Raw genomic sequence first — 71,685 nt, 5'->3', positions numbered from 1 at the left:
TTCCCATGGTCCCAAAAGGGCAGGGAGATCACTCACCACTTACTGTCACAGGAAAGCAGACTTGTCCTTGGGAAATTAGTTCAATAGTTTGCCAATCAAATCAAAGTAGCATAAAGATAAATATAAACAAACCTTTAAATACCTTCCTCCTACCCCTCCTTCCTGCCCCACTTTTCTGCTGCTTTTCCCTCCCTTCTCCCCCCAGCAGTGCAGGGGGAGGGCAGTGGGGGCTCAGGTCAGTTCATCACACCTTGTCTCTGGTGCTCCATCCTCCTCAGGGGCAGGACTCCTCACACTCTTCCTCTGCTCCAGCATGGGGTCTCTCCCATAGGAGACAGTCCTCCAGGAACTTCTCCAGTGTGGGTCCCTCCCATGGAATGCATCCCTTTGAAACAGCCACTCTAGAGTGGGCTCCTTTCTCCATGGGGCCACAGGTCCTGTCAGGACCTTGCTCCAGGGTGGGTTTCCCACTGGAACCCAGCCTCCTTGGGACATTCCCCTGCTCCAGTGTGGGGTCCTCCAGGGGCTGCAGGGGCACAGCTGCCTCCCCATGGGCTGCACCTCGGGCTGACAGGGAATCTCCGCTCTGGCACCTGGAGCTCCTCCTGCCCCCACTTCTGCACTGCCCTGGGGGTCTGTGTTCCTCTCACACATCCCCACTCCGCTCTTTGGCTGCATTTTTGGAATTGTTTTTTTTCTGTCCTAATCATGTTATTCCAGAGGTGTTGCCACTGTTGTGGATGGGCTCAGCCTTTGCCAGTGGGCAGGTCCATCCCAGAGCCAGCTGGAATTGGCTCCATGGACATGGGGGAAGCTTCCAGCAGCTTCTCAGGGCAGCCACCCCTTGAGCCTCCCCGCTACCAAAACCTTGCTATGCAAACTCAATACACCACTTTAGAAACTCCCCATTGTTCACCAACCTGCCAGCTATGTATTATTTTTTATTGTTATTGTCTTCAGTTTTCCTTGTCCATTCCCTGCCTTTCCTTGCTGCACTTCTTTCCAGTAACATGACTATTTTCCCTTTCTCCATTCGGTCCCTGTGGAGTTTTTATTTCTCACAGCTCCTTCACTTTGCCACTAAACCAGTGTGGACTTTTAGGCAAAATCGTCTTTCTTTAGGGTGAAATTCTGACCTAATAAGCTCTCAGGAAAGAACTTCATGTCTTCATTCACTTTTTTTTTCTTTAGATTACTATTTCCCTCCAAATTAATTCAACTCATCATTTTCTCCAGCTTTGGGAAATGAGTCTTTTTAGAGCATCATGTGAGTGTGTGTCTCTATAGGTACAGGATTGGTTAGGACTGCTCTCTCTTTGCCTGTATTAAATATAATCAGGTCATGATCATGGGTCCCTAGGCAACCACTAACTTTCAGTCTGTTGATTAATTAATCTTTATCTATCATAACAAGGTCCAAAATAAATTACCTCATGTTGGGTGCAGTACGTTTGCTGTTAGGAAATTACATCTCTAATGTGCAGTAATGCTAACAAGGTTTGAGTCCTGGCTGCAGCAGGGCCTGGCCTGGGCACAGCTGGGGCTGCCATCGCTCTCTCTGTGCTCACGGAGGGGTGGGGATGCAGTTGCTCCTCCTCCTGCCTCAACTGCCTTCAAGTCCTGTAGGAAATCCCAACCCATTCCCACTAAGGGGGACATTAGGAGGAAGAAGGGGAGAGGGAAAAGACCTTTTCCAGGCATTGGGGACTTCAGAGGGGCCCCCTATACCTTCAGTATACAAGGCATGCCAAGGTGGGATCTCAGACCTGGCTGACTCTTCCCAGAGCCTTGGCTGGGTTTTCTAGATCTCTGGTCTGTATTTTCCTGCCAGTGATGGCCAGGATAGAGGTGACATCCAGTCGAGGGAATGGTTAATGGTTTCATTGCTGAGGAAAGGGGTAGGAGAACTGCTGGCAGACAGTGACGAGCTGAGGAACAGCAGAGAGCTCCCAGAGGCCCTGGCACAGTTTGCCCCGAGAAGCTGTGGCTGCCCCATCCCTGTAAGTGGCCAAGGCCAGGTTGGACAGGGCTTGGGGCAACCTGGGCTAGTGGAAGGTGTCTCTGCCCATGGCAGAGGGTTGGAACGAGGTGGCCTTTAAGGTCCCTTCCCATGCAAACCATTCCATGATTCTACAAAGAACAGCCACCAGTCCACTTGATAAATCAGAATTCCCTTGGCTACTGAAATCTTTCCCATGCCCTCTCCAGAGTCTCTGCTTCCCACACACTTCTTCTGATGGAGTAATTGGAATCTGAACATCACTGGGTACAAAGAAGACCACATCACATCCCAGAATGGGACTTGTAGTGGGGCTCTCAGCACAGAAAGTCTTGGTGTACTTATTCTCAGGGCAATGAGTACCATCAACCTCTGGGGAAAAAGATGTCCAATCCTCAGAGCAAAATCCAGCTGCTGGTCTCCTCTGCACCTGCCTTGTCATCAGACATCCTGGGCATTGTCCTTAGCAGAAATAAAGGTCTGGTCCCTATAGTGGCATTGCCTCCATTGCTTTTCTTTCCTCATGTTCTTCAGGGAGGAAAGAAAAGCCATGGAGACCGGGATGGACTTGAACTCTTGGTGTGTGGGTACCTGGCAATAATAGTTTGCTTTTCTGTGTCCTGTGATCACCGTGTCTGTCCCAGGTCAGCGGGCATGAGCCACTTACACTGTTGGTGTGTGCTGCTGAGGGGCAATCCAAGGTTCTGCCCTCTCCTTGGGCTTCTTCCTTCCTGTGTTGTCAGCACTGCAGAGACTACAGGGAAAAATAGTTTGCAATTATTACCTAGAGCAGGGTTGAGAGCTCAGGCTGCCTCTTTGCCACAGGGGTCCCAAAGTCTTGGATAAAGAGTTTCACTGCTTTTCTTCCTTCCTGCCTTGGCCACACATTTAATTCAATCTGGAAGGGCACAGGAATCAGAGTCTGGGGGCAGGTGGAAAGGAAAGGAAAGGAGAATGTGGCTGAGGTCTCCCACTAAACTCACCCATAGTCACCAGCAAACATGGGCCCTGGTCCTGGCACTGCTGGATGATTTGTGTCCAAGGGATGGGCAGGGAGACCTGGAATGTGGAGTGCTTGAGTCAGGGAGCGGAGAGAGGATGGGGAGATGCAGCAGAGGCACCACAATCTGCTCCCTGGTGCAGCGGGGCCAGTTCTATCAGCTTCACTCCTGCCTCTGGCAGAACAACCTGGAAGTCTTTTCTGCTGCCCATTTAATAAATCCCCTCCTCTGGTTTTTTATCTCCTGGGGAGATTTGCACACAAGACACCAGCCCTGAGCTCAGCCTGTGAGACTCCCAGGGGAACACAGGGGTGTTCAGACAGTCTGGTTTCCAGAGGATGTGTTTGTAGGGCTCATGAACACCAGGAATGAGGACAACCCTCCAGTCCTGCCAGGTGGGGGGGAGGTGGCAATGACCAGAAGCTGAGGGACACAGCTTCTGGTGAGTTTTCTAGTCTGTTCTAGGGCTGATTTAGGAGAAAATTGGAAGACTTGGTTCAAAAACCACTGAAAAAAAAGCTATCTGGGAGCTCAGGGTTAGCAATTCCCAGGAGTTCCCAGTCCCAGATAATTATCTGGTGACCATGAACATTCCAGCATTTCCTATGGCTCCTGGTCCTTTTTCAGCTGTTCTGTCCCACCTTCTCTTCTCTGTCCTGCCTCTCTACCTGCCACGCTTGCTGAATTCCCTTGGCTGCCGAAATCCTTCACATGCCCTCTCTGGAGCCTGCTTCCTGCTCAATTCTCCTGATGGATTAATTGGGATCTGAGCACCTCTGAGTACAAAGGGGACCATGTCACATCCCAGAGTGGGAGTCATTGTGGCATTCCCAAGGCCATGAACACCATCAAGAGCCAACATAAACTTTAATGAGGAGTTTGGGAAAGGCGGAAGGAAGAGTATTTAAAGCGTTTGGAATGTATTAAGTCTGTCCTTGTAACAGCATCTCTTGCTCACTTTTCTTTAGCACTAGAAAACCTTGATAGAGAAAGATCCCTTGTCTGAGAGACTCTTGACGTTATTAAAGAAAGTAATAACTGTGCTTTCGGGGGCAGGGGAATAAATCAATGGAATGATACTCGGCCAAGGTGCTGCCACTGCTGGAATTCGATTCTGCTTTCTATGAGGCAAAACAAGGCTCCAAATACATTAACATGGCCAAAAAGAACAGCAAAACAGAAAATATGTCTCTGGTGAGAGATCAAATTGCGAGTCACTGTTGGAGGAACAGGGGTTCAGTACATTCAAACAGCTGTTCTTTGGAGACCTGGCAAAGGTACATCACTCATGGAGCTGCTTAACCCCTTCAAGGGCCTCATCAATACCATAAAGGACAGAATTACAGCCAGACAATCCAGCATCCTGCTGCAAGGAGGGAAATAGGGAAAAGAGGGACAGGAAGGAATTAGGACAGGAAAAGAAAAGCCAAAGAAGCAAGAGGAGCTGTACAAGGCTGTGTTCCCAAGTTCTCCAAGGCTTGGTTCAGGTACACTAGGTGAGCTGGGTGATGGAAGTATGGATTCTTTCATCCTAGCACTGGAAGGTCAAAGTGGCAGAAAAAAATGTCTTACAGTCCATCATTATGTGATGGATCATTTCTTTACATCTCTTTTTAGAATTGTAAAGTCATAGAGTGTCCTGAGCTGGAAGGGATCATCAAAGTCCAACTCCTGGCCCTGCACAGGACACCTCACCCTGTCCCTGAGAGCATTGTCCAAACCCTCCTGGAGCTCTGGCAGCCTTGGGGCTGTGCCCACTGCCCTGGGGAGCCTGTTCAGTGCCCCTGAACTGCCTGTTCTTCTGGGGGAAGAACTCTGTCCTGATACCCAACCTAAGGACCAACTAACAGATGTTTTCTCCAACAATTCAGCCCTACCCAAATGTCAAGGTCTGTCCATTTTTTTTCTGGATTGGTTTCTTTTTAACAGGAGCACTCTGTTAGATGGACAGCTCAGATCTTCACACAGCCCCCCTTTGAGTAGTTACTGTCAGTCTGCAGAGAGAGCTTGAGGTTGGCCAAGCCTTAAACAGAGCAGGGTGAAGCCTTTGAATATTAAGGAATATCATAATTCAGTATATCCTGAGCCCTTTCTTCTCCTTACCTGGGAATATTTGCATGAGGATCTGAGGTCTCTTCCAAGGTAGAGGGTGTAAGGTCCAGCACACTTAAAGCCACTTGCACAAAGCTGATCAAGGACACTCTCTACAGTCCAGTCAAAGCCTGTTTGCTTGTCAGAACACGTGCACCGTGGACACTTGTATAGCTGGCAGTGTAAGGAATTTGGCTGGGAGACCTCAGAACACACGGGGATGGCTCCCACAGGAGGGGCTCTGGGCACGTGGTGTCTGTGCAGCTGCTTGGACCAGATTAATAGAGAGAAGAAAGCAGGGAGGAGGAGACAGGGTGGGAAGGTGGAGGGGCTGAGTGCTCAGGGAAGCACAGTGCAGCTCAGAGGGGTGACTGCCCAGCTCATACACATCCCAGAGACCCTGCAGGAGGAATCCCACAGGAAAGAGAGGAGTTCTGCTGTCAGCTCTGCTCCAGGATTGTTTTACACTTTCCTGTTGTTTCATAACTTTCTTTTACATTTTGCTTTTACAAACCTGACCTGATGTCCAGTGAAAACACTAGGGTATCCTCTTTTCTACTTCTTCAGAGTAGCTTGTCTGGAATCCCATCGTCAGTGGGGAGCAGTGAAGCTCCTGGGAGCAGCTCAGCTGCATTTCTTCAGACATCTCTGATAGCAGGAGATTCCCTGTGCCCTAGAAGTGCCAGTTTCTCTCCATCAGCTGTAAAGGCAACCAAGACAACAAGCTGTGGGGAGCAGAAGAAGATGGGATGCATCTACTTCACACACAGCTATGTTTGGACAGATGAAACTCAATCAATTATTTCCACTCCTAAACGTGCCAGGCTCTGGAGGAAATTTGGGTAAAGCTGAGCAAAAGGAGGTGTTGGATGTCCTTGAAGATGATGGCTCCAGAGCTACAGTGTGTGCAGGCAAACCTCAGGGTTGTGTGCCAAAGAGACGAGGAGAGGGAGGATGATGATGATGGTGCTCCAGAAGCAGCAGAGAGCTGCCTCACTGCAGCAGCTCAGCTGTAACAGGGGTGCTGCACACACAGTCCTAAAGACTGATTAAATCAGCTTTGGGGCTGGCAAGTGCACAGGATTGTTGGAGGTTTCCCATTATATTTCTCCCTTTGAAAGTGAGTTTGGAAGAGGCTCCTGCCCAAGTTAATCACAGCAGGAAGAGACAGAGTCTGTTTGGATGTTGTACATGTGGTGAGGACAGACACCGGGGCCGAGTGTCAGTCCTGGAGCACCTCTGAGCTTCAGGGCCCCCTCCAGGGCAGGCTGTGCCTGTGCTGGGAGCTGCCTGCTGGAACAGGCAGGACTGGAGAAGGGTTAAACTGAGCTGTTCAGAAGATGAGTTCAGTTACTTCACATCATCTAAGCCTCTCTAATGAAACCTCCTCTTCCCATTTGGAGGTAATCTTCCTTTGATCAAAGCCTCTTCTCCTCTGATGAGAACACAGCATAGTAATCAAGCAGCTAATCTGAGCCTGAGCAGCCTCCCAGGCCCTGCAGCACCCAGAGCTTCCTCATCCTCCCTCTCCTTCTCAGGCTGTCAGGCAGCTCCTCCTTCCTCCTGCTCCAGCCTTTCACACACCTGCCTGCACTGGGGCAGGGGGGGCTCTGCTGCTCCTGCAGGGCAAGGGGGCTCCTGGAGCAGGGACCTGAGCTGGCTAGAGCAGGGAGTACCTCTGCCCACACCTTCCCTTGCAGTAAACTCTCTCCAAAGGCCAAAGGGGCTTTTAAACTCTAAATCCAGTTTTATTAGAGTATAAACTTGAATAACTACATTTCTGAAAGAGGAGGAACTCAGTGACTAGGCCAGATGGAATAGAAATAAAAAAGCTTATAAACAACTCTTTCCCTTTCCTCTGTGTCCCTGCAGAGGAGTCTTTACTTCTAGTTTGGTTTTATCTGGCTCAGTGGCTTTCTGAGTTGTAACAGAACTTTACTGAGTCCCTTCTGGTCCCTGGCACATCTTTTCCTTTCTGTCACCTCACCAAACACTTGTCCCAGCTGGGAAAACGCCATCCCACTGCATGGAAAATATCCCTGTGCAGGATCAGGAAGATCCTTGGAAAGAACAAGATCTACCATGGCTGCTCTGATGCTGATATAAATGACAGCCCACAGCAGGGTCTCCTTTGCTTTTCCTTCCTTCGTCCCTCCCTTGTGGGAATATGCCTGGGAACACACCAGGAGGCCCTACCCCTGACCTGCTTCTTGTATTTTCTAGGTCTGCTGGACAACATGAGCTGTTCTCCAGACACGATGCACAGATCATGGGGATTTCTCCCCATCCTGCCTGAGGGGGGTTCTTAGCATGTCAGAGAGTATCACAAACACTAAGCAGCACTTAAGATGATGAACAAGCTGCTTTCCTCCCAGAATGATACACATACTCTTGTGATCCCACATGCTTTCATCCTTGGGTTGGCACTTTGCACTGAAGAGGCAGAGGTGTGGGACTTGAAAATGCAAATCAGGTCTGAACATCCAGAAAGAAATGTGGAAGCAAATACTCAAATGGTTGAGCCCCTGCAAATGCTCCTTGCACTGAGAAAGAAGCAACTGAGACTCCTCGAGCACCTGAGCAAATGTTTTGCTCTGCTCAGAGAGGAGCTGCAGCTCTGCAGACAAACACCAACCTCACAGAGTGGCCAGTGCTGATCAGCTGTGAATGGAACATCATCATCTGTTCCCAAAGCTGGGGAATCCAGGAGTATGTCCCAGGGCTGCTTGTTCCCCAGCAATGAAGCTTAATTCGCCAGGGGCAGAGTGCAGGAAGGTTGGCACAGCCAGGCACATCTCCTGGTTCCAAAGACTTTGGGTGTTGCAGTATTGGACTCGTGGGATGAGGTGGAATTTCCACCAGAGATTCTCTGGTTTTCTGCACGTTGGAGTGGAGGAGCCTTGTGTCTGTCCCACAAGCGGTGGGAACACAACTCCCTCCACCAGTAGCAGGCAGCTGGAGAAGTCCTGTGTTTAGGTATAATTTTTCTGCTGGATTTCTCCTGCTGTTCCCCCTGGGGACTTCCTCCTGGTTTGTTCCTCCTCATGAGTATTTAGATGAGAAGGAGCATCCCTGAGTGTGTGGTGCTGTGTCCCACAGGGGGTTTCTGCATTTCCTTTGGGAAGAGGCAGTCTGGACTTCACATCCTACCTGAGGAGTCTCTCCTCTATCATTATTCCTGTTGGACCTAAGGTGGACACAACCACAGGGTCAAAGCCCAGGCTCTGGTGTGAGCTGTGCTGTGACTGTGTCAGATGGATCCAGAGCTGCAAGGCAGGTTGGGAATCCTGAGTTTGACAGTCACCACAACCACATCTGTAAATCTGGCCTTTCAGCAGCATCTGGGTCATGCTGGGGCTCTGCAGGACATGTCATCTATGGGATAATGCAAATCTGGGCAAGGAATGTTGGGCAAGATCTAGTAGAAGATGTAGTTGATGATCTAGTTGAAGATGTCCTTGCTCATTGCAGGGGGTTGGACTAGATGACCTTTAAAGATCCTTTCCCACCCAAACTATTCTATTATTCTATGAAAGCTCTGAGACCTCCAGGACAATTAACTACTAAATTCAGGTATTAATCTTTGTAGTATTTATTGTGCTCTCTCCTCTCAAAGAGGATCTTTTCCCAGCCCAGTGCTGCCCATTATCTCTTATTGATCTGAAACAGGATCATAACAACAAAAAAGGTAATTTCTGGTAAAATCCACAGAGCAGGAAATGAACTGCTGCACACCCCAGAGCATCGTAGCAGCTGAGCCAAGTCCTGTGTCTGGGGACCTGGGGTGTCACCACGGTGGGGCCAGAGAGTAGAGCTGCCCTGGGAATCCAGCAGGGGTGGGAAGTGGCCTCTGGCCCTGGAGCAGCCGACTGAACAGGCAGGGGAATGATGTTACAAACCCGGTCACCAACTTTGCAAGGACTTGTTTTAAAGTGCTGGGCTCAGGAAAGTCACTGACTCACAGAATCAGGAATCACAGAATGGTTTAGGTTGTAGGGGACCTAAAAGCTCATCTCATCCCACCCCCTGCCATGGGCAGGGACACCTTCCACCAGCCCAGGTTGCTCCAAGCCCCGTCCAACCTGGTCTGGGACACTTGCAGGGATCCAGGGGCAGCCACAGCTGCTCTGGGCAACCTGTGCCAGGGCCTCCCCACCCTCACAGGGAAGAATTTCTTCCCAATCTCCCATCTATCCCTGCCCTCTGGTAATGGGAAGCCATTCCTCCACGTCCTGTCACTACAGGCTCTTTTCCGAAGTCCCTCCCCAGCCCTTTTGGAGCCCCTGTAGGTATTGGAAGGCCTTATTCAGTTCAGTCTTTCAACTGTGCCACTCTGAGAGAAGGTAAAAAAGAAGAGATGATCAAAGGTATGTTCCTGAGGAAGAGATTTCTGCTTTAAATCAGGGTGAATAGCCAGAACAAGATGCAATAGCTGTAAGATGGAGCTTGAAGGAACAAGATGAACATGAGGAGCAAATTTATACCAGTGGTGGGAGCTGATTATTGGGGTTGGTTGCCAAAGGTTCAGTACGTTTTCCATGAATTGCCATTTGTAAATCAACACTGCCCATCTCAGAGAAGTCTGTTTTCTCCTCAGTTTAGGTGAGAGTGGGTGCAGGATCACTGAGTGTTCAACAAGAAGCTAGGCTGGGTCCCTCCCGAAGTCCAGATCCTCAGAAATGAGCAGCACAGAAACTCCTACACACACACCAAGGGGTGCCAGCTCTCCTGACACTGTGTCCTAACCCTCTAAGGCTTTTCAAGTCTCAGACATTCATTATCACTTCATTAAATGTAATGACTTTGGAACTTTCAAGATAAAATACCATCTGGTGCCTTTTATGCAGGGTCCACCACAAGTTTAGTGAGTAGACCTGGCACACTTCTACTTGTAAAAGGTCGTTGGTGGTTCCTGGGCCTGGATCCACCTGCACTTCAGGCTGGTGCAAGCACATACTGCTGCTAAAGGAGGATATCTGCCACCCTCCCACGTGGGGCTGATCCTCCCTTCACCCTCCCTCCAGCACACCTTTGCTTGGCCGGGAACACCTGAGCTGGGACAACAACCAGAGCTGGGAATGGGTCTGGCTGAAAACTATCTCAGCCCACTCTTTCAGTGGGAAGGACTGTAGGACTACCCTGGGGCTTGTGAATCTCCTCTCCTAAAAAAGAAAAAAGAAATGGCAAAAGATTTTTGTCCTTCCCTCCCAGCCCTGCCCAGTCTCCTGGTCAGGAGTGATGCTGGCTGGGTCCTGTGCTTTGCCTGCCCAGCCCCTCACTGGTGTCACCCCAGGAAGAATGGGGACACTTCCTCGTGGAGACCCTATTTCCAACTAGAGAAATAATTGGAAAAGTGTGTAATGTGGTTTACACCAAGGGGACATGGACCCTCTGTCCACCCCAGGAAACTGAGTTCTGGGGAAGAGGATATGGGAATTCTACTGCAAGAAAGCAGGATTCTCAACAAATGACCAGTATCACAGATTTTTTCTGTCTTTCTCTGCCTGGATGGAGGGAGCAGGCTCAGCACATGCTTCCTCAGGACAGAGCAGCTCTCCCCTGGGCAGGGTGGCAGCAGGAGAGAGCACAGGTACATCCTGCAGGGCCCTGCCTGCAGCTTGGGATTAAAGCCAAGGTTCAGCTCATAAATCAAAGCTTTTCTCCCAGAGGGAAAGAGAAAGAGCTGAGCTGAGCTGGCAGCCACATCCCACAGCTTTTCCCTGTGGGACAGTACAGCCTCATTGCTCCTTCCCTGCTCCTCACACTCATGGCAGGGCAGGTGAGCCCAGGGTGATAATGGGAGAGATGCCTGCTAAATCTTTCCAGAGCCTTAAACCCCTCCAGGCTCTTCAGAGGGCAATTGGGAAACATCTGTGGGGCCCAAGTGCCCTCTGGCACCACCTGGACATGGCAGCATTTGGGGTGGGAATCAGAGGATATGAAAGAGCCACAAACTAAAGCTGTAGAGCAATAGTAGGGCAGGAAATCTACCTCCTGCCAAAAGATTTGGGAGCCTTGGAGAAAGGTGTCTTGTATTTTCTCATGGATCTCAATTAGCCATTTTGGGGCCTTATCCAGATCTGTATTCCTGGGATACGCAGGTGAGCATCTCCTTTGCAAGGATGCCAAGTCCTGGTGGTGCCAGTTGTCCCTGAGTCAGCAGTGCCCTGGCAGCCAGGAGGGACATCCCTGTCCTGGGGCATCAGGGAGGGGATTGTCCTGCTCTGCTCTGCCCTGAGGTGGCCTCACCTCAACATTGGGGCAGTTTGGGGGGACAAAATGGAAGGAAGGGATTGAGCCATTGGAGAGTGTCCAAAGGAGGGACACAGAGATGGGGAAGGGCCTTGATTTGAAGGTGTGTGAGGACACTGAGGGCACTTGGTGTGTTGAGCTGGAGCAGAGGAGACTGAGGGGAGACCTCAGTGCAGTTCCAAGTGCCTGGGTAGGGGCAGAGGAGGGGCAGGGACTAAGCTCTGCTCTGGGGGGACCAGGGACAGCAGCCAGGGAATGGCTGGAGCTGTGTCAGGGCAGGCTCAGGTTGGATCTCAGGCAAAGCTTCTTCCCCCACAGGCTGGTTGGGCACTGCCCAGGCTCCCCAGGGCAGTGGGCACAGCCCCAAGGCTGCCAGAGCTCCAGGAGGGTTTGGATGATGCTCTGGGCCACAGGGGGTGACTCTTGGGGATGGGGTTGTGCAGAGCCAGGGGTTGGACTGGATGGTCCTTGTGGGTCCCTTCTAACTCAGCATATCCTGGGATTCTGGGATTCTGTGGTATTATGCAGAATACAACACAGGATGGCCCATCCTCTCTACTTCAAGGCTCTGATGGTGAACCCAGGGAGACTGGAACATCCTGCACAGGCACAGTTTGCGAGAGAGACTGGAGTAGGAGCACAGCAAGTGACTGACAGCTGGAGAAAGGCCTGGATTTGCTGGATCTTGTGTGGGGCCCACAGAAAAGGTCCAAAGACAAATCTTTGTCTGGAAAGGCCTGGATGCAGGGAATGCTTTTAAATGTCAGTGTAACTCCTGGAACACAATGCTGCCAGGGAGGAGCTCAGAAATCCTGTATGCTCTGGGGCTTCATCTAGGCACTTCAAAAGGGATCTCACCTGCAGACACCTGTCTTTTTATAAACTACGGTTACAAAAGGAGGAAAACCCATCCCAGTCTCACCTCCCACCCGCCCACTGCCTGAGGACTGACTGCACTTCTCTGGGGGGGAGTTTCCTGTTGGATTCTGCCAGCTGGGCTCAGGTGGCCATGGTCAGGCTCTCTGGCATTGCCTGAGTGTGCTGCTGCCTGAGCCAGCTGCCTCTGCTCCTGCACACACAGCCTCTCCCAAAGATCCCAGCTTGGCAAGGAGAGGAAGGTCTCACTGCTCTGTTGTGAGTGCAGGGACATTGGAGCTGCCTGGAAAGACACTGGCTCTGGAGTGAGGCAGTGTCTTTCTGCCCTGAGTCCTGGGGAAGGCAAGGGTATTGCTGAAGGTGGAGTGACAACTGTGGAGTTATGAGAGCAAATCTAATGGTGAAAATATCCCTGCCAAGGATTTAGGTTAAGCTTTTGAAATAATGCTGCATGTTTGCTTTGTAGGGATCATCCCAAAAATCACAGGGAAAAGAAGGAACTCAAAACTACAGGGACAAAGTCCCCTGAGAAAGTGCTCCAAGAGAAGCTGCATCCAGGCTTAGGAGCAGCATTAAAATTCATGAAAAGAATTCTGCTGGTAAGTGTTGTCCAAAGAGTATAATTTAAAGATTCTTGCCAGAATGAGAAATAAAATCTAGAGTGGTAACATAATTAAAAGCCAGACAATCACAGCCTTACCCTGAGAGCCAGGCAGGGAAGGATCAATCAGATTTCAGCCCTTCGCATAAAAGAGCCAGTTCTGCCTTTTGTGAAGCTGCTGCAGTGAGAATAGGGCAAAACGCTGCTCCCCATTGTACCAGGAGAGTCCAGAGGGCTCCAGGGAATCACGGAAGCAGCAGCAGCAGCTGATTTTCAGTAGAAGGCTCAGTGGGATGGGACCCTGCAAATCAACAAGACAAGAGGAAATGGCCTCAAGCAGCACCAGGGGAGGTTCACGTTGGACATAAGGAGGAATTTTCTCCCTGGTTTTACTCCCATTCCCATAGGACAGACCCCACCACTTGCACCAGAATCCACAGAGATATGTGAATTCTCCCTCTTCTGTGTTGGATGGATGCAAGGACAAAGCAGCAACACCAGCAGCCCTTCAGGAAGACTTCATTCCACAGAAACCACAAGTACAACACTAGCCAAGTGAATAAGATGCAGAGCTTAGCACAGAGCACGCTCTGCAGCTCGGGTTTGGTATTTAATTAGCATCTGGAAGCTGCTCTCCTGCTGAGAGAGGCTATGGATCACTGGGGTTAAATGGTCACACACAGAGTTTCTACTGCTGCTGTTCAAGGTGCAGAGCAGAAACCAAGGAAAGGAGACTGTGGGAGTCCCAGGAAATTGCATTAGACCTCCCCAGGATCAAGAAGTTGATTCCACAGGTGGGACCACAGGAAGGGACACACATGGGAGAGGGCAGAACACGCTTGCAGGGATGTGATGGGGTGTGTCTGAGCAGTGGAACCTTTACGAGGGAGCCAGAGAGGGGCCAGAACAGCTCTGGGACCCCCAACACACCAGGTGACCCAACTCAAGAGTGGCTCTTTCCCCAAAGCAGAGGACAGGCGTTCACAGGGAAACACCCACTCAGAGAGGTCACCTTTTTCTCTCTTCACTGATTCTCCACGGCACTGGAAATGCTAAGGGAGAGTTTTTTGCTTTTCTCGGTGCAGAATCAGGTAGTTCAGGAAGATGTGCTGCATGGAAACAGGAAAGTTCAGGCTCTCTGCTGCAATTATTTTCTTTTCTGGGATGTGGCCTTTGTTAGACTCACAAGAAAGGGCTTTTTCTGTGCACAGGACTGGAGTCCCTCGTGGAGCTCGTTGAGAGATGATTCCATGGGGGTGATGAGGAAACAAACACAGGGATGAACACAGACATCTTTTCAGGGCTCCTGTTCTATGCACAGTGAGCACTTCCAGCAAAACAACAAAATAAAGCTTCCATTGAAAGTACTTGCATCCAGAAATACTTGATGGGTGGCAGCCTGTGGCATCCAACAGAGACCCTCAAGGGGTCTGGCTGCTCTGCTGTGACCTGCTGCAATCTGGGGTCTGTCAAAGCCCCCCTGCAGAAGGGGGTGGTTGCAGCTACTTCAAGGTCCTGTGCTTTGCAAACATGTGCACGAATGGCCCTGGGAAAGCCCCTCAACAGGATTTTTGGAGTCCCCAACCACACTGAAATGTGCCCAGTGGCACTCGGAAGCTACTGCATTTCTTAAACTGTTTTAAACTGTCCTTCTCTCCAGGACCCAAGAGCTCCAGTGTCCTGGACTCCCCCCTGTGTGGGGAGGCTGCAGGGACAGACGGGGCAGTGCAGAGCCCACCCCTCCAGTGGGCACAGTTCTCCCAGGCTGAGGTTTCAGGAGGTGCCTTCAGCTGCCTCCAGCTGAGGTTGTCTGCAGGAATCTGTGTTTTCTGTACAAGGACTCCTGGGGGATGTTCCATGTCTGCCATGAGCAGAGAGGAGTGTGGTGATGGGGTAGCAGCTAAACCCTTGGGACAGAGGGGAGGGGAGCAGAAGGGACTGTAGAGAGATGGTTACATGCCAGTGGCAGTGCACTGAGGGCCCTGACCCACCTCTGGGTCATGTCCTGCCAGCACAAACTTCTGAACAAGTGGAAATAGTAAGAGAGTTGTGCAAGACAACTTCCAGACCAGCTTCCTGCCGTCACTTGCTCTTTGACTTTCATCTCTGGCATTAACTAATGAATGCAGAAAACTTTAAATTATAAGAAAACTGGGATACTAACTTTGCCGTAGGTTTTTAATCTCCACCGGTCCTTAAAGATAATTGAGGATGTCTGTAATAAATAATTTAATGTAAATTTGCCATGAATTTCAGAATCTTTACTGCATATTCTGCTCACTCAGAAACCCCTGTGATTTGCATTTCCTTAAGAACAGTCACAAAAAAACAATGGCAACCAATTTAAAGCAGAAGTAGCCTTTGATGGGGCACCGCTGAGGGGTCATTTTTCAGCTGATAATAACAGCATTTTAAATGTTTATCTTGTTTTACTGAACCTGAAACCATAAATGGTTTACAATTTGGTAAAGCTTCTTGTCTGAGTTCCTGTGAGCACAAGTTGGTCCACTGGGTGGCTTAAGGGCTTCTCTGAGATTCCTGAGATGAGCAGAGTCTCATGGGCATTAAATCCCCTCTGAGGATGCCTCGCCAAAGTGGGACCCTTGGAGACCTTGGTAGCCTCAGTACACCCTCGAGGGTGAGTAAGAGAAGAAAGTCTTGCACAGCTGGATTGTGAAGGCTGGGGCCAGTTCCACCCTCTTACTGGAGATATGGGACCCTGAAGACACTTTCCAGCAGTTGCAGCTCTGTTTGGATCTGGCACATTCCAGTTTCCCACAAATGACAGCTTCACAGCTCTGGGAATCCTGCTCCTCCTTATAAGCAAATCTCAGCCAAATGCGCCAGTGGGCTGCAGGAATCCTGCCTGGAAGGGGAGCAGCCAGCCTTGGAATGCCTGCACGGAACCAAGTCAGAAGGGGGAGCTCAGAGAAATCCGGAGCCCTCGTTGTGACAGAGTGCAAACAACAGGAAGCAGGACACCATGGGGAGTCAGGACTCCACATTCCCTTACATAAATATCCCTAGCAGGTTGGCCAAGCTTTAAAATCACAGTGGCCACATGGGAGCTGGGGAGCAGGACAGGAGTGCTTGGACAACCACTGACCCCCGTAAGAGTGGGCTTATCCCACTGGAAAATCCAAAAATCTCCACCTTGGGGAAGAGGCAGAGATCCCACTTCTTGGCTCTGTATTTCCTTAGCTCTTTACTTCCTCCACTGTCTGTACCAGTTTTAGTCTTTCTGATTAAGAAGCCTCTAACCAAGAAGTCTCTGGGGATTAAGTTTTTGCGTCATTTCCTTCTTCTGTCCAGCTCAGTGTTGATTCTCTCTCTGTCTCTGTAACTTGCAGAAACCCTTGTGCTAAAGAGGCTCCAGTCTAAGCTGATATTACAAATGAACCAAGCCCTGATACCATCTTTTCAAAGCATGTCTGGGCCCAAGGAACAAACAATTCATCTGGGTGGCCCGTGCAGAGCCAGGGTGGGCACAGACCCTCCTCAGCCCTAAGCGAGTCAGGCCTGTCATTTCCTACAAGATAAATAGAAGACAAATTTCCTACTGGTAAATAAAAGGGTCTGTATTCTCCTACTGCAGCCAGACATCAAAATGCCTGTTCCCAGCCCAAAGCAGACACCAGGGATCACAGTTGGAGTGGCTGTCTTAGAGGAGCAGTGGCTGGAGGAAATGCTACAGAGCCCTGGAAAAACTCCCGTTGCTCACCTTGCCTCCTTGCTGGAGGAAATGCAGCTGCCAGAGGAGTCAATGGCATTTTCAGCTAGAAATTATTTCACCAAGGACAGCCTTGAACATAAAAAACTATGAAATATCCTTACTAGATCTATAAAGAGCTTTTTAGCCCCCAGATTCTCTCCACTTTTTGCTGGCACTGAGGGCAGTGGGTTCCTGAACTCCCCCTGATTCTCCTGGTCTGATCTTCATGTTGCTGTACTTGGGATCTTGGCTCTTTAAAGGACAGCCAGGACCTTTTCAAAGGAGCCTGGAAGGAGCGGTTCCTCCTGATGTGAGGGGAAATGCAGGCATTTCTTCTGTGATGCTGCATCCTCTAAAATAAGCGTCTCCCTGGCTTGCAGGCTCATTCTCCACAGCCTTCTTCTGCAGCCCCCTGCACACTGCAGGGCTCAGAGGATTCTGCTCTGTTCATCTATGGTTTCCTACCTTCCTTCCTTCTTTTCCTCATCCAATCTCCTGCTTGGTGATTCTTCCAGAACATCCTCATCCTGTGCCTGCCTCACATGGGGAGATAAAGGACCAGCTGAAGGTCTCCAGTGGTGCAGTTTGTGCGTCGAGGGTGGAACTCCCTGTCAGGAATCAGCAAATCATGCCAAGAACATCCGGAAAACTTAACCCCTGTAACACTGCAGACCAACAGCCACAGGTGTCACTGCTGCAGGAGAGAGGGCAGGGTCATGGCTGTCCCCAGTGCCCCAGGTCCTGCTGCCACAGGGGAGTCCTCTCCATGGGCTTGGCTGTGTTGCAGCGACTTCAGCAACTGGACCATGCTTGCTTTGAAGAAAATTTGGATCCCAAGAGCCCGTGAGTGCTGTTAGACATATCTGCTTTGTACTCCCACAGCCAGATTTCTACTTGTCCTTGCTCACAGCAACTGCACAGGGTGGGACAGGCAGGGAATGAGCAGACCATGGGGAACCTGTGGAGAAATGCTGCCTGGAGGCAGCTCATCGTGCAGCAGAGCTGACCCCATCATTAGCCAGATGACCACCAGTACCCATCTAATCAGTCCTACAGTAATTAGCCAGGAACAAGCTCTTCCTCAGCCTAAAGAGTTGTTATTACAATCTGTGGGGTGGCTGCTATCTCGTTAACTTTGGAATTGCTTCAGAAGTTCAGGTGTAATTACCCAGCAATTGCAAGAAGAGGAAATTCTGGGGCACTGCCCTTGTTTTAATACATTAGGGGTTTTTAGCCACACATGCTCTGTGGAGTGGCAAGAGGAATGAGCAGTGAGGGATTCAGGAATTAGAACATGTGGAGTCAAGTGTAGTGACCAGAGAATGCTGATGCCTCCAGGAACAGAAGCAGCAGCTGGTCTGTGGTCAGTGTGTCCAGGCTGTGCTGACCCACAGGAGTAGATCTGGGCTGGACATGCACTAAGAATATTTGATGTGGCAACTGGTCTTGGCAGGTCAGTTCTGCCTGCAACGTGCAGACATTTCCCACTGCTTCCCAAAAAATAGGTCTTGAAAGCCATGTACTGAAACACCAGGTTGTTCTGCAGTACCCTCTGCACACCCCAGCACTTCCCTGCTTGGACCCCAGCATAAATCAATGTCTCATAAATGGAGCAGGATGAAATTCCGTCTGCCCGCCCCCTCCACCGTGGTTCCTGCCACAAAGGTCCCCCAGGGATGTCACAGAGGGGTGATGGGTGTCAGTGCACAACTGGAAGGACCTTATGGCCATGATTTGGCATCAGAATATATTCTGCATCTTAAAATAGAGAAGGAGATAAACAGCAACACGTGATTACGTGGTGTCTTTGTCAGCACTTTCAGGCCTCAGTTGCCAGACGGGCTAATTCTTTATCATTCAGTTTTGAAAAGTAGCGAAAGACCTGGGGGAGAAAACAGGAGGGACAACTCATTCATTCCAGGAACAGAGACTGGAAAATGAAGATGTGAATTTTGGCATGAAATGGCATGAATCACACGTTGGAAACCTCAAGTTTGAAATGGGCTCACAGACTCCTTTTGGGTAGCTCAGATGAAAGGTTTCATGTGCAGAAAAAGCCACAGGCCAGGCTTGTCTCCAGGCCAGAGACCCAGCGGCCTGTGAGGGTCCAGCCCAGCATTCCCATCACACGGAGTATGCAAGAGAAAACACTACCCAAGCCTGTCAACCTTTTCCTCTCAGTCTTGTCCTTTTGTTTACTGATACAATACGATGTTTTTAACTTCTGGGAAATCCTTGGAGGACCTGGAGTGGGAGTCTGCTGAGGAACAGCAACCAAGCGTGACCTGAGAGCGCTGACACACAGACACATCAGACGACGAAGGCTGAGACAGGAGCCCCGAGGGGCTGCAGGGCCTCAGGTCCCCGGGAGCCTTGCAGAGAAGTGCTCAGCTCAAGGCTCTTGTCAGCCCAGGACACTTGGCAAAGCTGAAGGCGAAAGAAAAGGGGCAGGAGAAATGGAAATAATGGAGAAGCTGAACTGGACCTGTTTGCATCATATTGTGATGAGCAGGACAAACCCAGAGGTGTCTGAAGGGTTTGGAATGAACATTAGACTGGTTCTTTGTTACACCAGTACTTGCAAAACTGAGGGAGGGGGGGAAGGAAATGCTTCAACTGAGCCCCTGCAAAGGGTGAGGGGTGATTTGTGACCTGCTCTCCAGTGCAGTATCCCACACACTGCCCCAGCCCTTAATGCTGCTTTAGCTGCAGCAACACCCAGACCAGGACCATGGCTGCTGGAGAAGGGCTTGGATGAGGGTTATTAACCCCAGCCCTGCTGTCCCCAGCTCTCCCCAGTTCCTCTGCTCCTGGAGATCTCATTTCTCTTTGCACTGTAAAAAGCACAGCATGAGCTGTCGGTGCCTGGGGTGTATCTGGGTGACACAGTTTTCAGCACAAATCAAAACAGACGTGTCAGAGAGCCCTGCAAACAGAGTCACTCACAGAATGCCTTTTCTCTTGTTTTCCTTACCCTGAAAAAAGTATTATTTGAACTTGTGGGAAATGATGGTAGGTGTGAGGAGAGCAGCACAGTCCTAGGGTAGAGCCCACAGAGACTCTGGCCCTGTTGATCTTCAAGAGCTCCTGGATTTTCTCACATTTTCATGCATCTTTAGCCTCTGTCATGGATCAGAAACTCCACTAAGCATCACTGTTTAATTGGCTTCCTTGGATCAGCTGCTCCTTACCTGTCTCGGTCTCTTAATCCACCCACAGTCTCAGTTTGGGATCCACGCTCCTCAGGAAGGATTTTTCTGTCACCACCCACTGATGCACTGGAATCGACCCACAATTGCAGACACCACCAATTACACCACTGGGAAGATTTAGTCATATCAGTTAAAATTCATGTCTCCGTTGGGTGCAGAGGTAATTAAATCTTACTATCATTATTGTGTAATAAAGGGCAACTGAAATTTATTTAATATGTATTGGGTGAGAGGTGCTTCATTATAAAACTCAGTTATATATCCTTAGGGAACACTTGCAGAGAACAGAGCAGAAAGCAAAGCTGTCTGGGAGAAGGGAGCAGATTCCTGGTGGTAACAGGGATTTGGAGCCCACCAGGGTGCACTAGGACCCTGAGGGGCTGTGGTGGCATTTTGGAGAGATGGGGTAAGGAGGGAATATCATCCCTGTGATCACCCCGTTCCTGGGGACCTCTGGGCTCATGCTCAGGTCCCCAAGCAGCTCCTTCAGAAACACACACTTGGAGGAAAGCTCCATCCCCTGGGAGACATATCCTGGGTATATTTTAGTTCCATTTCACATGGCCCAGATTGATTCATCCAAAAGCTGTGCAGGAGGCACTGGGAGCATCAGGTGTAACACGACTTCGTGATGCAGGAAGAGATCTGTTTCCCACTAAAAGAAAGCGTTTGCAAACGGTCCTTTAAATTTAAGGTTTAATTTCCCATTTTTGCAAAGCCCATTGATATACGTAAGCACTCACCAGCTCTTCCACCTTGCTGTCACTGGGAAGTAAAGCCCATGAGAAATTGGGAAGTCCACAGGCAAAGAGTTTTAAAGCTTCTTACGAGCTGTGCTTTTTCCACAGAGCCTTCCTGCTAGGAAAGCATGTGGCAGCAGAGGCTCCTGACCATTTTCCATGCTCCATGTGTTGCGCCAGCAGCTCTGCTGGGGCTGTTTCACTGGGACTAATTATAACCATGACCTGGAGGAGCAGCAGGGGGGGCTAGTTGGGATGGTGCAGTTGATGTCACAGGTAGCAGCACATGCTGGGGCTTCCAAAGGCCTGTGAGTCACTTCCAGCCAGCAGATGAAGCTCTGAGCCATTGTGGGATTCAGGGACTGACAAGCAAGTCGGATGAGCAAGATGGAGCCTGACATGGTGCTCTGGAGAAACTGCCTTTCAAGGATCACCTGCACCATGGTGCTTGCTGCAAATGGGTGAGGATATTGAGCACTGACACACAGCCCAGGGTTTGAGTCATCTTTTATTTCAAAACTTTCTTGCTTTTGATAACATACAGCATTTTTCCGAAGTTGCTTTGAGCTATTCTTTTGCTATGGAACCACTGTCACACATCCTCTGCAAAAATACTTCAACTGCACCTGTGATTGATTCATGGATGGCAAAGGCAGAAGGAACAGTCAATCATCTGGCCTGAGCTCCTGTGTGGCACAAGGCAGATAATCCCATCAGGACACTGCCTAAAGACTAAAGTCTTGCCTCTGACTAAATTACATCCCCTAGGTAGTTGTCCAGTCAGCTCCTCTGAGGGATTTTTTTGGAGGTGAGTCACCTTCCATGTGTGCTATGTGCTTCCAGCAACACATCACTTCTTACTGAAAGGAATGTGGCAGCAGTCAGCAACATCCAGGGTCTCCAGCCTGGTTTGACACCACACCATGGCTGCCAGGGGACTTCTGGAGACTTCCAGAAGTCTTCTCAATTCCTCTCTCCAGCCATGGCATGGGAGGTCACCCACTGAGGGGTGGGTCTCTCCTAAGTGGTGAACCAGGACAAGTCCATGCTGGGGAGCTGGAACGGGGGATCAGGTTTGTTGGTTTCCCAGTAAAGCTTCTTGGGACTGTGTACTCATTTCCACAGGCTGTGAGCCCATGGGCACTCTGACCCTGTGTACATCAGCACTGTGACTGATGTGTGGGATTATAAATATGGACTTGAGGAAAGAGACTCACTCCCAGGGAGCACAGAGCCAGAAGGGATGGGTCAACATAGAGAACTGGAGGGTTTTATGGGATCCTAAGTCCCTCAGTGGCAAACCCAGATCTCCTGCTTTTGGCCAGTGCCCCAGGCTCTGCATCTCTCATCTGCCAGAGCCTCATCCCCTGCAAACTCAGTGCAGTTACAGGATTGCCAGCTCCAGGTACAACCCAGAGAGCCCAGGTGACCTGTGGTTAGGAGGACAAAACCCGTGAGTTCTGACCTGTTGCACAACAGCTTCCCTTACCCTGCTCTGTGCCGCGTGCAGGATGTGACTCCTCAGCACTCACACACTGCACAGGCCCCAAACCCTGCCACTGGCACAGCTGTTCCCATACTGGCTGGACACTGTGGGGACTACTTCCTGTTTCTAATCAATCCAGCCAATTAGTCTCACTAAGTTCAGCATCCCCATTGCCCAGTTTCACAGCCAAATCTGTGCAATCAGCTGCTTAACTGCCCCTCTCCTTATCAGGCTTCACACCCAGCCACACATCTGTGACCAGTGTGATCTCACAGTCACATGGGGGCCTGAATCCAGGCACACACAGCCACGTGCTCCCTCCATACCTACCTGTGATCCCACCAAAATCCACATCAAAGGCAACCTTTCTCCTTTCTATTGAAATGAGGCTTTTGGGGCAGACCCCAGGATCTCAGTGCTGTGGACATCCCAAAAGGAGAAGCCTGGCTGGGCATGGGGAGTCTCTGCCAAGGCAGATGCTCTGAGCCCCTGGCTGGTGCCAGCACGTGGAATGAGCCAAGTGCTCGGACGTGCTCTGAATTCCCACGGGCAATCACTCCCCAGAGCCACCGGGCTGGATTTGATGAGCAGTAACTGGTGTTCAGTGGAGTGAGTGCAGCCTCTGCTCTATTGCTCCTGGAGGCACGAGAGAGCTGTCTTCCTCCTGACCCCCTCTCAAAGCATCTTAACCATGAGCTCCCACCTCTATCAACATATTCCCTGGAGTTTCCCCCTGCACTCCAGACAACAGTGCAGATCTGCCTCCCAACAGGGCTGATGGCAGCCCACCCTCAGAGGAGCAGGGCTAGGAATGCCCAGCCCTCCTCCCAGGCTCAGCACCTTCTCCCATATCGCTCCCATTGCTTTGATTGTCTTGTGACCCGTGTGAGAGGATGTTTTCTGAGTCATCAGGCTCCTGTTCCTACACAGATGTCAATTGTTAGAGCAGAATAAGGCATTGTCTGGACCATAGAAGTTTAAGAAGCTCTTGGGTAAGAGCAGCAGAAGCAGCTTCTCCAGTCTGTCCCAGTGCAATCATATTTTTGCTGTCAGATCTCACTCTGTGAGATCTGCTGTGTCCTGTCAGATCCCAACCCATCTCATTCCCCTCCATAGGAAGTGGCAGAACCAGCAGGGCAAAAGGTGTTGCTGGCACTGTGGTGGGACAGGGCTGCCAAGGAGCTTGTCCTTGCGGTCTCACTTGGAATTTGAACCACACACAGATGAGAAAGTGGAAGACTTGGGGCCACCTGGGGACATGGTTTGGGGGTGATTATGATGGTGCTGGTTGATGGTTGGACTAGATGGTCTTGAAGGTCTTTTCCAACCTTCACGAGTCTGTGATTCTGTGACTTTCCAAACCAGGATGCTCCAAGGTTGCAAGTCCCAAGCAGTTTTCCATGCATGGCCAAGAGTAGGGAAACCTGAGGACCATCCCTGAGTATCTCAGGACAAGGACATGCTTTGATATGGAGAGAAATCAGGCACGGGGAACCCTCCTTGTCCTTGTTGATGTTTAGATACTATGGCTCATTTTATTCCAGGGATAGCCAGTTTGACATGCAGTTCATGTCAGCAGGGTGCCAAGGCTCCTGGAAAGGCCAGAGGATCTGCAACTAATTAACCCTGATGAAAAATGAGGATGCAGGCTGCCAGGCCACTGAAGCCTCTGAACTGCTTTCCCAAGGGATGCCAGTGAAAGGTATTCCTGTGCTGCACAGCCAGGCCCCTCTGCAGGGCACAGAGCTGAGCTGGGAGCCCTCAGGCAGGGGCTGGGCTTTGCCTTCCCCAATTGGCCTCCTCAGAAGCAGGGGAGCAGTCCAGGAACAGCAGCCACACCCCTGCCAGGTTGGATGGGGTCCTGAGCAACCTGCTCCAGTGGAAGGTGTCCCTGCCCATGGCAGGGGGTGGAGTGAGATGAGTTTTAAGGTCCCTTCCAGTCCAAACCATCCATGGAGGACTTTGCCTTTGCTCAGCCTCTGGCTCTCAGCTGTCATGAAACAGCAGAGCTTTGAGACAGGTTCTGGCCAGGAGAGGTGTAACATAGACCAGTCTTGCAATGCCTGGGCTGAGAAAGGAGGGAGACGAGGAGGGAGCAGGGGTGACCAGAGCAGGAGCAGCAGATCCTGTGCCAAAACAGCTCCTGCTGGGGCCCTGCAGGGACCAAGGTGTCACGCTCTCAGCTTCAGTCTCCAAAGTAGGTCTCCGCAACTTCAAAGCTGGAGCAGGAGAAGCTCCCAGTGCTGCTGCTGGAGGCTTTCCACTGCTGCAGGATGCTGATGGTTATTCTGAAGCTTTCTACAAATGGATGAGGCAGGAAGAGCCTGCCTACAGATGGCAGGGAGAAGCTCCCTTACATGGCCACAGCAATGCTGCCCCACTCCCTCTGTGTGCTAGCCTGGCCAGGGAGGGGATTGTCCCACTCTGCTCTGCCCTGGGGCAGCCTCACCTCAACACTGGGGCAGTTTGGGGGGACACAATGGAAGGAAGGGATTGAGCCATTGGAGAGTGTCCAAAGGAGGGACACAGAGATGGAGAAGGGCCTTGATTTGAAGGCCTGTGAGGACACCGAGAGCACTTGGTGTGTTGAGCTGGAGCAGAGGAGACTGAGGGGAGACCTCAGTGCAGTTCCAAGTGCCTGGGCAGGGGCAGAGGAGGGGCAGGGACTGAGCTCTGCTCTGGGGGACCAGGGACAGCAGCCAGGGAATGGCTGGAGCTGTGTCAGGGCAGGCTCAGGTTGGATCTCAGGCAAAGCTTCTTCCCCCAGAGGCCGGTTGGGCACTGCCCAGGCTCCCCAGGGCAGTGGGCACAGCCCCAAGGCTGCCAGAGCTCCAGGAGGGTTTGGATGATCCTCTGGGCCACAGGGGGTGACTCTTGGGGATGGGCCTGTGCAGAGCCAGGGGTTGGACTGGATGATCCTTGTGGGTCCCTTCTAACTCAGCATATCCTGTGACTCTGTGATTCTCTTTCTTCTCCAGCCTCCCTTTCATGACACATTTCTTTATCCAAAGAGCAGCACCTCCCCTGGGGTGACATGGAGCTGTGTGGCTGCCAGGCCTTCTCACCTCCGTGGTCCCAGGGGTGCACATGCAGGGGGTCCCAGAGTGAGAGGGAACAGGGTGGGTGGGGTCAGTGTGATATGGGGGATGAAAAACTAGAGCAACGCCCCTGACAGGTGTTGGAAACTGAACTGACACAAACATTTAGCTTCAATCTTCCATTTTTTACCAAAGAACATAAGTTTGAAGAAAAATACAGAGTTACCTTTACTGACACCAAGCAATTGAGCTGAACAGAAGCACCTGACTCTGGGTGGAACACAGTGGGAGAAGGGTGGGTGGTTCATCCTCTTTTCAGGGCAGCCCAGAGCCCCTGCACTGCTGCCCCTCTGCCAGCCAGATGCCCACAGTGGGACTGTGAAGCCACCAGAGCCCAGGCTGGGTGGGCCCAGAACAGCATTTCCCATCTGCTCTCCTCCTGCTCAGCAGCACCGGTGCTTCCGAGGCTTTTCTAAGGAGGAGGATCTTCTAACCCATCTTCAGAGACCCAGAATCACCTGGGATCCCTCTCTCCATTATGTCCATGTTCTACTCCATCTGCAGGGGCACAGAAACTTCTCCCAGACTGCGCCCATGCCGGGGCACACCGCCTGGTGGTGGTGGCAGGGCCTGTTCTCTCCAGCATCCACACACTGTGCCAAGGACAGCCTCTGAGCACCAGAGGGGGACTGGCATCAAGTGTGGCTTGGAGGGTGGGCTGTGACTGCAGGTGGCAGGGCATGGCCAAACAGCCTTGTCTTTCTGCAGAGGTTTCCATGTTCCAGGCAAGAACAAGGAATAATTTTTTTGCCATTTCAGGCAAATTTTAGGTTCATTTTAGGAACTGCTCAGCTACACCATCTGTCTCCCACAGCACTATCCTGCCTTCAGGGTGAGAAAACCTTTCCTCAAGGCACTGTTGAGAGTGCTCTGCATTCTGATGCAGAAAAAAGGCTGGTCATGCTCCTCCTCAGGACACAGCTCTGGCAATGCTGAGCAAATCAGTCCTGCAAAGAATCACAGAATCACTGAGGGTGGAAAAGCCCTCTAAGATCACCACGAACTGCCAAAGCCACTGCTAACCCCAAACTTCTACATGTTTTTTGAACCTTCCAGGTATGGTGACTCCACCATGACCCTGTGCCAGTGCCTGACCACTCTTTCAGTGAAGAAGTTTTCCCCAATATCCAACTTGAACCTCACCTGGCACAGTTTGAGGCCCTTTCCTCTTGTGCTGTCCCTTGTTCCCTGGGAGCAAAGCCCGATCCCCCCCCGGCTCCACCCTCCTGTCAGGGAGTAGCAGAGAGCAAGAAGGCCTCCTTTTCTCTGCCAAATCACTCCATGAACCCTCACTCCATTTTCTCAAGTGTTCTCCGCCTGCAGTTGCAGGAGAAGGAGGGTTCACCCATGTGGCTTTGGCTTACGGCCTTCTCTGAAGAGCAGATGGACCCAGACCTTACAGACAGCTGACCTGCAGATCAGGTGTCTTCCCCTGGCAAGGACAGCCCCACCAGGCAGTGCCAGGCTCTGCCCCTTGAGCAGCCCCAGCTCCTGCACTTGGGTGACCACTCTGTGTAACAGATCACAAGGTCCGGAGTCCTTCCGAAGCTATTGCTCACCCAGGAATCTATCCCAGGGAAGGCAGCATTTTCTCTGACTTCTTCATCCGCTTTTGACATCTCTTTATGAGGCCCTGTCTTGTGAAATTACTGTGCTTATCTCTCGATGTGGTGCACCCAGGGTGCACCCAGCACTGCTGGGGTGAGCTCTGCATTCCCAGCTCAGGCTTCTGCACTGTGTTCCCCTGGACACAGCTGCTCCTCAGAGATCCAGGTTTTGTGGAAGCAGCATCACCTGAACAATCTCCAAACTCAGGGTATGAGACAGCAAAAATCTGGCTGGCTGGCTTCCAGGCTACCAACAACCAAACTGCAAATCACTCCTCCAGATGCTTTTCCAGCTGTCACAGCCCTCAGAGAGGTTTCCTTGTTAAACTAGCAATAAAATGGAATGCCAGGGAGCTACCACGGGAGAGAGACCACAGAGATGTGACTGGTGGTGAAAGAGAGAGGGAACGGGAGGATGTGTCTGGCTTTAAGGTTTGAACAGCAGAGCAGGTAAAAAAGGCCACTGAACAACCATTCCATTTTTGGTGAAGCCAAGTCAATCACATCTGTAAACCTTCACGCTGGCTTCGCAGCAGCTCTCCAGATCTCACCAGAGTCAGGTCAATGCCAAGAAAAGTGTGACATCAAACTTCCTAAGTGACACCTTCTGTGGCAGAAGAGCCAAGGTGTGTGGTAGCGGGAGTGGGACCTCGCAGGTGCTGCATCCCCCGTGTGCCAGGTCAGTGCTGGCACCAGCAAACAGCAAGCAGAGCATTTCACACCCTGGTGGGAGGCACTCACAGGGACTGCAGATGGGAGGCTGAATGGATCCATGGAAAGGAAGCTTCCACCAGATTCCCCCCATTGATTGTGCCCTGGAGCAGGTCCAGGGGCTGCCAGGGTTCAGGTCTGGTGCTGAGCACAGCAATGCCCAAGCAGCCTGTGTGTCTGTTGAAGGGATGCACAGGTCTTTTGAGCCTCCCCTACCACTGTTTGTGAACGGAGGAGACTATTCCTCAACACCATTCCCAACCCATGGATTTAAATTCTCCAAGCTGCAGCTGAAGCAAGGCCCCAACACTGCAACTTGGGCAGCACATGAACCAGGGCTCTGCAGTGCATCTGCTGTGGCATCCGGTCTCTGAAAAAACTAGAAATCCTTCAAGGTAATAACATAAATAAATATTTCCTGTTTCATCAGAATGAACAGAGAATAATTAACTCATCTAAAAGAATAACCTCAAAGCAATTAAGAAAGGCAGAGGAGAGATGGAAAAGGCTTATAAACAGCCTCTTGGTGGTCGCAGACTTTTAGGCAGGTTTTTTCTCCCTGTGTGAGTTGCAGGGAACTCTGACCCTTTTCTCCCTCACTTGCTGCACCCCGGAGAACCTTCTCCAGTGGGAGCAGGCTTGGAAGCTCCTCAGGGAAGGACATCTCCATCCCTTCTCTATGCAGAGATGCAGCAGAGCTGGTAAACAAAGCTGAGCTGGCTGTCCCAGCTTGGCTGGCAGCTGGCTCCCGGGAAGGCTGTGAGGGCAGCACTGGAGTCTCCCTGCAGATTCCCAGCTCACCTTTTCCAAGCCCCAGGCTTTAATGTCCATCAGGGTTTAACCACATTCCTCAGGAAGGAGGTTCAGCTGGCTCTGCTGTGCCTGGCAGGGTGGGCAGCACAGGGAGGTACAGCAGGTACAGCCCCCAAAAGCTCCTCAGGATGGTGCAGTGCTCTCCCAGGATTTCCTCAGCCAAGGGCAGGCTCCTCCCTCTGGGGGTGCAGGGGTTGGGCTTTGTGCAGGTGCTGCTTGTCCCAGGGCACAGCCCCAGGTACCCAGTGCCACCAGCCTTACACACGAGGGGTCAATCCATCAGTGGGACTCATCACCTCTCCACTGCCACCAGCTCCATCCCAGCTTACCTGGCTGCCCTCAGCAGGAGAAGACCCTTCTAACCTGGTGGTCAAACAATACCTGGAGCCAGGTATTGTGACTCTTTCCCCTTCTTCCAAAACTTACCTTCACTGCAGAATCGTTGTTCTTTTTGTCTCAATGGGCATCTCTAGGGGAGTGTGAATATTTACTGGGAGCATGTACGGGGGGGGGGGGGGAAGGCGTTGATAAAACCCCGAAATTTAAATTTTTTGCTTTTCATTTTGTCATTAAAAAAGTTATAACTCACCACTGCACATCCCTGATCTGCTCTCAAAGTGTCCCCAAGTGGTGCTGTCAGATGTGAGGGGAGGGTCATGTGCCTCCCACTGGACCCTAGGGAACGGCTGGAGCTGTGTCAGGGCAGGCTCAGGTTGGATCTCAGGAAAAGGTTCTTCCCCCACAGGCTGGTTGGGCACTGCCCAGGCTCCCCAGGGCAGTGGGCACAGCCCCAAGGCTGCCAGAGCTCCAGGAGGGTTTGGACAACGCTCTCAGGGACAGAGTGGGGTTGTTGGGGTGTCTGTGCAGGGCTCAGTTGGACTCAATGATCCCTTCCAACTCAGGACATTCTATGATTCTCATTCTGGAGACACATCCAGAGGTGTGACCTTTCTACCTAATTGTGGCAATGATGGCAATGATGAAGTAATTCAGGTGTTATTTTACCTGCCCAGCTCAAAGTTAAGATTAAGGTTAATTAAGATTAATGGCACCGGTCACTAAGTAGAGCTCACCTAGTCTGGGCACTTCAGCTCACCAACATCTGTACCTTCACCTGCCAGCCCCCCTGGTGCTCCACAATGTGCCAGAGTCCTGTTCCTGCTGAGGAAAGCTTTGTCCTGGATTCACAGCTGCCAGGTAGATAGATCCATGCTCTGGTACTGGCTTTATTTTAACTGCTTTCTCCCAAAAAGCCTCATATCCAGCCACTTCCCTGGGCAGAAAAGTACTAAGAGAACATCTCGTTTTCTTGTAATTTGATTTTGCAACTGATGTTTGGCATCTAATACACGCCAAAAATGAAAATATCCCTGGCATTACATGGGCTCAGAGAGCTTTGCATTAATGCTGTATGCAGATGATGTGTTAATATACTTATCTGATCCAGCTCAATCTCTCCCTAATCTATTAGCATTAACAGCTGAGTTGGGGGATAGAGCCACACAGAACACAAGCTGTGCAAAGCCTGACTCCATCGCCTCCGGACACTCCCAACAAGGGGTTTGCAATGGCAAACTCCAGCTCACAGCACCTTGAACCTGGGACAAAGCAAATACCACGAGGAGCAAAGGACTCCTAAGCCAGACTTGCCACTGTGGAAAATCCTCTGGGCTTTGGGTATGGTCATTTTTAAACACCTTTAAGTTGCAAAATCTCCCTGGCACCTGGGAACATCCCTGTGTGGGACAAACCCTGCCCCAGCTGTGCAGGCAGAAGTTTCCCCTTTTGCAGGTCCTGTAACAAAAACGGCAAAAAGAAGAGCTGAAGCCTTGGATTTTCCAAGCTGTAAAACATAGACAGGATAAAGCCCTTCCCCTTCACACTCCTGCACGAATCCTGAGCCTCCCAGGCCTTCAGTTGTTGAAGCCATGGATTTTCAGGAACACGCAGCAACAGCAGCAATATTCCCTGGCAATAAGGACACCTGGGGATTTTGGAGAGTCACTTGCAGCTCATTTGCATAAAAAATATTGTCCCATAATGTGATTTAAAGGTCTGAGACCCTGTTATATGAAAGTGGGCTTCCTCTGCCAGTCCTGCAGGTCCCAGCAGGCAAATACCAGTGTCACATTCACCCCCACCACTGGCAGAGCAGAAATCTGCTGTGCTCAGACTCTGGGGCCTGGCTCTGTGTGTGACCAGCTCCCAAAGCAGCACCCTCCTGCCTCATCCTGGGGGTAAATCCCTTCCAGCCCCTCCTGCCACAACACACTGCAGACCACGGCGGGGGGATGTGTTACACCTGCAAAATCTCTCTTACTTCTGACCTGGGGAGGAGGAGTAGTGAACACTTTCCTGAAAATGTTCTGCCTTCAGTAGTGGGGTGAATCAAGACCAAGGGATAGGAGACAATGCTGCTGCAGTAAAAATAATTAGGATGTGATTGCTATGTTAATTGAGCCCAATTTCTGTGATTCGGCTGAACCATTGTGATAAGTTTGGCCCAAATGATGAAATATCTCTCTTTGGCTCATGAATCAATGATCTGGAGATAGACTGATCTGGTTCTGCAGTGTGTCCTTCACCTGAAACCAAAAGTCAAACATTTCTCTGCCTTGTGAGTAAGATAAGCCCTGGGTGAATAATGCCTCTGTCTCTGCTGCAAGCCCTGACAGTTCCAAAAGACAAAATACAAACATGGGGAACTGTGGCTGTTACATTTACAGGAATTATAAAGGTGTGGTTTAATTGGTTTTGAGTTTGTTTTCCAAATGGTATTTGCACTCTGGAAATGACAAAAGTTGCATGGCCTGAAGGAAAAAACAATGTTGGAAGGTGCAGGCATCCAATCCTGACCTGTTGTCTTCCCAAAGAAGAGCAAAGTCCAAGAAGTTCATGCCAGCTGTTTGGTAGGATGTGCACCCTCATCCAAAGGGGACAGACAGCATGGACACAGCTGTATATTGTCCTTGCTGTCCTTTTAATCTTTGAAAGGTCTTTTTGTACCTGGGCCCTTGCTGGATTTCAGTTGGTGACCCTCATTTCGTATCTATTTATTCTGTATCAGCCCAAGAAACGTTCCCCCAAACGACCTTGATCAATTGTTCTCGATATATTTAATAAATTCTTTTCAATTCAGCTCTTGTAATCGCAGGGTCCACACTCCCAAATGTGCCATCACAAATACAAGCTTCCTCCTTGGACACCTGCTGCAAAGGTGAAATATGTATCAAATATCAAAGAACTGAGAAATGGCAATTAAATGGGAAGGCAAACAGAAAGCTTCTAGATTTGCACTGTTTTCTGATAAAAAAAGTCTCCAAACTGAATCTGTGTGCTCAGACAGACAGAACTGGATGTACCTTTATGTCACACCCTGTTGATTGGGTACTTTGCTTCCTGGATTTGCAGACGGACTCGGAGGTGGACATGTGCCCACAGACACATGTGTATGCTCCTGCTCATCCCAGCACACACCTGCAGGCACACCCAGCCTTCATTCCTTACAGGATGGCAAAGCCAATCAGCAGCTAACCCTGAGACTGCAGAATCAACAGTGAGGCCTCCTGTGAGTCCTTCTGAAGAAGTTGAGTTTAATCATGTGATTATTCACCACTTTTTACACAAAACACCTTTCCCATTCAGCAGCAGGATGGACTTGCCTGGGAATTAGTCTGGGCTGTGTCATAAAAGGATCTGAAGATTCCTGTGACTCTGATGTTGAACAAAGGTTTGGAAAAAACAATCTGTCCCTGCTCCTCCCACAGGATCACATCTGCTTCTTCATTAGTGACTTAAGGTAAGAACATATTGACTTAAAGTAAGACAAGTGCTCTCAAAACATGTACCCTTCATTTTCTGGCTGACCAGCTTCAGACCCAGGTTTGCAGAAGAGCCAAGTGCTCACACCTGCACAAGTGTCAGACAGACTTGCACACTAAATAAGCAAAATGTTTTGAAATACGTACTTGTGAAGAATTAGATCCTCCTCGTCTCTTATGTGAAGCTGTGTCAGGGGAGGGTTTGGTTGGATCTCAGGAAAAGGTTCTTCCCCCAGAGGCTGGTTGGGCACTGACCAGGCTCCCCAGGGCAGTGGGCACAGCCCCAAGGCTGCCAGAGCTCCAGGATCCTTGTGGGTCCCTTCTAGGTCAGGATATTCTGTGATTCTTACAGAAAAGCAAGGAGAGGTTGTGATCTGGGTGCCTGGAGAGTGCCACTGTGTCCATGGGACAGTGCCCTGCTGGCAGGGAAGGACAAACTTCAGCAATGGCACACACACTGCAGCAAACCCTGCAGGGACATTGTGAGCAGGGAAGCACGAGTGTATGCAGCAAAGAAAGGCCTGAGGCAACCAAAAGAGGTAAATTATTACAGAGCTGCCTCTTTAGCACCTTCCAAGCAACACACTGACTGAGGCAGAAGTTTGTGGGACAAATGGTCTGTGCCTGTGACATTTAAGAGTAGGGAACAATACATATAGATAAGGGAGCTGGGATTATTAACACACAGGTCACCCTAAGCCTGGTATTTTCCAACTGTTCTCACTCCTTTAAATCATATCTGGTAGGCATTCTCCCTTTTCAGCTGGAGCAGCAGCCCACAGACCCACTGCAGACACCACCCAGGTTTTCTGCACTGCAGAATCACATGGTGGGACATAGCAGCTCAAACACTCCCTAAACCAAAGGCCATTCCTGAAACATTGACTTATGTCTCCTCTTTCAGCCTCAGTTCAGCCTCAGTTTCCAAAGGCAGAACCCTGCTGACCCCACTAGACAATCCCTCCTTCTAGCACAGTCCACTGGTGACCTTTCAAGAGCTTGTCCTCAAGAGCCTTCTGATCATAGCCCTCAGTTCATAGAATAATAAAATCATGAGTTGAAAGGGACATTGAAGATCATCTCATTCCAACCCCCTGCCATGGGCAGGGACACCTTCCACCAGCCCAGGTTGCTCCAAGCCCCATCCAGCCTGGCCTTGGACACTTCCAGGGATCCAGGGGTAGCCACAGCTTCTCTGGGCAACCTGTGCCAGGGCCTCCCCACCCTCACAGGGAACAATTACTTCCCAATATCCAATCTAAACCTACTCTCCTTCAGTTTAAAGCCATTCCCACTGGAATCAGACCCTGCCCCTCAGCTGGGGTGGCTGGGAGCTGTCCCTGGGACTCAGCAGAACAATGAGAGGTCGTGTCCTGTTTTGTCTCATGACAGCAGCAGCACTTGGACAGGCAGCTGCCCTAAATACCCCCTGGGGTGTTGCTGTGGCCCAGCTCCCTTTGCTCCATAGGTGCCTGTGAAAGGCACAACACCAGCCCACACAGAGTCACCAGGGCACAGCAGAGAAAAACCAGAAACACGGAGGCCCCAGATCTGCCCCAAAATAGAGCTCCTTCAGCCTCCAGGGAGAGCCAGGGGGATTGCCAGGGTGTCTTAGTGGAGCAGCAGACAACAGGAGAGGATGGACAGCAGAGCTTAGGGGCATTTACAACTCTGATACTCCAGACTAATGGGTGCCCTGCCAGCACCCAGAGCTTCTCTGTCCATAAAAACAGCCAAAGGATGGAGGGGACATCCCAACACTGGGCAAGTGACATTCAGCAGATTGAGCAGCCCTTGCAGCACAATGGGCTGAATAAAGTGATTTGCAAGGAAATCAAAGGAGAAATAACAAGGTCACCCTTCTGTCTCCCTTCTCCTTGGACAGTGCCTTGCATTACCACCAGCTGTAATCCTCCTCAACTAACTTACCATACTCACTGAGCATTCCTCAGAGAGCAAATACCCCACTGCCCTGGTGGCCCATCCATCCATCCATCCATCCATCCATCCATCCATCCATCCATCCATCCATCCATCCATCCTGTAATAAACCTGCTGCAGTGCTGCAGTGACAGAGTGATGAAATACAGAGCCTGCTGCCTCTGAGCAAGTGTAGTTTTGTGTTTACAGCACAGAACAAGCTCCTCACGTAGCCAAGTTGGGTGATGTGCTCTCCCAGCACAGCCAACTGCTGCATTTTAATGTGCTCCTCGGACACAGGCAGCTCCTTCAGCAACAACTGCCCAGGAATTGTTGCTTCCAAATGACAGGGAAAGGGTTATGGTTGAGCCTGAGTCTCTGGCAGATGGATACAGGGGTCTTCCATGCTGGAGAAGAAACCATGTCCGTGTCCAGACCCCCACTCTACCCACAGCCAACACATCCCTCTTCTGTAGGGCTCTCTGGGCTGGGTGCAGGGGGAGATTTCCAGCCCTGCTAGTCTGACATGATGGACAACTCTCATGGCCTTTGACCAAAAGAGTTCGTTGCAATATCACTTGGGGGTGCACAGACCAGGGCAGGCAACTGGATCATCAGAGAGCAGTGGGAACCATTGCTGTGATGAGATACCAGGCCAGCACAGAAGGCTGGAGAGCCAGGAGTCCCTTTGGAAGCCAGTGGAACATAGACAAGCACCCAGGCTCGCCGTGCCCCACCCTGCTTGCAGAGGCTCCCTTCGTGCCTCAGGCCGCTCGGGTCTGTGCCCACACTGCCACGTTCCTGCCAGGACAGGAGACTTGTTGTGTGCCCTTCTGAGTGTGCTCAGAGGCAACTGGCTGCTCAAGGATGTCATCCTGCAGGATCAGAGCATGTTTACTAACTCAGAATTGCAAAGAAAGGCTGGAATAAGAGAGTTTGGGTCAGAGAGCAAGAAATGAAAAAACCTGCTTTTCTTTCATGAACTGTGCAGACCTTGGGCAGTTACGGGGATTATTGAGGCTGGCCTGGACCTCAAGGTTTGTGAACCTGATGAAATGCTGCTGGATAGGGCCTGCAGGGTACAAATACTGGGCTGAACACCCTTCTTTTTCCCAGACAGCATTGCCCATGTAAATCCTCCTCCTGTATGTTCACAGCACAAAGGCTGTGCATCTAAAAGCAGATGCTGCTATAACAGGATCCCAGAGCCTACAGACCCTTTTTGATGGCAGTGAAAAGGCTACAGCCTTTTTTAAGGACATCCCTTCTAAGTCTAACCCTGGTAAATGAATTTTCCCTCTTTACAGACCTGCTGGGAAAGGGTCTTTATCACCCTTGAGGCTCTGGATCCTGTGCCTGCAGTGAAACATCAAACACTCTCACTCGCAGTTACACCAGAGTTATCCTCTGGGAGTACAGAGGTCTATTAACGATGGATAAGTAATCAATAGGACATCACATTGCCACCAGTAGTAGGGCCATTAGCACAGCAGGGGGGTTTGCTGAGATAGCTTTCCAAACCAGACCCCAGGGCTCATGTAGAGTAAATTGTCCGTGACATGTTGTTGCTTTGAACATTCCTAGTCCAAAATACACTGTCTTCACAGGAAAAGAGAATGCAGCTCACTGTGCCTTTTGCATGGGGAACCTGCAGGTCCCTGCCCTTCTCTCTTTGCTCTTCTCCTTGGGGCTGCATTTATCAGCCAAAATCCCAGCTCAGAGCCAGCCAACATGGGAATTAATTTGCTGAATGATTGATGCTGAGTTATTGATGGTCACACCCGTTGTCTTACAGAACTGCCCCTGCTCAGGAAAACAGGGCTGAAGTACCCACTTACACTGCACAGCTTTGATTTTAAAGGATTGCTTAAGTGCTTGAGCTCTGCAAATACCCGACCCCATGTGCTACCAAGATGCAAATGCTCTGGGATGGAATCATTTAAAAACACCTTGTAAAATGAAGAGAAGGTGGGGGAGGGCTCCTCCAGTTGAGGTTCCTGGGGGCTTTAATCAGGCAGAATGTTTTATGGCAGACTCTGGTATTTTGAGCAAAGCTTCACAGATGGTCAGTTTATCCCTCTCCTGAGCTGTGCCAGCCCCTCCAGCAGTGCTGCAGCCCATGCAGTAACTCACTGGGGCAGTCAGAAACCTCCTCCAGACAACACGTGGCCATGAGAAGCTTCTCATCAAAGCCCAGAAATACAGAACAGGGTTTTTAGAAATCTTTCTTATTCTAAAAGTGTGTTGAAGTCAGAATTCCATCTGCATTAACTGTGCAAGGGAAACCTCCCAATGAGCATCAATAGGATCAGGACTCGTGCCTGTCAAACCAACCTTTACATGTGCAGCAGAACGTGACAGCACTTTGGATGACTGGGAAGGTGATGAGACATGAGGAAGAGATGGGAAAGAGAGAACTCAGAATCCCAGAATGGTTTGGGTTGGAAGGGACCTTAAAGATCATCTCATTCCAACCCCCTGCCATGGGCAGGGACACCTCCCACTAGCCCAGGTTGCTCCAAGCCCCGTCCAACCTGGCCTTAAACACTTGCAGGGATCCAGGGGCAGCCACAGCTTCTCTGGGCAACCTGTGCCAGGGCCTCCCCACCCTCTGAGTAAAGATTTCTTCCCAATATCCCATCTAACCCTGCTCTCTGACAGTTTAAAACGATTGCCCTTTGTCCTGTCACTCTCTGCCAATATAAAAGGTTGCTCTACCTCCTTTTTAGAAGCCCCTTTTAGGCCCTGGAAGGGGCTCTCAGGTCTCCCTGGAGCCTTCTCTTTTCCAGGTGACCCCCCCCCCCCCCAGCTCTCCCAGCCTGGCTCCAGAGCAGCGGGGCTCCAGCCCTGGGAGCAGTTCCGTGGCCTCCTCTGGAGCTGCTCTGACGGGTCCACGTCTTTCCTGTGTTGAGGACCCCAGATCTGGATACAAACTTATTTATACTTTGAAGCCAAAATCTGGACTAATTTGTAAGACACTAATCCTTCTAGGATACGAGAATGGAGATTTCATCTAAAGATTGTCTCATCTGTTGTTTGTTCTTTCAGTTTATGCTATAACTTCCTGGGCAGGGGCAGAGAAGGGGCAGGACTGAGCTCTGCTCTGGGGGACCAGGGACAGCAGCCAGGGAATGGCTGGAGCTGTGTCAGGGAAGGCTCAGGTTGGATCTCAGGCAAAGCTTCTTCCCCCACAGGCTGGTTGGGCACTGCCCAGGCTCCCCAGGGCAGTGGGCACAGCCCCAAGGCTGCCAGAGCTCCAGGAGGGTTTGGATGATGCTCTGGGGCACAGGGGGTGACTCTTGGGGCTGGGCCTGTGCAGGGCCAGGGGTTGGACTGGATGATCCTTGTGGGTCCCTTCCAACTCAGCATATTCTGGGATTCTGGGATAACTTGAACAGATTAATTGCAGTGTTTAGAAATTCCATGAATTTCAGCCTGTCCTTACAAGTCAAACAAGCTGTCAGATAGACAGTTTAATTGCCTATGAAGTGTCTGACATTCAACCATAAGGTGTTTTTCACAGGAGGTCCATGACACAGAGTATACTTTGATTCATTACTATTTACAAGGGCATGTAGTGACAGGACAAGGGGGGAATGGCTTTAGACTGACAGAGAACAAGTTTAGATTAGATATTAAGAAAAAATTCTTCCCTGTGAGGGTGCTGAGGCCCTGGCACAGATTGCTCAGAGAAGCTGTGGCTGCCCCATCCCTGGAGGTGTTCAAGGCCAGGTTGCACGAGGCTTGGAGCAACCTGGGCTAGTGGAAGGTGTCCCTGCCCATGGCAGGGGGTGGAACAAGATGAGCTTTAAGGTCCCTTCCAACCCAAACCATCCTGTGACTCTATGATTCCATGATTATATGCTCAGCCCCAGCTTCCCTATGTCCCTTTGAACATCAGGTGGCTGCTCACTAATTCTCTTACCTCTCCACCTGGTCTGTCCCTTTCCCCTTCCATCTCCTCAAGAGTATAAACGTACTCTTGGCCAAGTTATGGTTCAGAGCAGGCTCCTGAAGGAAAGTGAGCATCCCAGGAAGGGAAACATGCATCTCTGATGCTTGGAAAAATCCATGCTCCAGTCAGTGCTGCAGTACTTGTGCCATTCAAACCATGGGTGCCAGTCAAGCATCACAGCCCTGGGTCATCAAGGACCAGCCAATGCTGCCCACAGAAAACCTGCTTTGGGTTCTGCTGAGATCACAGAGTCACAGAATCCCAGAATATGCTGAGCTGGAAGGGACCCACAAGGATCATCCAGTCCAACCCCTGGCTCTGCACAACCCCATCCCCAAGAGTCACCCCTGTGCCCCAGAGCATCAGCCAAACCCTCCTGCAGCTCTGGCAGCCTTGGGGCTGTGCCCACTGCCCTGGGGAGCCTGGGCAGTGCCCAAAGAGCCTGTGGGGGAAGAAGATTTGCCTGAGATCCAACCTGAGCCTGCCCTGACACAGCTCCAGCCATTCCCTGGCTGCTGTCCCTGGTCCCCCAGAGCAGAGCTCAGTCCCTGCCCCTCCTCTGCCCCTGCCCAGGCACTTGGAACTGCACTGAGGTCTCCCCTCAGTCTCCTCTGCTCCAGCTCAACACACCAAGTGCCCTCAGTGTCCTCGCTCGGCTACTGCTCATGATTCTGCTCTCAGTGGGCAGGAATAAAGCAGGAGCAGCCTGGCCCTGAGCACTGGCACAAGCACACAGTTAGTCCTGAGGCCTTGTTTTTACGTGCTCTTCACTTCCCACTCCATCCTTCATCATCTCACTGGGAATTCTGCCTATTTGGGGAGTGCACAGAGCAACTGTGCAGGGCAAACTCTGCTCCTTCTGGCACATTTCTCAGCTGCCAGATGCTGCCAACGCAGCCAGAGGTCCTGGCTGTAGTAATGTGGCCTTTAAACTACACGGGGCTTTGCACAACAATTAATTACCCTCAAACACAAAATCAATGGGCACCTTTGTTTCGCTCTGGACAGCAGTGATGGATGGATAAGGCAACTTTAAGCTCCTCTGCATTAAATAAACTTTTTCCTGGTATGTCCCTGGCAAGGGACAAATCTGCATGTGCTCCTCCCTGTCACTCCAGAGCCTGGGAAAGATCATGGTTTGAGGCACGTGATGAGGAAACAAACCCTGTCAGAGCTCCCCAGATGACAAGGGCTTCAAATTGCCAAGCTGTTGTTGTCTCAGGTAAATAAATTGATCACATCTTTTTCTCCTTTGAAGCTCAAACACTCCATAGTCCCAGAGAAAGGGGTTTCACATATTGCCTGTCTTTTAAAGATTGATGCACTAAATTTTTATACTCATAAACATTATATTATATTACATAGACAAATTATATTACATTATATTATATTATATTTATTATATAATGGATGTGCCACTGCTCTTGCACAGCTAAAGGCCAGGGCTGAGTTTTGGGCCTAAATCTGCAATTCAAACAGCTCCTTACATAGGAAGGAGGCTTCAAAGAAAGGGTTTTCAAGGAATACACAACTCTAATGACTAATTAATGGTTGTGTTAATTTTAAGACAAGTATTTAAAAAAATGCAGCACTATGTTTCGGGCCATTTTGTTCTCTTGAATATATAGATTAAGGCAGATTCTCCAGACTTGCCTCTGAGTTAAAACCATAAGAAAGTTGGTTCTTTGGCTACATTTGCAGAATTACTCTTTAGGATTAATGTTGCTACTCCTGGATTTTGTCCCAGTCCCAAGGTTCCCTTTGTGTCAGTGTCTGATGACTCTCACCAGGTTCTGAAGGTTCCCTCTCTCTCCAGGGATGTTTCAGTCCAGCAGCTCCTGCAGCTCTGTGCCTGCTCTGTGCCCCACTGAGGCTCCCTGGTGTCACAGGAGGGTGGCTGCAGTCACACTGGGGTGTGCACAGAGGTGCTCAGTGGGCTCTCACTGGGACCAGGGGATGCAGAGAGCAGGACCAGCCTCGTGCTTCACTTCACTGTCAGGACCAAGACTCCTCCAGAGCCCAGAAGAGCATGGAGACACCCGGGATTCCCTGTCAATGCCACATGGGAGCAACCTGTCAGCTCTTGACTTCCCCAGCAGGGCTGAGCTGGGATGAGCAGGGGCACAAGTCGCAGCTGAGGTCTGGTCTCAGAGCTCTGGTGGTGCCCATGGTGCTGCCTTCCCTCCCTTTGCTTTTAAGCTATGCAGGTACAAACTAGGCTCCCAAGGCAGTGCCCCAGGATGCTGGTGCTGGAGCCATGGAGGTGCTGGAGCCCTGAGTCCACTCCAGGACCAGCAGCTCCATACTGTCATTCCCAGCTCGCCAGGAACCAAACTTGCCTGGCTGCACCCTGTTGCCCACAGTGCTGGGGTGTCACAAGGGAAACCAGGACCTGCTCCAGGACCCTCTGCAGACTGCAGTGCAGAGATGAGCACTCTCCTGGGTCCATCCCATAGGCCCCATAAGGCACAACCACAGCATCATTAAGGTTGGAAAAGACCTCCATGATTATCAGGTCCAACCTTCAACTGAATACCCCCATGCCCACTGAACCAGATCATGAAGTGCATCTACTTGTTACATGAACACTTCCAGGGACAGTGACTTCACCACTGCCCTGGGGAGAGGGGACAACCACAAGGTTGTCCCAGAAAGTTCCCTGATTCTGAGGGAGGTCATCTGGGGAGGTCAGCCAAGCCTACTAAAGCTGAGCCTTCCTTGCTCAGCAGTAGCCCAGGCAGAGAGCAGGGAGATGGATCTGGAAGGGACGACTGCAATTGCAGCAAGGGATAGGAAAGAGAGAAAGGTTCAGCACCAGTTCATCCCAGCAAGGTTTTGGCTCTGGCATTGCACACGTGGCTGAGAGAACACCCAGGGCCAGGCCAGGTCAGGCAGCAGCACCGGCCTCCACATGCAGAGCCCTGCAGCACTTGGTGCTGGCAGGGATGAGTCGAGGACACGCGCTGAGCCCACAGCATTATGTGAAGAAAGTGTGAAGGAACAGACTGGTGCTTTGTGAAAATGGGATTTTCAGGGAGTTTTGCTTGTGAATACCAGGAAATTCCTACTCAGTTTGTTTAGAATGAGACATTATGAAAATTTTCCAAGAGACTAAATCAAACAGGATCATAAAAAGTTATTGGGTTACCTGGTATCTGCAGTGCCCAGGTACCATGGGGTACTCTTAAAAACAGGTGCATGCAAAGGAATTCTTTTTTCATAGAATAATAGAAACAGAGGATGGTTTGGGTTGGAAAGGACCTTAAAGCTCATCTCCTCCCACTCCCTGCCATGGGCAGAGACACCTTCCACTAGCCCAGATTGCTCCAAGCCCCATCCAACCTGGCCTTGGACACTTCCAGGGATCCAGGGGCAGCCACAGCTTCTCTGGGTAACCTGTGTCAGGGCCTCCCCACCCTCACAGGGAAGGATTCTTTCCCAATATCTAATCTAAACCTACTCTCTGTCAGTTTGAAGCCATTGCCCCTTGTCCTGTCACTCCAGGCCCTTGTAAATACTCTCTCCATCTTTCTTGTCAGGTCTCTTCAGGTCCTGGAAGGCCACAATTAGGTCACCTCAAAGCCTTCTCTTCTGCAGGCAGAACAATTCCAATTGTCTTAGTCTTTCCTCACAGCAGAGCTGCTCCAGCCCTTCAGTCATCTCCGTGGCCTCCTCCGGACTCTCTCCAGAAGCTCCACGACCTCCCTGTGCTGTTCCCCAGGGCTGGAGGCAGCTCTGCAGGGGGGTCTCACCTGAGGGGGCAGAGGGGCAGAATCCCCCCTGCCCTGCTGCCCATGCTGGGAGACCAGCCCAGCACAGGGGGTTTGGGGTGCTGGGGCAGGTCCAGCCTCTCACCCACCAGCCCCCCTGAGACCTTCTCCCAGAGCTGCTCTCACTCTGTCCCCATTTTCAGGAACAGCTGAACTGCTGTTTTTTAGTGAGACTTTCAATGCAAACACACAAACACTCACCTGGACTGAGATGGTTGATATGGGAGACATCAGCCCAATCTGTTGCCACGTGACAAAAGCACAGGCCACTAAAAACAGGAGAACCACAGAGCATTGGCAGTGCCAAACCCATCTGTGGCACAGCTACAGATTGCTTACTTATTTTGGCTGCAGATAATTTTTTCCCCTCAGAAAATTTATATGTAACCATCAATGTAAACAGTTTTCAAAGCTGTCAAACTGCTCCAGTCAAAAGATGAAGTTTTTCAAATGCCCCTAAGATCCAAAATTTTGCAGTTTTTCTGTACAGCATATTTTTCTTGCAGTTCCACCCTTTCATTTTTAAATGCTTTGAAAAAAAGGTGTTAAAATGCCCTGACACCACACAGATGAAACATTCCATGGCATTTCTAGTGAAATATTCTGTTCAACCCAAAATTATGCCTTTATTGTCCCAAGAAATGTAAAATCTTAACTGTTTGCCCAGCTTAGGGCAGGGAACGGATCCTTGCTCTGAAGAGGATTTTTAACTGTGGGTGTTTGGGCACTGGAGACTGTCAGCACAAGGACCCAAAGGCCATCTGAGGTCAACTGCACTACTCGCTGAACAGGCAAAATAGAAACATCCAGCTCTTTTCCAAAGGAGACGTAACAGCCCCCAGGTGCTGGCACTGACTCCAGCAATGGTGATGGTGGCAGTTAATCTGCAAATGTCTAATGAGCCCCTTCTCCTCCCTCTGCCAGCCCAGCCGTGGAAGAGGCCACTCTCAGGGCTCTCTGGTGCAGTGGTGTTTCCAAGTCCAGCCTACGCTCAACTTGGAGACTATTTTTCTCCTCATTTGCCAGAGGGTCTCTTTAACACTCCAAAATACTATGAAGCAATCGGAGTTAATTTCTGAATTTTATTTCCCAAAGTCACAGCATTTTGATTGACTAAACAGCAATTAGCATCAGAGTTGTTTTTATTTTATATCATGCCAGTAGAAACATTTAAGTCAATATCCATCAGATTTGTGAAAAATGAATAAAACCTGGCCTTTTCCAAGCATAATTAGACTTGGAGAATGGTGTTGCCTTCATCTGGAGGTCAGTACAAATATTAGCAATTTGGCTCAGTCTTCTATTTTCATTTTGGAAAAAATTCTTTTCAGCTCCATACTCCAGAAACAATGTCCTAGTGACATAAGCACAACACTAGGAAGTCCGGGGTGCAAGGACTTGAAGAATTAGAATAACACTCGTGAAGCCTAAATACAGCATAAAGCAGGAAGCTTTTGGGTTGTGTTGTTCCCAAGGATCAACATTTCTCCCCTGGAGTCCTGAAGTTCATGGAAACAACTGCAATGTCCCCATCAGCATCATGGAATTGTGAAGAGTTTGGGTTGGAAAGGACCTTAAAGCCCATCTCCTCCCACCCCCTGCCATGGGCAGGGACACCTTCCACTAGCCCAGGTTGCTCCAAGCCCCATCCAACCTGGCCTTGGACACTTCCAGGGATCCAGGGGCAGCCACAGCTTCTCTGGGCAACCTGTGCCAGGGCCTCCCCAACCTCCCAGGGAACAATTCCTTCCCAATATCCCATCTAACCCTGCCCTCTGCCAATGCACCACATCTGCACTGGAGCCAGAATGTCTCCTCATCCTTGGGAGGGTGGCTGACAGAAGGTGCCCCTGGACAAGTGGAGGTGACCAGCTCACCTGGACATGCACCAAAGAGCCCAGAGGGATGAATCCCTTGGAGACACAGCTGCATGAGGAGTCCCAAAGTGTCCCTGTGACACCCACAGCTCAGGAGGGCCCTGATTTCTAAACCCCGAAGCCCCTCTGCAAAACAGAGTTGGGGGACTCTTGTGCTTGGCCCTCACTCAGCCTTTGGGGGTCAGAGCCAGAGGAACAGCACTGCCTGTGCTTCCCACTCCCAGAGCTGAGGGGGCAGGACCTGGGGAATGGCAGCAGCAAGGAAATGGTTATTAAAGTGCCCACATATTGAAGTGCTTTATTCCACCCCAGTTCCCGTTTTCCTTGAATAGAAGTCATGGGTCTGGTAATTATCAGTTATGTGCATAACTCCTGCCCACAAAAAACTTTTAATTTCCAGGCAAGCTGAGGCTGCTCAGCTTTGTTCATCACAAATAAAGATTTCCCATATTTGATAGAGAAAGATCAGCTCAGTCTCTCATGCCCAACACAGGGAAATTCAGCCTCAAAGTGTTCTCCCCTGGTTTTTAATGGTGGTTTTTCATTTCTCAGGCTGTGCTGCACTGGGTTACACCTCAGGAATATTTTATACACTTCCTATAGAAACACCTGGGTTTCTCTGAACACATGGCTACATAAGAGAGACAGTTTGATTACACAGCAAAGGACACGTTGCTAAATGTTACTCTCCTGGTGCAAAAATAGGCAAAGGATGGGAACAGAAAGTCTGGTTTTGCCTGAGCCCCTTTGCTGAGAGATAAAAGACTTTGAATTCCACACCACTGCTCTGACACAGCAAAGCCACCGGATGGACAGGATGGGATTGCTACAGGCAGCACACATGGGAAGCAGGTCGGGCACACTTAGTGCAGTCATTGCACATCTATCTGCACTGGAAGGTTCATAGTGTGGTATCACCATGCTGGGGAGCCAAAATGCCCAGGCAAACTGCTATGGAACGATCCTGCTCCTGCTGGTGATGAACTGGAGTGAAAGACAGGCCCAGGAACCTCACTAGTATATTGCAGGAATGAAGATCATCCCAGATGGTGGAGTTGTGCAGATGGAAGCAAAAAATCAGTTGTGAATAATCTGGAAACAGACCCTCCTGGAGGGGCTGCCTGCTCTGGGCAGTCACTGACACCCTGCACTGCTGCCTGCACAGAGGGGACATGGAGCCCCTCTGCTCTGGAGCCAGGCTGGGAGAGCGGGGAGGGTTCACCTGGAGAAGAGAAGGCTCCAGGGAGACCTGAGAGCCCCTTCCAGGGCCTAAAGGGGCTCCAAGAGAGATGGAGAGGGACTTTGGACAACAGCCTGGAGGGACAGGACAAGGGGGAATGGTTTTAAACTTACAGAGGGCAGGGCTATTATCGGGAAGGAATTCTTCTTAGTATTGGGAAGGAATTCCTGGCTGTGAGGGTGGGGAGGCCCTGGCACAGGTTGCCCAGAGAAGCTGTGGCTGCCCCTGGATCCCTGCAAGTGTCCAAGGCCAGGTTGGACAGGGCTTGAAGCAACCTGGGCTAGTGGGAGGTGTCCCTGCCCATGGCAGGGGTAGGAACACGATGAGCCAGGTGGACCAGGTCCCTTCCAAACCAAAGCATTCTGGAAGTTACATGACAATTCAGGGCAGAGATGCCCCAGCCCAGCAATGCCGGCGCTGGAGAAGGATTTGCCCAGAGGGAGCCCTGCAGCTGTTTGGGGGAAGCCCTCGTGCTGTTGCCACCAGAAGCCTGTTCCCCCTGGTGTGAAGCGTCGAAACTCGGTCAGAAGGAAGTCACATACAGCAAATAATCCTGGTCTCTGGTTTGCTGCAGCCATGGTGTCATGGTTTGAGATAGCCCAAAATCCAATTCTCTACCTCTATTCCCCCTCCCACATCCCAACCTAATGTGAGATGGGTTTTTCCAGACAAAACACAACCAGACTCAGAATGGGGGAAAGGGAATATATTACAATGACTGTACAAATAAATACTACAATACATTATATACAACCTTAGCTATCTCTACTATGACATAAGTATTTACAATGGATCAGATCTCTTCTCCCCTCCAAATAAAAGTCCAGGAGGGAAAGAAGGACAGATCCCTTCCAGTCTCTCAGGGCAGCAGCTTCTTCAGAGTAGCAGTCACTAAGCAGCAGCATCTTCTAAGGCAGCAGGTTCTCTCTCTCTTCTGTCTCTTGCAGCAGCTGATAGCTGGATCTCTGCCAGCACACACGAGGGGGTATCCCCCTCGGCCACTCGTCTCTCCAACGAGGGGTCTTCCGTGGGCTGCGTTTCCCAGGACAAGGGCGCTATCACCACGTCATATCACGAAGCACAGGGGGTCTTCGCGACAGTCCTTATCTTCGGGGGACTCAGCCCCTTGCAGAGCTCCTGTGCCCTGCCTCAAAGATGGCTGCGAGCTTCTTTGTAGCTTGCAGCAAGGGAGGGCCTCAAGGCCAACCTCCCACACTCCGTCCTGGCTGAGCTCTCAGGACGACCGAGCTTCTTAGCTCCTTTACTCCATCTAGGACTTCTAATCAGTAAGAGTCCACCCCTCCATTTTTGGAGGGATCTCCAAGGAAGTTTAGGGGAGTTTTACAGTTCTTACCTCCAAGCTTTCTCTCTGTAGAACTTAGTTCTGTTCTCTGCTGCCGGTCTTTCTCTCTCAGGTTTGCAGAAGTTCTGCCTGCTTTGCTGCATGGTTGTTTTGCTGCTCTCTTATCTTTTGGCTCTGTGCCGCCGCTTTTCCTCCGGTCAGCGCTGGTCTGCTGCTGCTGTCTCTGCTCACATTGAAGAACCATTCCCCAGTTCATAGCTACAGATACATAGTCCAGCTCAACACTGTTCCAAGTCTCTGTAGCCCCCAACTGGGGCTGGGGGGGGGCCCAGAGGCCCCGAGGGGCTCAGAGCCTCTTCCTCTCGTGGCTCACAACATGGCTACTTCTTCTAACCTAAAAACTACAACTCTTCTCTTCCGTTTGGTTGTGATATGTTTACATTTTTGCAGGAGCGCTCATTGGACAGAATTTCAAAACTTCCAGGGGTTTCCACCCCTTGGGGTCTACCACTTTTCTCATCCTCTGGGGAAAAACAAAGTCCAAACCACTACACATGGCCAGACAGCAGAGTGCTGCCCTCTCAAGGCTCCTCCTCTTGGGAATGTGCAGCCTGTGGTCCCTGCTTGTCACTGCCTTGCTGACATGGATCCAATTACTGGCTCATTAGCAGTCCAGCAGCAACCAGAACAAGGAGCAGAGCTGATGAAGGCAGGAGATGCAGGATCTTGCTCAGACTGCAAAGGAGACCACAAAGCTGCTGCACAGATCAACCTCTCCCGATGCCAGGCACCGAACCTCAGACACAACAGCAGGTCCAGAGCCAGCTGGGGGCCTGCTTGGGCCAGGTGGGAAGGAGAGTACCACAAAACACAAGGACACATGTTCTTACCTCTCCTCTGCTTGCTTAGGTGTGATGTCACTGTGGCTCAGGTCATGATCCCACACCCACCACTAAGAAGTGGTGTGTTCAGTGCCCTGGGGCACCTCACCCTGCCCTGGCTCTCCAGGGAACTGCAGAGGAGCAGCAGCCCAGAGCTCCTCAGAGATGACAGTCAAACACACACTGTGCTGTGCCCAAACCCGCTGCCTTGGGGTGGGATGTACAAAGGGATGGGTCACAAACGAGTTGAGAATTCCTTGGAAGAAAGGCCCGTGTTTAGGCAGAGCTGCTCCAGCACCCTGTGGGTGTGCACAGCCTGGGGCTCCTTCTTGTACCCTGTGCCCTTCTTGTCACCCTTCCCCATGGCCACAGCAGCCAGATCCCTCTGTGGCAGCTCAGAGCCTCCACTGTCACCCAAAATTCCAAAAGCACTCCCAGCCTGTGCTGGGGTGTACTCCTTCCCAGTGGCATCACAAACTTTCCAGCATTTTTGGGGAAGGCCTCCCACCCACAAGTGATCTTTCTCTAGCTGTTGTGAAAGAACGGTCTCAGATGTCACTGTGCAAATGGCTGTTTGTTAGGGGGAAAAAAAACCCAAAAAACAAAAAACCCCACCAAAACCAACAAAAACAAACAAACAAACTAACAAACAAACCAGAGTTTACTCCCAAAGGGGAAAAAGAAAGGGCTGTAAATTTTTTCATCCTTTTCCCTTGCAAGCAGCACACTTTTCATCTTAAAAACAAAGTCCAGGGACTGAATATCAAAAATTTTAATTCAGAAAAAGAGCTGAAGTACTGCACAAGTCTTCCTGGGGAGCCTTCCCCCTTAGCCCCCCTCTGGGCTTCTTTGGACACTCACACTGGAGCAGGTTTACATCTCTCAACACCCACAGGGGCCACTGCATCAGACAGTGGCTGCCTCTACACAGCCTGGAGAAGGGGTCCTGTGGCCTCTGGAAAGAAGACAGGAGATTAGTCAACAAGTCTTATCAATAGAGAAGATCAAGAGCCTGGAGTGGTGAATTCCCATAAGACACAGCAGCAGGAAGTTGTAATAAAACCCCAATTTTCCACACAGATATATAAATTTTGCAAGGAAAATTCTTAAACTTCAGTTCCTTACTGGAGTTTGGGCATTTTCTACAGTCCTGATGTAATTTCCTGCTGTGCTTTTCTGCTTCCTCTACAGGTTCTCCTGCCTGGCCTGTGCAGCCTGTCCATGCAGGTGTGACAACGTGCTGGAGGTCAATATGAGCATCCTGAAGCTGGTGAAGAGCCAGCACAAAGCCTGTCAGGCTTGAACACTGCCCCAGGCATGGGCACAGGAGACCTGTTAGTGCAGTTCCCCAAATACCCATTTTCAAATAAAATATCCTCTCTTCTTCCAGCCCTCCATGGGCAGCATCAAGAAGGGAGACAGGAAAGTCATCCTGTCAGGATGTCACTTCAGCCCACCTTGGCCAAGTGACCCAGGACCAAAACCTCCTGGTAGTGTCCTCAGAGGATGGGGACATTGTCCCAGGTCTGTGTCACTGTGAAGGCTCTCAAGCCCAACAGTTCAGGAGCAGGTGGGGTAACTCACACCCTTCAGATTTTAGAGGTTGGTGCCTCTGCAAAGCTCTGCACCAGGACACTTTCCCAAATCCTTGACACTGACACCTCCATGTGTTGCACGCTATAAACCATTCCAGATTTTCCTCCATGGAAGAGAAGGAGCTCCCTGACATCTGTTCCACAGAGCTGTGGGAAGCCAATTATCCTCGAAGGCAAACTGTCCGCAGATAATTGGAAATACAGACTTTTAACTGATGGAGTGTTGACTAAACTCCAGCTATTGCTTCGCATGTGTCACATTGAATCTCTGAAGCTTCTTGTAATGTTTAGCAGGTGCATTATCATGTCACATCCAGACAGGTGCCACAGAGCTGCTCTTAATTGGAAACCTGGTTTGGAGCATCTCTCCCACAACTGCTGCTGCACGAGTGTAACTGGAGGAATTTTCCTCCCTTCCTCCCCCAGGCTGAAGAGACACTGCAGTTTGTGGCTGCAGTGGAGCACCAGATGGTTTCCCTCTTGGCTGCAGAGCAGGAGGCAGCTCCAAGAGCAATCCAAGCTGGGAAATGGGATGGAGAATGAAGCAGAGCAGCCCATGTCACCACCCCCTGCCTGCGTTCTGCCACTTAACCTGGCCTCGGGAGTTCAAGGGGAGTCTGCACTCACCTCTCTCCTTGATGTCTTTGCTCTGCTGGTGTGATAGAGGTCTCTATGAGTAACAGGCTCCTGTGGGAGGGCAAACAGCAGCTTCTGAGTGTCTATGCAAGGAGATGCCATTCCTTGGGAAAGGGCCATTGCATCTATGAGGCAACAGCACGAAGGAGTGTCAAGGGAGGGTTAAGTTGGATCTCAGGAAAAGATTCTTTCCCCAGAGGGTTTTTGGGCACTGACCAGGCTCCCCAGGGCAGTGGACACAGCCCCAAGGCTGCCAGAGCTCCAGGAGGGTTTGGACAATTCTCTCAGGAACAGGGTGGGATTGTTGGGGTGTCCTAGGCAGGGCCTGGGGTTGGACTCGATGATCCTGGTGAGTCCTTTCCAATTCAGAATATTCCACGACTCCATGAAGTTATGCCACTTCCAGTCACTGAACCATCTACCAGGGTAATGGAAAATTTGGGATCCAACAGTATGGTCCAGCAAAAAAGAAAAACACAGCTCCCTTCCCCGTGCTCCCCCCAGCACATGGACACACCCAGCCAGGCTGCATGGGAAGGGCAAGGCTGAGCCCAAACATCTTCTGCAGATTCGGCCCTGAATCTTGCATGGAAATAGAACTGGTATGGTTTTCAGGATGCAGGAACAGAGAGTACCAAACTATTTAGTCACTAAAGGGCCACTCAACAGCCACACTCACACTCAGACATTTTGCTTCACCACAGTGCAATGGACAACTGTGAAGGAACATTCAGCCAAAGGAAGGACGCTTTTGAGACCCCACCTGCACTACTGTGTCCAGGTCTGGAATCCTCAGCACAAGAAACACATGGATCTGTTACAGCAGATCCAGAGGAGGCCACGGAGATGCTCCCAGAGCTGAAGCTCCTCTGCTCTGGAGCCAGGCTGGGAGAGCTGAGGGGGTTCACCTGGAGAAGAGAAGGCTTCAGGGAGAGCTGAGAGCCCCTTCCAGGGCCTAAAGGGGCTCCAGGAGAGATGGAGAGGGACTTTGGACAAGGGATGGAGGGACAGGACGAGGGGGAATGGCTTCATACTAACAAAGAGTAGGTTTAGATCAGATATTAGGAAAAAATTCTTCCCTGTGAGGGTGGGGAGATCCTGGCACAGGTTACCCAGAGAAACTGTGGCTGCCCCTGGATCCCTGGAAGTGTCCAAGGCCAGGTTGGACGGGGCTTGGAGCATCCTGGGCTAGTGGAAGACGTACCTGCCCATGGCAGGCAGGTTGGAATGAGATGATCTTTAAGGTCCCTTCCAACCCAAACCATTCCATGATTCTATGAAGATACATTTTTCCTGGTATAATGTTCCAGTCTTGTGTCTGTCTAAAATCCCACAGGTCTCCCAGGCTCAGGCACTGGCACTCTGCAGTTTTACCCAACAGCCAATAACCTCTGTTAAAATATCAGTGACAAATCTTCAGCATCTCCACAGGAACGGAATCATGGTATTGCTGCAGTACAAACAACCCCCAGGGATGTCCCCCAGGACAGGGGATATCCTGCAGGGATACCTGGGCATTTTCATTCCTCCTAAATACTCTCCAACCCTTGGGCAGGCTGCTTCAATCAGGTGATTAACTCTCAGTAAAAAAAGAATTATAAAATTGTTTTCCAGGTCATATCCCTGCATCCCACCCACCTTCTTCCTGGAGGAAATAGGATATCCTACAGTTTGCACCCTACGAGGGACGAGCAGCAGAAGCTCCTCATCTGCGTGCGGAGCTGCCCTGGGCTGCGTGGGCGCTGCCTCTCCCCCGAGCAGGCGGGCGGGGCTGCACCGACAGCCAGAGCTCTGCCGCGCTCCTGCCAGCGCAGCCCCTTCGTGCAGTTAATTAATGGCTTGGGGGGAAGATAAATACTCCAGCTTTATTGTGAAACAGTAGTAAATTTTTAATAAGGTCCAATTAGTGGCAGTTTCCCGTGGAAGGCAGCTCTGCACTCCAGCAGCCCCCCAAGGAGGAGGCAGGAGCAGCTCAGTGAGCCCCTTCATCAAGGTCCCCAGGCTCCCACGTCCCTGCAGGGTCTCTCTGGTGAGGAAGGGCCCCTGCAGCACCCTGGAGATGTGTCAAACCTCACGTGTGTCCAGCCTACCCCACGGGGAGCTGGGAGGCTGAGGAGAGGAGCCAGCAGTGCAAACACTCAGGGATGTACCACTGTACCCTAAGCAAGCAGTGCTTGCCCAGACTCCCCTGAACCAGCAGCCCAAGAACAGACCTTGGTGTGGTAACTTCCCAGTTTGTGCTGTGACCCTCCGGCACACATGCACCAAGCACAAAGGGCTAGTGAGGCAGAAATCCCCTCCTGATGAGTCAGACGGGTGTGGGCTTTTTCCAGTGTCTGCAGAGAGCCTGGCACAGAAGCACTGACACAGGTGTGCCAAGAACCTCCAGCCTGGAAAGGGAATGATGGTCATTTTACTGTGGACAAAGTCATATTTCAAGTCAACTGCTGGGCCAACACCCAAGAGGAGAGAAGGACAATAAGGACATCTGCTCCACTTCCAAGGGGCCATCTTAGGAAGGCACAAGCAGGCAAAGCTTTTCCAAAGTATTTGCAATGCTCTGCTCATGCTGGGAAGGTTATTTTGGCAAGGGAAGTGAGACTGCAGATCCAGTGACCTATACAACCTGCACTTTCTTCTGCTGTGTCAGCAGGCACAGCAAAAGCAGAGCCTTGGTCAGGACTTGGCCCCCATCATGGGGATGCCAGGGCAGAGCTGCAGGTGCCCCTGAGCCGGGTCAATGCCAGCTGCCCCAAAGGAGGGGCACAGAGGAACCCCATGTCAGGACTCACCTTTAAAGCTTCCATTAGAGACCTTCAGCTAAAGACGTCAGTGTTTAATGTGAGCTGCATCACAGAGTGACTCAGTCAGGAAGGGACACCAGGAGACCTCTACACCATTTCCAGGCTCAGGTCCTATATCAGACCAGGTCTTTGTCCAGCTGGGTCTTGAAATCCTCCAGAGGAGGAGATCTCATGATCTGCTTGGGGCTCAATTCAAACATTTCACTGTCTTGACACACATTTCTTTTCTTATATTCAGTTAAAACCTTCCTGATTTCAGACTTTAACTGTAGTCTCTTATTTTCCCCACAAATGCCTCGCTAAAGATCCTGTTTTCTTCTCAAAGCCTACTTCTAAGTACTGGAGGATTGGTTTTTAGGTTCGCTCTTCTCTTCCCCCAGAAGAATAAGCAAGTTCTCTCAGACTCTCCTGATCTGTCAGACAAGCACCAGCTTGTTGTCCTGGAATATACCCCCTCAGATGAAACCTCTTCTCTCCCACGGACTCGTAGGGTTGAATTTTCCCAAGAGATCCCTATCTCAGCCTTCCTCCACTACTAGTAGTTATTCTTCTTGAACCTTTTCTCTAAGCCCAAAAGTCTGGGAGACATTGCCAGTATAGAAGACAAAAAGAGATATTGAGTTCTTCTACCTTCTCTGTTCCCATTGCCATTGAATCACATCCTTCTTATTGAGCATCAAACCCAGTTTCCTTATTACCTGTATTTGCCATTAACACATGGTAGAATGTCTTCTTATTGCTCTTTGCATCATCTTCCAGTTGAGCTTTGCCCTTCCCAACACTATCATTGTATGGCAGGAAATGTTTTTTTTTCTATTCATCCTTCATCACCTTCCCCACTTTCACACCCTTTTATCTCTGGAGTTCAGCCATGAGTTCCCTGTCCAGTCAAGCCTCCTCTTACCCTTAGTACCACCTGATCCATTGGCTTTGGCTGCCAAAGCCTCACCTGAGCTGCAGCTGATAAGCTTTTATCTGGCCAGTTCTCTTCCACTGGCCCCAGTAACCACCTGAGCTTGACCCAGGTACTGCTGGTCTCTTGGCAAATCCTGTTCAGCACAAGAACCTGCTGCTCATGTCTGCTGTGGGCTCAGTGAAACCTTTTAAGATGTCCTATTATTAAAAAAAAAAAAGGAAAACAACCATTCAATTTATAGTATTTACTCCACAAGGTTGGAAGTTGTTATCCTTGGTGGGAAGGCACCTGCTGTTTCCTCCTGTGTCACCAGCATCCCAGCCAGCCTTGACCTTTGGACATCACTGCTGTTAGGAACATCTCTCCAGTCCACACCATTCTGCCACCCCTACACTCAAAATGCTACAAAACTCAGGGAAATGTCAAAGGCCAGCTGGCATTTCAGGACTGCCCACTGGTCCCTTCCAGGCACTGCTGCCTCCTTTCTCCCCCTGTCAGCAGAACAAATCCTGCCCCTCTGTGCCCTGCACGGGCTTCTCCCTCCATCCAGCAGCCCTCGTGCAGTTCCTTGTCCTCCCTGGGCAGGGAGCACGGCCTGATGGTTTAGAGAGCAGCTTTCAACCTTTTGGGCTTTCAAATAACCCTTTTTCAACCTGTTTGGCCTTCTATAAAACTTCCTTTGAACTTAGTCGTGCAGCAGTTCCGTGTTTGCTGTGCCGGCACTCGCAGGTCCCAGGGGTCTGTAGGTACAGATGGGAGCTGAAGCTCCTATGCCGTGGGATGTCATCTGCTGAGGAGGAGCCTGGGCTCATCCTGCCTTGGAAAAGCAGAACTAGGAGTCTAAAGGAAGTAACGGTTCTCTCTTCCAGTTCCATTTGCTATTTCTCCCTCCATCCCTAAGAATGTTTCATATCTCCTTATTACGCAACAAAAACTCAATATGGGTTTGCAAACTATATTCTGTGTAAATATAACAACTTTGGTGGGAGCACATGTGAAGCCAGGCTCAGTTATAAACACAGACGTACTTCTCTAGTAGGGCTTTAAGAGCTTCCAAGTAGTGGTGCTCCAGTTAAAGACTCATCCAGCACTGCATCTCCAGCTGGAGTTATCCTTGTGCACTAGAGGAGATGAGGAGAAATACCTTCTCTCCCTGAAAGAGGAAAACAGGGTCTCTGCAGGAAAATTCATCCTGGCAGCTGCAGGAGGCCAGCTGAAGCCCAGAAACCTGTGATTATTAAAGAGACGTTCTCAAAGTTGAGCTGGTCCTTCTGAGAAAAGGCTCGTGTGTCACCCGGGTTTGTACCTGGGAGCCAGGGACCTTTAATTCTCTTCCTCTCTGGATGAGCAGCTCAGCCCTAAGAGAGCACTTTCTACTTCCTCTGCTTTGCCACAGTCAGAGCTATGGGAGAAACCAGAAGGGCACAACAAAGTGCTAATCCCTAAGTTTAATCCCTGCACTGAGCAGCACAGGTTCAGCTCTCTCCACATCTGCTCTGGGAAGGCCTGTGCAGCTTTGGTGTATCTGGAGTCTCTGCTTGCAAGCTTGAACACCTCCCAAGGTGTTTGAAGGATACAACTCAATTCTTAGTACACTTTTTTTATAATACTTGAACTGTCCATATTATAAGAACAGAAATTATTTGTAATCCTACTATGTACATTTTGAAGCCCTTTCACACTTGCCAAGTCCTTGCAATTTTCCATGACAGAGTTTGTCCACTGAAAGGAAACTTTTCCCAACAATTTTAATTTAAAACTTTATAATTATTTGAAGAGCCCATTGGGTGGGGTTTTTTTCCATAAAATGATGAAAACAATCTCCTTCCCTCTCACCCTACTAATCAGAAACTCTAAATAAGTGATCTTTAATAGCAATATCATTTCTTTCCTTGCAGACCAACGCTGATTAATGCCACTCTCTGGGAGATTTCAATGGTGTGAGATATCCCATTAGTAAGTTACTTTCAGCCAAAGTAGTGACAAACACGGGCACTGAGATTCCTGTCAAAGGATGGATATTTCTTTTGGACTTGACCAGAGCTAATTAACGATGGTATCATCTGGGCCTTTGTAACCGAGGAGGGAGAAGGGGAAGAGCAGAGAGAAATATAGAGGTGAGGATGCCCAGCAAGTCAGGATCATTTAGAAAATTGATCTCACCTTCTATTTTGGTGTCTGGACCTCAGGGGTCTGTACCTGCCTCTTCCTTTGGGAGGACAAGTTGGGAGGGAGGGTTGTTACTATATAAACTGCACAGACAGCCTGCCAGAGCTCAGGAAATGTTTGGACAATGCTCTCAAGGACAGGGTGGGATTGTTGGGGATGGTCCTGTGCAGGGCCAGTGGTTGGACTTAATGATCCTGGTGAGTCCCTTCCACCTTGGGATGTTCTGTGACAAAAATCTGTGTTTCCTCCAGAACACACCTAAACTTTAGTGGTCTCCTTTGGCTTTGGTGAACTTTATTTAAAAGCAATTTTAAATCCACAAAGCACAGAGGAAAGACCGAGTGTCCAGCCAGCAGCTCCCTCATTCCCCTCAGCTGAGCCTCTGCAGCATTAATGGATGTTCCACGCCAGGACAGAGCCACTTGCAGGCAAGAAATTAATTGCTTGGCTGTTGGCTGTCTATATGTTGTTATAGGAATGTTTTTACACTTGAGGCTCCCTGAAGGCCTCTATAAGTATTCTGCTCATAAATACAATTATAGCAGAGCTCTTGCTAGAAACAGCCATCTATTACTGGATATTGCAGTCTCATCACCATACCAAAGTCACTGCAAAATCCAATAGATCAAAAGCAAAGAGTTATCACCTGAGCACTCACCCTGGTGGGAAGTTCAGCTTCTGAATACTGAAGATGCCGGCATTTCTTCAAGGCTTTCCTGGAGGATTATGCAGGTGGAACCTCCTCTTCTGGGCCTCTCTATACAGATGAGGAAAGCTGAGGCCCTTTGTTTCTTGCAGCCTGACTGGATGTACTCTCATCATGAGAAGAAAAATTGCCTCCTGGAGGAATTGTAGTCTGATTAGGTGAAACTCTTACTGTTCATAAAGAAGGTAAACACTGGCAAAGAGAGGGTCAGCTCATCCCTTCTGGAAGCTTCTTTAATATCCCAAAGTATTAAACAGATTGATCCTATAATAACCTTCCTACAATAACCCACCACGACAAAATGCATACCAGTGCTCACTGTCACCCTCTCCTGCTAGAGGGGCCTTCCAGGCTGCTCTGAATACAAAAGGTGTCTGCTGGAAAGCCATGAGCAGCTCTTGTTTGACCAAGAGCCTGAGGGTTAAAGCTGTCTGGGTGTGATGATCTGTGTCAGGGGCATTGCAGAAACAGGTCCAAGCACCCAGCCTGGATGAGTACAACCCATACAGACCACAAAATCACAGGATGGGCTGGCTGGGTTGAGAAGGACCTTAAGGATCATCTCATTCCACCTCCTGCCATGGGCAGGGACACCTCCCACTAGACCAGGTTGCGCCAAGCCCCGTCCAACCTGGCCTTGGACACTTCCAGGATGGGGCAGCCACAGCTTCTCTGGGCAACCTGTGCCAGGGCCTCACCACCCTCACAGGGAAGAATTTCATCCCAATATCCCACCTATGCCTGCCCTCTGTAAGTTTAAAACCATTGTCCTTTGTCCTGTCACTATCTGTCCATATGGAAAGTCCTTCTTCCTTTTTACAAGGCCCCTAAATGTACTCTAAGGCTGCAACAAGTTCTTCCTGAGACCTCCCTGATGTCTGTGTTCTTCCCTGCTCCTCATTTCACCTCTGTTCCTTGAAGATGTTCTGTTTTCAGCAAAATTCTGTTCAAGAGCAGCCAAACCTCAGTTGAGACACTGTTTCCTCTGTGGGTGAGATGAGGGCTCTGCAGGTTGATTCCTCCTGACCCACAGCTCAGGCACACACACATGGTTTAAAGCACATGCTGGCAGATCTCGGGCACAGAGACAAGCCCTGCTCTCTAAGATGTCTGTTCAGCCTCAAGTCCACTTCTCCCCTGAGATGCTTTGCCTCTGGGATAGGCTGTAGTTAAAGAGATTAAAGCAAACACAGGCTTCTTTGCTGTTTGCCACAGCTCATTAGATAACTATTAGAAAACAGCTCATTAGAATTTAGAAAATGCTGCATTGCTGGTTTTTTGAAGGTTTGTTCATAGAGCAAAACAAGAAGTTAGAGGACAATGAGGAGCCATATGACTCCTAGATAACAGTGGTTTCTTATCAGGATCCACTAGTCTGAAACTAGAAACTTTGCCAGCCCTGTCCTAAAGAGCATTGGATTGAAAACCATCTCAGAAAGAAAAGGTTACACATTTCATGTTCTGCATGTCTGCTTGAGAGCCTTGGGCTCTACAGATGCCATAGGGAGAATCTTTCCTACGATGGATACAAGCTGCATGGACCAGTCTAGTGAGGGCATGTGGATTAATCAACCTGCCCATGCCCTCATGCTCTGGCAGTAATAATCCTGCAGCTGCTGGAACCTGAGTAATGCTCGTGTTGTGGTTGTCTTTGGTCCCCACAGTGGCCACAGCCAAGGCTGAGCCTCATCATTCTGCCCATACTGGCCAAGAGCTGTGTTTGTGCCCATTTTCCTCTGTTCTCACCATCCTACCCACTTCCTGCTCTGCACAGGAGGCAGTTTGGGCTTATTGCAAAGTTTCATACATGAGATTGCCCTTCTCCAGTAAAAGATAATATTGAGTTTGGACCCAGTAAAACTCCCAGACAATGAGGGTTTGTCGGGCTGTTTGTTGCAGGGGTGGGTGGGTAGGACTAACACAGGTCCCTCAGGTTTCTGGGACTGGCCATGCTGAGACCACTGTGTGGTGGGACACTAATGGACCTCATCCAGCACTCCAGAGACATGTTCACAGCTGGTTCCTGTCGTACAGGCTGGGTGTCCTTCTGTCCAGGCCCATCCTTCTGACACAGCCACTCAGAGGGGACCTGGTCACAAGTGCCCCAACCATCCCGAGCCAGCCCTGGACCTTGCTGTGCCAAGGGTGCCCATTAAGCTTTAATATTCTCCCATAAGAGAGCAGTTTGCCAGACAGTGAAAACCTTGGTGCTGGTTGATCTCCTGGGAATATGAACAGTCATAATCATAGAATCACAGAATCAAGGAATCCCCTGAGTTGGAAGGTCCCCACCAGGATCATCAAGTCCTGGCCCTGCACAGGACACTCCAACAATCCCATCCTGCCCCTGAGAGCGTTGTCCAAACCCTCCTGGAGCTCTGGCAGCCTTGGGGCTGTGCCCACTGCCCTGGGGAGTCTGGTCAGTGCCAACCACCCTCTGGGGGAAGAACCTTTGCCTGAGATCCAACCTGACTCTGCCCTGACACAGCTCCAGCCATTCCCTGGCTGCTGTCCCTGGTCACAGAGGGCAGAGATGGGCATTGTCCCTCAGGAGGAAGGTGTAGACCCTGGTGAGGTCTCCTCTCTTTCTGGACACATCTGGCAGATGTGTGTCTGCAGTGCCAGTCCCTGGGAACAGCCACCACAGCCAGTTCTGGCCACACTCTAAAACCAGTCCAATTTCCACAGGCAGTGCAGGGTTAATTTCCTGGAGGCAGCCTGGTGTCAGTAACCCACCAAAAACCACAGAGCACCCCGAGGTCACTCCCCAGCAACCACTGTCACACCAGGGGTCACTGCTGGCAGTGGTGTCCTGCTCCTCCAGGGATAACAGAATAGCTGATGGCACTTGGTGGCTCCCTCTCTTCCCCACACATCGGATGTTGTTCTCCCTCTTTGTGGTTTCTTCTTGTGTTTTGCAACTTCCTCAGAACCACTTAATTGATTTATAACCCAATAATCCATGCCTTCGTTAGCCGCAGTGTACAGTCATTTATCATTCCCTGCACAGCAGCTGATTCCAAGCCCATTAGTACATGACCTGAAATAGTTATGGAGAACTAAACAACCCAACCTGGTTGAAGGGCATCAGCTGTGAGGATACAGCAGGGTTTGTGTCACCACATACCAGGCACAAGCAAAGTTTACAGGCAGCACTTTTGCAAGGTCTGTGCTCCAAGTACCGGGAGCTCAGCTGCAACAAGGAGTCAGGGCATGGGGAAGTGCTTTTCAAAGCCTTCTCCACAAAGCAAGTTCTTGCAGTCCTTAAGAAGGACAGATTGCTCAGCCTCCAAGTACTTTAAGAGGGTCTAGTTGCCCTTGGGGCATCCATCCATTATTTTCATTGAGCAACTGATATTTGAAACATAGTCATAGAATCATAAAATCATAGAACATCCTGAGTTGAAAGGAACCCACAGAGATCATTTAGTCCAACTCCTGGCTCTGCACAATCCTTCCATGTAGGCAGCAAAAATCAACCAGATCTGATAAATAAACTCCCAAAAGTCTTTCCAAAACCCCACTGAAGGGTTCAGGGGTCATTATGGTTGCAGGGAGTGTCACTGAGTCCTGCAGAGCAGTGACCTCTCCCAAGGTCTTGCAGGATTTGGAGGTCAGCCTTGGGGTACAGGTAGCTGTGGGGGCACAGGTTCAGAGCCAGGACCAGGAATCCTGAGCTGTCAGGGATGCAGGGTCAAGTGGGGCTGTTTTTCAGGGACAGACAAACCAAGGGTGACAATGTGGCAGTCTCACAGTGCCCAAGCAAGTCCATGGTGATAAGGGATATCCAAAGGCAAATCAGCAAGTACAGGGCAGGCAAAGCAACTCATAACCCAGCTCAAAGTCTCACCTTTGAGCTTAATACACCTCATGATCCAAGCTCCAAAGGAGGTGGGTCAGAGCAATTTAAGGCTGTAGTTGTGCTGGGCTGGGCTGGAAGGGGCAGACAGGGCTCCTGGGTGTGCTGGTGCTCCCAGAATGCAGAGTCCCCAACAGACTGCCCAGCCTGCTCTCGTGGCTGAGCTGCAAGTATTAGCCCAGCTCTGTGTTCATTCATTATTCAGTTCTTCCTTCCTTGCAGGAGGAGACAGAGAGCCTTCCATGATGAATGCTGTGGTTGTTAAAAATAATTTACTACAGCTAAAAGTGCAAGAACTGACTTTTCCATCCCTGATGAGGCGTAAACTGGAGTCACTTCAGTGAAACCTGCAGTGATACACAATGACGATGAGCCCAAATAATCCCTTATGACACCTGATCACCAACATCTTCATCAAAAGGGGCACAGCTACATCACAGAGCACGTGCCCAGCAGTCTGTGTCTGCACCTCCGGCTCTCCAGGGGCACAGCAGACTCACCTGGGCAGGGCTAGGATGGGACTCACACCACTGGCACATGGCTGCTCCTGGCTTTGCTTGCAGAAGAGAGACCCACCCAACAGCAGCCACAGAGAGGCTTCAGCACAGCAGAGGTGTTCAGCATCCTCCAGCCACACTACTGCATCCTAAAAAGCTCCTCTGACATTGCCACTCTCTGGCTTCCACAGGTTGTTATCACAGAGCTCTCACCTTCAGGACTCCAGATTTGGAAGTCATTAATGCCAAGGCTGTAAGAGCACAAAGGAAGGAACTAATTCCCATCTCCTGGTGCCACCATGTCTGCGGCACAGCCCTGCCACCACCAGAGCAGGGGGATGCCCTGGAGAGGATAAGGTCTTGCTTATCTCTGAGGAGGATCCTATCCCACATTGTCACTCTGGACAGAAAGCCACACACAGTGTTCATCGCTGTGCAAGTGAGGAACCACCACATCACTCAGGAAAGAGCCAAGGGAAGGGATGAGGCTGATTTCTGCTCCTGAAGGCAGAAATTTGCTGAGGTCTTTTACAGGGGTAATGAGATTATCTCCCATATCCATGGTGTATAAAGCTCAAGCTGGATCCAGGGATCCAGGTGATCTTCCTAAGAACTAAGCAGCGCTCCAGACGGGATGTGTGAGAGAGAGGGAGGACAGGGGAGAGATAAAGAACAGGAAAGAGATATATGCAAACAGCTCATGTGGAGTGGTGTGTTAGCTGTGCTAGCATAAAAAACCCAGCTCAGAGTAGTTTAGTTATCAAGGTTCAATTCAAATTATCCTAATTTTATTTCTGGACTGTTTTAGGGAGTCAGGATCCCTGAAGGTGCCACCCTGAATAGTACCTATCCACGTCACAGAATACAGTCTTCCCTCCTCACAATTCTTTGGACAATGAGACTGGGTCTGCCACAGGGAGCCTTTCTGCAGCTCAGCCCTGGCCCAAAACAGTTCCATGAGGGTTTCTGAGCTGGGCAGGAAATACTTCCCTGCCAAGGACCCCCAGAGCCTTTTATGTAGTCCAGGTTCCCTGTTTGGATTCACTGCCTCCACAGGCACACAGAATTCCTCAACCGCAGGCAGGCAAAAACATCAAGCGAAGAAAATATCGATGGAGAAGTCTTGTCTGGGACTTCAGTCATGAGGTTATTCCATATGTCTGCAAAGGGAATGAGTTCTGCCAAGTCCTATGTGTGCTCCTCCCATCTCTACCCAGATGCTCACCCCTCTTGCTTGGAGTCATGCCATGGGACACACTCCTCCAGTGAGTCCTGGGAAGAGTCCTCAGGAGGCATTGTGGCTTTGCCAGCCCCAACCTGAGCAGGCAGGACAGCCAGCATGCCCTGGCAGAGCCTTGGGAAGAGCTGAGGGAGGATGCAAGCTTCCAGAGACTGGACTTTCACACACACACATGGAAGAGCCTGCAGAGGGTGGGAGCCAAGGAGGGCAGGGAATTCCTTCAGCCACTGCACAATAGAGGTGAGAAGCTCCCTTCAGACACCATAGCAGCCCCTCCTCTGTCCAACTATTGTTTTCTGCATCCCCAGGGCATTCACACCATCCCAGAGATGGTGGCTGACATAACACAGTGCTGCTGAACCTGCTACAGAGCAGTAATGCTCATCACACCTGACAGTTATCCATGCACAGCCAGGGAAAAACAGGATAGTGTAACAGAGCCACACCACGGGGAGCAAGACTGACACAGGTAGAGTGTTACCCAGCTATAGAGTCTAGAGGGGAAGCCATATGAGGAGCAGCTGAGATAATTTGGTTTGTTCAGCTGGAGAAGAGGAGACTGAGGTCAGAGCTCACTGGGAGCTGCAGCTCCTCCCGAGGGGTGGCTCCCATCTCTGCTTTCTGTGAGCAGGGACAGGATCCAGGGAATGGCTGGAGCTGTGTCAGGGTAGAGTCAGGTTGAACCTCAGGAAAAGGTTCTTCCCCCCGAGGGTAGCTGGCACTGACCAGGCTCCCCAGGGCAGTGGGCACAGCCCCAAGGCTGCCAGAGCTCCAGGAGGGTTTGGACAACGCTCTCAGGGACAGGGTGGGAATGCTGGCGTATCTGAGCAGGGCCAGGAGTTAGACTGGATGATTCTTGTGGGTCCTTTCCAGCTCAGGATATTCTGTAATTCTATGGTACAGTCTCCCTGCTTTGCTGTCTGGGCATAGAGAGACCAAAAGGGACCTGAAGCTGAGACCTTCGAGGCTCTTCAGGACCCATCTCTACAGGTACCTCCTGTGGATGTCCAAGCTCCTGATGCAGCTTTTGTCCTTCAGACCCACTCTCTCTCTGCAGGGGGTGTGTGGCTCATGACAAAGCCATCAACTCCAAACTGACCCCATCAGAAAAAGGCTAAAGTCCTTCTCAGGTGATTTTTGGAATGGGTCAGGATGGGGGAACTCGATCAATTCAATCTGCAATGCTGAGCCCATAGTTACTCTGTGGGCAATTCCAGGGGAAGTCATGGACCACCCTGTCTCCCAAGACCTCCTGGTCCTGAGAGGGCTGTGGCACTTGTGTCTCCCTGCAGCCACCTCCCAATCCCACCGATGACAAACATTTGGATCATGTGCAGGTTGAATCCCAGACACAGGACTGAGTTCTTGCAGAGATTTTTTAAACTTTGATCCCAGGTTTCCGCATCAGCAGCAAGGCTGGGCAGCCCTGCTTCTGCTGGAGCAGGCATGTTCCACACTGCTGATAACTGGGGCATAACTTTGGATCACAACTGGCAGCATGGAAACATAGAACTGTGGAATCATTAAAGTTGGAAAAGCCCTCTGAGATTATCAAGTCCAACTATTAAGCCAGCACCACCAACCCAGCTCTAAGCCGTGTTCCCAAGCAGCACATTGTGCCGGTTTGAAAGTTAACCAGCAGAGGAAACCAAGCCAACTCAAAGAGAGATTACAAGTCAGAATAACAATTTAATAAAATAATACAATAAGTACGACCACACAGACAAGCAACAGGCAATAACCCACAAAAACCAAATGTACAACCCAGCACCCCGGGGCACAAACGAAGCGGTGCTACCTGGGCCCCCCCTTGAGTCCAAAACAAAGGGAGAGGGGAAAAACCTGCTAGTGGGAGAGCTGCTGCAGTCCAACCAAAAGTGGTAATTGTAGTCCGGCCAAGGGTGGTGATGAGCTGCAGGTTGAGAGCGATGAGCTGCGGTCCTCCTCTGGATCCCACGAGTGGTGGAAAGGTTCCGAAACTCCAGGTTTATATACTCTCCAGTTCAGGTGGGAATGTTCAGTCCTCCCCTCAGAGCGGGGAATTCCATAAAAGGGTATGAGGGTGCTCATTCCATAAAAGGATATGAGGGTGCTCAGGAACATTCCCCACCCCCCACCCCCCCTCGCAGGCCTCTACTGACAACAGTTTCTGGGAAATGGCATGGAGGGCTATAGAATACACAGTTTGGGCTATACCCATTCAGTGATGAATCGGTCCCAGCTGTTCTAACCAGGACATTATCCACCCCTTATTCTATGCCGTCCATGTCATGCCCAAATTAACCCCCTTAAAAACTATGTCTCCTTAAAACTATATACACTACATATATATATATATATATACATTGAAACATTACAGACCATTCTCACTCAAAATTAGGTCCCCTTGTGGTACACAACGTGTCTCCCCATCTTTTTGCATTACCCACCAGGTGGAACCAGGTCCTTGAGCAAAAACAATCCCTCGGATGGGTTTGCCTTTGCTTGAGGTGGGACTAATCCAAACAGTCTTCCCTAACATTCCTCTCATATGCACCACAGGGACTTTATCTCCATCTGCAGTATGCAAAAGTTCTGATTGAGCAGGGCCAGCTCGATTGATGGAGCCTCGGGTGTTGACCAACCAGGTGGCCTTTGCTAAATGCAGCTCCCAGTGTTTGAAAGTCTTCCCACACAGTGCCTTCAGGGTGGTTTTCAGCAGTCCGTTGCACCGCTCAACTTTTCCAGCCGCTGGTGCATGGTAGGGGATATGATACGCCCACTCAATGCCGTGCTCTTTGGCCCAGGTGTCTACGAGGCCATTCTTGAAATGGGTCCCATTATCAGACTCAATTCTCTCCGGGGTGCCATGTCGCCACAGGACTTGTTTTTCAAGGCCCAGGATGGTATTCCGGGCAGTGGCATGAGGCACGGGGTATGTCTCCAGTCATCCAGTACTTCCTTCTACCATGGTCAGTACATAGTGCTTGCCTTGGCGGGTTTTGGGGAGCGTGATGTAGTCAACTTGCCAGGCTTCCCCATACCTGTACTTTGACCACCATCCACCATACCATAGAGGCTTCACCCTCTTGGCCTGCTTGATGGCAGCACATGTCTCACAGTCATGGATGACCTGTGAGACAATGTCCTTGGTTAAGTCCACCCCTCGGTCACGAGCCCATCTGTATGTTGCATCTCTCCCCTGGTGACCGGAGGCATCATGGGCCCATCGAGCCAGAAATAATTCTCCTTTGTGCTGCCAATCCAGATCTACCTGAGAGACTTTAATCCTGGCAGCTTGGTCCGCCTGCTCGTTGTTACGATGCTCCTCATTAGCCCGTTTCTTGCCTACATGAGCGTCTACGTGACCGACCTTCACACTCAGCTTCTCTACCCGGCCAGCGATGTCCTGCCACATCTCTGCCGCCCAGATGGGTTTCCCTTGGCGCTGCCAGTTGGCCTTTTTCCATCGTTCCAGCCATCCCCACAGAGCATTGGCCACCATCCATGAGTCAGTGTAGAGATAGAGTCTTGGCCACTTCTCTCGTTCAGCTATATCCAAAGCCAACTGAACGGCTTTAAGCTCTGCAAACTGACTTGACCCACCTTGTCCTTCAGTCGCTTCTGCAACTCGCTGTGTGGGGCTCCATACGGCTGCCTTCCATTTTCGGTTTGTCCCTACCATGTGACAGGAGCCATCCGTGAAGAGTGCATATCGCCTTTCATCTGCTGGTAGCTTATCATATGGTGGGGCCTCCTCAGCCCGTGTCACCTGCTCTTCTTCTTCTTCAGAGGATAGTCCGAAACTCTCACCTTCGGGCCAATTGGTGATAATTTCCAGAATCCCAGGGCGATTAGGATTCCTTATCCGGGTTCGCTGCATGATCAGAGCGATCCACTTACTCCATGTCGCATCGGTGGCGTGATGTGTAGAAGGAACTTTTCCCTTGAACATCCAGCCCAGCACTGGTAGTCGGGGTGCCAGGAGGAGCTGCACTTCGGTGCCGATCACTTCTGAGGCAGCTCGAACTCCTTCATAAGCAGCCAGGATCTCTTTGTCAATTGGTGTATAGCTGGCTTCAGATCCTTTGTATCCCCGACTCCAGAATCCCAGTGGTCGTCCTCGGGTCTCCCAGGCACCTTCTGCCAGAGACTCCAGGAAGGGCCATTCTTACGGCTGCAGTGTAGAGCATGTTCTTCACATCCTGTCCTGTCCTTACTGGCCCAAGGGCTACCGCATGGGCAATCTCCTGTTTAATTTGTTCAAAGGCTTGTTGTTGTTCAGGGCCCCACTGGAAATCATTTTTCTTCCGTGTCACAAGGTAGAGAGGGCTTACAATCTGGCTATACTCGGGGATATGCATCCACCAAAAGCCCACAGCGCCTAGGAAAGCCTGTGTTTCCTTCTTGCTGGTTGGTGGGGGGACATGGCTGCTATTTTGTTAATTACTTCATTGGAATTAGGCGGGCGTCCATCTTGCCACTTCACTCCTAGGAACTGGAATTTCCTGAGCAGGTCCCTTGACCTTACTCTGTTTAATGGCAAAACCAGCTCTTAGGAGAATCTGGATTATCTTCTCTCCTTTCTCGAAGACTTCGCCCGCTGTGTTCCCCCATACAATGATGTCGTCAATGTACTGTAGATGTTCTGGAGCCTCGCCCTTTTTCCAGTGCAGTCTGGATCAGTCCATGGCAAATGCTGGGACTGTGTTCCACCCCTGAGGCAGTCGATTCCAAGTGTACTGCACACCTCTCCAAGTGAAAGCAAATTGTGGTCTGCACTCCGCTGCCAAAGGAATGGAGAAAAAGGCATTGGCAATGTCAATGGTGGCGTACCACTTGGCTGCCTTGGACTCCAGCTCGTACTGGAGCTCCAGCATGTCCGGCACAGCAGCACTCAGGGGTGGTGTGACTTCATTGAGTCCACGGTAATCCACTGTCAGCCTCCACTCTCCGCTGGATTACGCACTGGCCATATAGGGCTATTAAAGGGTGAGCGAGTCTTGCTGACCACCCCTGGCTCTCCAGGTCACGGATCATCTTATGTATAGGGGTCACAGAGTCTCGGTCGGTGCGGTATTGCCGACGGTGCACTGTTGCTGTGGCTATCGGTACCAATTGTTCTTCAACCTTCAGCAGTCCCACAGCAGAGGGGTCCCTCTGAGAGACCAGGCAAGGTGTCAACTGTCTGATTTCCTCTGTCTCCACAGTAGCTATGCCAAAAGCCCAGCGAAAGTCCTTTTGGGTCTTTGAATACCCACTCCTCAGGTAATCTATGCCAAGGATGCACGGGGCCTCTGGGCCAGTCACGATGGGGTGTCTGTGCCATTCCTTCCCAGTCAGGCTCACTTCAGCTTCCAGTACAGTCAGCTGTTGGGATCCCCCTGTTACCCCAGAAATAGAGATGGATTCTGCCCCTACGTATCTTGATGGCATTAAAGTGCATTGTGCGCCGGTGTCCACTAAGGCCTTATATCTTTGTGGCTCTGGTGTGCCAAGCCACCGAATCCACACTGTCCAATAGACTCGATTGTCCTCTCCTCTACCTGGCTAGAGGCAGGGCACCCCTAATCCCGGTCATGTACTCGTTGTGCTCTTCTTGTGAGTATGACCTGGAGGTCCCTTCAAGAGGATCAGACGTATCATCATTCCTGTACCGTCTGGAGTCTTGCCCACGAGAGACTGGAGCAGCATTTACCCTTGAAGAGTTCCTTGTGGCACTTGTTCCACTTTTCAGTTCACGTACCCGGGCTGCTAAGGAAGAGGTGGGTTTCCCATCCCACTTCCTCATATCTTCTCCGTGCTCACGGAGGTAAACCATAGATTGCCACGTGGAGTGTGTTCTCTCTCCTTAGCTGGGGGACGCTGGCTCCTAATAGCAGAGACTCTTGTTTGTCCTGGCCGATATGGAAGATCCCTTCCCTTAATTTCTTCTCTTAGCTTCTGGTGTCCCTCTTCAATCTTCTCTTCCAGGCTTCGGACATGTTCGGCCAGTTGGTTTCCACACATGAGACGTGGGCTCGCAGTGGAGCGGTGGACAGTGTCTTCATAAATCCTGAGTTACTGACCAACGCGCCCACCTTGTCCTCTCCTTCCCTCCATTGCAGCGTTGCTAAGTAGCGGGAAGACATTTCTGGCCCGAGTCGTGCAAACTTTAACCACATCTGGGATGTGCACTGTACAGCATCTGGACTTTTAGGGAATCTTTCATCCTCTGAAAAGATATCTCCAGTACAGCTAATTCTCTTAAACACCGGATACCTTGTTCCATCGTGTTCCACTGTCCTTGCTGTACGTGGAGGTCCTCCTTACAAAGGTATCTCTCCCTCACACTGGACAACAGTCGCCGCCAGAGGCTGAGAGTTTCCTGCCTCCTTCCAATCCCCTGGTCAATGACTACATCTCGAGACAGGGATCCCAGCTGTCTGGCTTCACTCCCATCTAGGATTGTATCGTTAGCTGCGGCATCCCAGATTCGGAGCAGCCAGGTCAGAATGGACTCATTCGCCTGTCGTGTGAACTCTCTCCGGAGCTCACGTAGCTCACCCAGGGATAGGGACCGAGTGATTATTTCTGGCTCTGTCTCCTCCGGTGGATGTGAAGGTCCTGCCTCTTCATCATCATTTGCTATACGGACTGATTTAGTCTTTGATTTCCTTTTCTGGACAGGGGCGACTGCTATTGGTTTGGGTTGTTCTTCTGGCTCCTCGATGGTTTGTGTGGACACGGTGCCGGTTGATTCATTTCTTTCTCCCTCTGACTCAGCTGTGGTTTGGGTGGACGTGGTACCTGTGGATCTGCTCCTTCTCTCCTCCCCCTGACAGCACTGTACCATGTCAAGTAGTGTCCGGTAGGCTGTGGCCAGGGCCCAGCAGGTTGCTGTGAGCTGACCATCTCTGGAGCTACCAGAGCATTTTCCCTTCACCAGCCTTATCATGCTAACAGGATCTTGCAGTTGTTCAGGGGTGAATTTCCAGATCATTGGAGGAGAAAACTTCTCCAAATACTGGCCAATGTCCTCCCACTTCCCGTGCCACTCAGCATTATCTGCTCCCAGGGTAGGTGTCCAAACAACCTCCCTAGAAGGCCCTGTTCTGACCCTAAACATGGTGTAGACAGTACAGAGCAGACAAAACAACACTAACAATAACATTATACTGTCCTTAACATCAAAAGGGAACTCAATATTTCCAAAAACTGTTGTAGCAGGTCTGAAGGGGAAGAAGGAGGTGAGAGGCTGGAAACAACCATTCCCCCCTGTTTCCCCAAAGGGTTGGGTGCGATTTTTAATGAGGCCCCAGAGGTAGCAACCCAAACCAGGACAGGCAAACAGGACTGAATACACATTTACAATGAAACTCATTGCTTCTGATGTTATGATGACATAAATATAGTAAACTAATAAAGCAATTTGGATCCCTCTCCCTGGTTTTAAAGAGAGCATCAAAACAGGCAAATAGTTCCCCATTTGTGGAAATATGAACATGCTCAGATACAACATCACGTGAATGCATCAAACAACATGTAATCAGGGAGTTCTATATCCAAATAGACAAATGCTTAAAATGAAATTGTGATTCTGACTTCTCTCTCTCTGCCCCACGAGTGGGCGCCAAAAATTGTGCTGGTTTGAAAGTTAACCAGCAGAGGAAACCAAGCCAACTCAAAGAGAGATTACAAGTCAGAATAACAATTTAATAAAATAATACAATAAGTACGACCACACAGACAAGCAACAGGCAATAACCCACAAAAACCAAATGTACAACCCAACACCCCGGGGTACAAACGAAGCGGTGCTACCTGGGCCCCCCCTTGAGTCCAAAACAAAGGGAGAGGGGAAAAACCTGCTAGTGGGAGAGCTGCTGCAGTCCAACCAAAAGTGGTAATTGTAGTCCGGCCAAGGGTGGTGATGAGCTGCAGGTTGAGAGCGATGAGCTGCGGTCCTCCTCTGGATCCCACGAGTGGTCCCAAAGGTTCCGAAACTCCAGGTTTATATACTCTCCAGTTCAGGTGGGAATGTTCAGTCCTCCCCTCAGAGCGGGGAATTCCATAAAAGGGTATGAGGGTGCTCATTCCATAAAAGGATATGAGGGTGCTCAGGAACATTCCCCCCCCCCCCCCCCCCGCAGGCCTCTACTGACAACAGTTCTGGGAAATGGCATGGAGGGCTATAGAATACACAGTTTGGGCTATACCCATTCAGTGATGAATCGGTCCCAGCTGTTCTAACCAGGACACACATCCACTCGGATTTGAACACCTCCAGGGATGGGGAACTCCACCTCTGCCCTGAGCAGCCCCTTCCAATGCTTTGACCACTATTCAGTGAAGAAATTTCCCTAATATCCAATTGACCCTCCCCTGGCACAGCTGGCGGCCGTTCCCTCTCCTCCTGTCCCTTGTTCCCGGGAGCAGAGCCCGACCCCCCCCCGGCTCCCTCCTCCTGTCAGGGGGTGCAGAGCCAGAAGGTCCCCCGGAGCCTCCTTTGCTCCAGGCTGAGCCCCCCCAGCTCCCTCACCTGCTCCTGCTGCTCCAGCCCTTCCCAGCTCCGTTCCCTTCCCTGCACATGCTCCAGCCCCTCATGTCTCTCTTGTCTGAAGGGCTCAGAACTGCCCCCAGGATTCGAGGTGTAGCCTCAAAATCATATGGTTATGACCATGTGTGTGTGAACCAACACCTTCCTGCTGCAGCTGCCAGCCAGCAACAGATCAGATCAGATCAGATCAGATATCACGGAATATTCTGAGTTAGGGACCCACAAGGATCACCAACACCCCCCTTCAGCTCCCCAGAAATGCTCCCTCCTGCCAAGATCACCAAGCTGATTCCAGGCACAGAGAGGTAATTGCGCACAAAGTACTGGGGCAAGATACAGTGGATGGCATTGCCAGCCCTGCACTAGGCCAGGGTGTGGCTGCTGGAACACAGATTTCATTTGGCTCTGTGCTCACAGCTATACCAGCTGTTCTGGAGTGTTCGCAGATCCCCTCCACTGCCACCCCTACCCACCCTTCCAACACCAGCCTTTCTCCACCTCACCAGCATGGCATTCTCACTCCGTGAGCTGTAAAACTCAGTGTTAGAAAAGAAAACCAAACCAAGGAAACCCAACTCTCTTCCCCTAGTTGTTCTGGAGCTTTAGTTCTCGGTGTAGCAGGTGGGTAACAATGAGCTCACCTGCAGTCACACTAAAGACAATGCAAATTAAAAACTTATTTATTGCTAAAAGCAACTCCTACTGCTCACAACAGAGCAGCATAATGTAATTTTGTGTGATCCAAAAAGATTTCATGCCTTGGGGTCCTCACTCACTCTTTCCTGGCTGGGTAACCTCCGACCAGCAAAGCTCAGACTGGCTCCTGAGGAACCCTCATGCAGCACAGAAACTGCCTGGGTGACTCTTGTGTCCACAGGATCTTTGCCAGACATAATCTCTGCTTTCCTGGAGACCACCTGAAGTTGCAGTGTCGTTTCAGAGGTAAAATACTGTTTCCTTCAGGTTTGTTGGGTCAGAGCCAACTAACTTCTCCTGGGGAAAGCGAAGTGGTACACAGACAAGGTGCGTGGGAAGCGGACAGGTTGTCTGCTGAGCCCCTCAGTGCCAAACCCACCCAGGGCAGCAGACAGGGCTTGCTATAGCCATAAAAATGGATCTATTCATACAGCACAAGTGACTTATGACTTTCTCATTCAGGGAGATAGAAGATACTAAACCCCTTTTGAAAAATGTTGCTGAATGACTAGAAGTGGAGTGGAAAGCCTGGGAAGCCACAGGCAGCCACAGTGTGGAGCAGCTGCAGTGAACGGAGCCATTTCACATCTGATCCAGGCCCCAGTTGTCACATCATGTCCTGCAAACAGCCTGGTTTAGAAGGACCAGAACTGGTCACTGACGCACACCCCTTGGCCAGGGCACAGCTCAGGGCTACCCCTTTCCTGCCTCCCTGAGTTGAGTGTGGCTGCTGTCCAGGCACAACAGGTCCGTTCCGAGGAAGATGTTTTTCATATAACTACGTTCTTCCTGGCTCTGCTCAGAAGTTTGGGAACGAAGCCCCAGGTACAGGCTGGGGATGAGGGATGGGTGCCAGCCCATCAGGATGAAGAGCTGTCATGGTGCAACCTCAGATCAGGTGGCAAATCTGCATCAAGAAAAATCCTGGATTGTGCAAGACTCAACAGCAAGACCTCAACCTCTTCACAGACAGGGCAGGGGAGGACAAACCCTGCAGATGCTGTTCCCAGTGCTCACTGCCTGTATTGCTGGGGCTCAGCCTATGAAGCTCAGACCTTGCTGGGATGGACTGGGCAGCAGCAC

Source organism: Chiroxiphia lanceolata, chromosome 18, assembly GCF_009829145.1.
Source record: "Chiroxiphia lanceolata isolate bChiLan1 chromosome 18, bChiLan1.pri, whole genome shotgun sequence".
Classification (NCBI taxonomy): domain Eukaryota; kingdom Metazoa; phylum Chordata; class Aves; order Passeriformes; family Pipridae; genus Chiroxiphia; species Chiroxiphia lanceolata.
The sequence above is the reverse complement of the archived record's forward strand: the minus strand, read 5'-3'. Positions refer to the sequence as shown.